Source organism: Melospiza georgiana, chromosome 5 (assembly GCF_028018845.1).
Source record: "Melospiza georgiana isolate bMelGeo1 chromosome 5, bMelGeo1.pri, whole genome shotgun sequence".
NCBI classification, from domain to species: Eukaryota; Metazoa; Chordata; class Aves; order Passeriformes; family Passerellidae; genus Melospiza; species Melospiza georgiana.
This window is the reverse complement of record NC_080434.1, coordinates 72,142,680-72,214,426: the sequence shown is the minus strand read 5'-3', so window position 1 is coordinate 72,214,426 and position 71,747 is coordinate 72,142,680. Positions and strand designations below refer to the sequence as shown.

Genomic DNA, 71,747 nt, shown 5'->3' with positions numbered 1-71,747 from the left:
ACCCCAAGCCACGGAGGGCACCCCTCTTTGAGAGCAGCCTCAGCCTGGAGGAGGCCAAGGAGAGAGGCTACGTTGTGTGGTTCGTGGATGGGTCCAACTACCACGAGGAAGGGGTGCCCTACACGGGCTATGCCGCTGTCAACAGGGGCACGGGGGAGGTGGTGAAGGGGAGGTGCCTGCCACACTCCATCCAGGCCGCCGAGCTGGTGGCCGTGATGGCTGCCCTGGAAAACACCCCCTCAGACAAGCCACTGGCCATATTTTCAGACTCGGGTTGGGTGGTGCGTGTGGCACTGGAGTGGCTGCCCCTCTGGAGGGAGAGGGACATGCAGTCTGCTGATGGCAAGCCTGTCACCTATGCCAAAAAGCTGCTGTACCTTGCCAGGCTGGCAGAGCAGAGGGCGTGCCCGGCACAGATCATCAAGGTCAAGGCCCACAAGAAGGGAACAGAGGAAGCCAAGTGGAACAAGGAGGCAGATGCCAAAGCCAAGCAGGGTGCCAAGGAAGGGCTGATGTGGAAGGCCAGCAAGGTATCAGAGAATGGCCCAATATTGGTGGCTCCCAGCAGGCATTGGGAGAGCGTGGATCTGGTGGGCTTGCAGGCACAGGACCCCAGGCTCAGGGATTTAGTGCAGGGCAAGGAGTACAAAGGGTGCAAGGTGTGGAAAGACATCTCAGGGCTGATCCTGGCACGGAGGGAGGGGGCAGATTTCCCAGTCTGGGTGGTGCCTGAGCTGGTCCGGACAGAGCTGGTGGCCCTGGCTCATGAGCAGGGGCATCTGGGGACAGACAAGACCATGGTGAGGCTGCAGGGCGCTGGGTGGTGGCCAGAAATGAGAGAGGATGTGGAGAGGTATGTCAGCAACTGCCTGACCTGTGCAGCCAACAATCCTGATGCCAAAACAGCCAAAGCCATCCTGGGCCACCAGAGGGCCTCTGGGCCATGGAGCAAGTTGCAGATGGAGTTTATTGGCCCTCTGCCCCAAACAGCCCAAGGCAATAAGTACTGCCTAGTGGTCAGTGATATCTTCACCAAATGGGTGGAAGCATTCCCAGCCCGAAACAACTCAGCCAGTGCAACTGCAAAGATCCTGGTAGAGCACATCTTCTCACAGTGGGGCATCCCAAAGGAGATCCACTCGGATCACGGCCAGCGCTTCATCGGGGAAGTCACAAAGGGGGTGTGCCAGGCCCTGGGAATCAAGCAAAAGCTCCACATCACAGGGCATTTCCAGAAGCCAGTCTCAGCAGAGGGGCCCAACCAGCCACTGAAGACAGCCCTGAGGAAGCTTGTGAGCCAGCAAAGGAAAGACTGGGATCATAAGCTCCCACTGACCTTGCTGGCACTGAGGGGGTCTCTGGCATCTCAAACACTTTCCCCCACAAAATTTCCTCCTGCAAGAGACCCCAAGTTTCTGGAACACTGGTGGCAAGGAGGGGAGCCCCCAGATGAAATGCAGCCCCGCGTGCTGATGGACAGGTGGGTCCAGGACATGCTGAGGACGGTGTCAGCCACCTACCACCAGCTTGCCTCAGTGCAGGAGACCAGCATCCCTAAGATGGATAAGCAGCTGGGAGCGCTCCTGCGCCCCGTGGAGTGGAACACAGGGGACCTGGTCATATACAGAGGGGTTAGGGAGAAGAACCAGGTGCTGGAACCCCAGTGGCTGGGGCCTGTTAGGGTTGTGAACAAGGCCAGCCCCTCTGTGTACCAGGTAGAAATCAGAAAAGGGGCAAAAAGGCAGGAGAAATGGTTCCATTCTTCACAATTAAAAGCATGGAAGGGAAACTAACGGGGCTGGAGAGGCCTCCTTGCTTATGTTTTGCAGATAAAGGAAAATGGAAGGCGATTGTGACCAGCGGGAAGGGCGATCTTCGTGGCATCACCAGCCCTGTTTGTGCTGCGGGGAAAATGCTTTCAAATTTGTGATTGCAGTGTTTACTTTGCTTTCTGGTATGTGCATAGTGCTGAGCACCCACTGTGTCCAACTGACCCATCAGCATCCTGGTAAAAATGTCACTCATTCTCACTTAGAAAGGCACCTTGACACACAGGCCAAAGCCCAGCACAGGCTTAGGAGGCACACAAAAACTGGGACTGATTGGCCCTGGTCCCAAGCTTACATAAAACACACAGGAATCATGGGATTAAATTCTAACAAAGGCTTAAATTTGTCAACAGTGGTTATGCATGGGGCAGAGGTGTACTTGGAAAATGAGTGGGGCTGGGATAGCACAAACAGACTTCCACAGCTGCTGGGAAAGGTGGGACAGCAAATAAAGGTGGGGTGCAGGGTAATTAACGGATCCACTCACCAGCGAGTAACTCAAATCTCTGTCATTGAAATAAAAACTAAGAAGAATCAGAACAAAATCTGTGCTGTGGAGAATTTGGACTGCTGGTACAATTTTACTTTGGTCCAGCCAGTCTTTGTGGTTTGCCTTTGGGCACACAACAGTGTGGGGCTGTCCTTTAAATTTAAGATCAGCACCACAGCACCCTCATTTGCTGCCATTAAGATCTCAAAGTGCCATTTTTTGGCCTGGCATGCACCCCGTTATGTTGAAATTGGCAACCAGGTAAAACTGGAAATTAAATACTCCCAAGAAAGTGTTGCTGACCCAATGCAAATTAATGGCACCACCGTGACTGTCACAGCCCCTGACAGCCACAAGTGGATCATTCCACTGACCTGCCTCTGTGAGACCAAAACCCTTGATAGATCTGAATTAGATATGGAGGCTTCATGGTATAATCAGGATTATGGACGCTGCCCACACCTGATCATAACCCTCCAGGTGTGGTGTCAAGGAAACCTGAGCATAGAAATGTCCCCCAAACTCGGTGGAAAGTGGTGGATAGGAGGCCCTGAAGGATTAAAAAAAGAATTTGCCATCATTGCTGTCTTGCCCCCTTTAGTTTCCAAAATAGGTCCTTACGTAGTGAAGAAAAACCACATCCAGGAGCTGTTGACAGGGCCTGTCCGGTCACTAAAGAAGGTGGTGCTGTCTCTCTCCACTGTTAACATTTCCTCTGTCAGCCCACACTGTGCCCCCTTCCTGTCCACCCTGCACACTGGCTGGCTGGCCTGGCTCCACAGCCGCTCCCTCCAGGCCGCCCGGGCCAGGAGGGACCTGCTGGCCACAGCCCTGGGAGGAGGAGCTGCTGGCCTGGGCGTCCTCAACAGCATGGACGCTGAAGTCTTGGCAAACAAGCTGGAGACTGTCACCTCGGGCGTGCAGGGCCTCCTCAAACCCCTGAACTCATCCCTGTCCAGCCTTGGGATGGGGCAGTGGCTTGTGTCAGAGGTGCTTCCCACCTGGGAACAAATAAGTGAGAAAGACCATCAGATGCTGTTGCAAGCCCTGGGCGTGGAACAAAGTAACGTCTCTCTTGCTCTTAGCTGCATCCAGGCCCAGATGTGGGTGCAGAGTGTTGTTGCAGGCATCCTGAGAGACGGTGACAACGGCGTCCTGCCCACCGAGATCCGAAAGATCGTGTGGGACGCGGCCACAGAGAAGGAGCGGCAGCTCCAGGCCTGGTGGAGGCTCGTCAACTTCACCCACGACCAGGCCCTCAACGCGGTCATTGCCCACGTCCTCACTGTGGCAGAGGCTCGCATTGAAAAGGTTTACCCCATCGTGGCCCTGGGGGTGAACACCAACGGGTCTGTGGTCTACCCCCTGGAGCACCGCATGTGGGCCAGGGTGTCTGACGGGAGGTGGGAGACGGTGGATTTGGAAGCCTGCATTTTGGAGAGGGGGCTGGGATTCATATGCGAAGATGATGCCCTTAAGGCGAGTGATGTGTGCTTTGACACCAAAGAAGGGGTGTGCCACTTTGAGATCAACCCCCAGAGCAGTAACAGAACCATGTTAGTGTACGTAGGGAAAGGCTGCGTGTGCTTCAGAACGACGTGTAAATACGTGCAGATTAATGAAGCTTATAACCAGACTGTATTTAGCGACTCAAATACGTGTGCTTGCAATGTAGCTACTATTAGAGGCTGTGATTTTGTGTATAAACCACCCGTGTTTACTCACCAGTTGCTAATCAGAAACTATACCTTGTATCGTAGTATAACCCCCACCCCCATCGGTATGGATTTATCACTTGTAAAAGAAATGTTAGAGCATGCAGACTTGCAGCAGCTGCTGGAAAATGCCAAGGCCCAAGCTAAAAAGATCCTAATAACGGTTCACCACGATGGTAAAGTTATAAAACAGGTCATGGAACGAATTAAGAGGGCTGGAGAGCACCACTGGTGGGAAGTTTTTTTTGGCTGGTCCCCCACGGCCACTGGCATTTTCAACACGCTGCTGCACCCCATTGTAGTCATCCTGCTGATGCAAATCTGTGTGTGCTTTGCCATGGTAGCCACTTGTTACCGGATGAGGCAGGTGAAGCTCTGCTTTGATAACCAGGTGAAAGGAGCAGGGCTGGCCAAGAGCCTCCTGAAATAGTCAAGGGCAAGACTGGGTTGGCCTCTGTGTTTGCCACCAAGAAGATCTTTTGGCTCCGCTGTTGGCTGCAACCCAGTAGGCGTTGAGCGGTGGGGACACACGCCATGCCAGACCTTGATGACAGGGATGGCCTTCTCTGTTACCAGAGGGCCACCCAGGAGGGGAGGACAGGCCAAGCAGCCTGCAGATGGCATGAGTCACAGAATGGCTGAGGTTGGAAGGGACCTCTAGAGAGATTTCATTTAGTCTGAACCCACCTGCTCAAGCATATTGCCCAGGACTGTGTTCAGCTGGGTTTTGACCACCTCCATGGCTGGAGACTCCACAACTTCTCTGGGCAAACCTGTTTGATTGTTTGATCACCCCCATAGCAAAGAAGCAAAAGTTAGCATAAGTAGCTTGTTTTTGAACTTCCCATCCCCAAATAGCAATGTTAAGATGCTGCTCTTGTGTGATTTAAGAGTCCTTAAACCAGGGAGACAGGGGTATGGAAAGCCATGGACACTCTTGGAAGGCTGTGGTCTATTGCAGCCCGAGACACATGAAAAGTCTCTGTTTCGGCCCTCACATTCAAAGAATGAGTTGGAGTTCTTCATTTCTCGTCTCAAGGTTTATTGTATCTTATCTATAAAAATTTTTCTCCTGCCTTGCTGAGGCCCATCCAGCAGGACAGTTCCAGGCACTCTGCCTGCCCCCGAGGCGGTGCTGTCTCTTTATGCTACAAACCACATATACAATGTTTACAATAACTTCCCAATGCCTATCACCTATGTTAGACAGTGAGCTGCTACTCTAAACCAATCTAAAAGTGCCAACATCACAGCAGAAGATGGAGGTAAAGAAGAAGAAGAACAAAGGCTGTTCACACCCAAGTCCTTGCATCTTGTCCCCAAAACCCCTATTCTAAAACCCCCAAAATCTACTTTTTCAATTAGTGATAATTTTATTATTTCACTACTTCAACTTCTGTGGCTTTCAGGTCGTCATACAAAGCTGGTAATTTGCTCCAGGGGTCATAATCAAACCCACATGTGTTCTGGGCTGTGTGCCAGGGTCTCTGAGCCCCCTGGCAGGGGTCCTGGCCATCCTGGACACCCAGAGGGATGCACTGAGTTCCAACAGGACACTGTCTTTGGAAGGAAAGAGAAGGAAATTTAACACCTGAACTTGGAAAAGCACCCATGGAAGACAGCAGGGGTGTGAGCAGCCTCAAAGACTTGGAAAGATGATAAAAGATGAGCAGAACAGAAGACCCTGTAGTCACCATGGACTTTAAGGAGCTGAATCCACATGGACCTTTGCAGCATCACCTCCAGGTTCCCAAGACTCCCAGCACGCCTGGCCAGCGGATTGGTGAGATCTTGTTTTTGGAGCCCGGACTTCACTGCTTTGCTTTGCTTAGTTGTGCATGTACTCAATAAATCTGTCTGTTAGAGAATGGGCTGTCTGTTCCATCACTGCCTCTCACTCACTACCAGGCTTGTACCCTTGGCTACCCTGGGAAAGAGAAATCCTGGTTAAAAGAAAGAAATGTGGGTTTTCCCCCCCTCTTTTATAAGCCCAGATCTCTCACTTGCTTTTTTGTCTGCAGAATATTCACTCAAACACAAAGATTTCAGCCTTGGCCTGCAGGATGGGGCTCTGAGCTGATGCACAAACTCACCCCTATCTCTCACTCTGCCCCTCCTCACCTGCATCTCTCCCCTGCCTATGAATACAGAAAGAGCCTTAAAATGCACATAGGGGCTCTCAAACAATTTTAAAACATGGGCAATTTCAAGAATTAGATCAACCACGTCATTTCCAGGCCATGTTCAATTTAATCTCAGAGGTGCTGCACTCTCTGAGAATGGGGCAGGGGGTGGGGGGTTACACAGACAAAAAACCCTTTGCAATTTAGGTTGAAATAAATAGATAAAATCCTTTAATCCAGCAGAAACCAAATGAAAACTGAGAAATAAATTTAAAACCCACTTTTCACAATCACTGGGCTGAGAGGTGCAGAGAAATTTCATGGTGCTGCAGCATAGGTGTTTTAAAGAAATGCAAAACTTTCATAAAGACACTTCCCCTTAAAAATATACATTGTAACTGAGCTCATGAAAATATAAATAAATAAATCATGGTTTAAACCCACAGAAATCCATTTTTTCCCTCCAAGAACCACAAATACACCCTTTTCACAATTGGGATGCGAGTTTGAGCTCTCCCTTCACCCCTCGCATCTGGCTGGGAAAGGGCCATAACCTGATCCCCTCTATGCTTTGCTGCTCCCTTCAGTTTCCCCATCACAAAGCCTCACAGAAAGCACAGAGCTATTTTGGTTAAAGCACCTTTCTTACTTGCTAGCACCTCACATGTTTCACGAGAACTAATTTCCCAGTGATTAATTACCCTTTTACACAAAGCCTTTACCCCTTACACCACAGAAAATTCCCATTATCCACTCTTCAGTCCCACCCATGAGCCCTGGGATGAGGGTGTAGCCATAGGGAAAGGGTTCCCACAGCTACACACAGCTTTTGGCTGAGCACAGAGCCCTGCACGTGCATCCTCTGCAGCTGCACCGAGCTGCTCCCTCTGCACAGCCAGCTCGTGTGTGCATGTGGGTTGGGAAAGTTCAGAAAAATGATGAAGTTCCCCCCTTAACTGCCATTTGTTTATCACCACAAACCGAGGAGGGCTGTTTTCACAGCAGCAGCCCCACTGCTGTGGCTGTGACACACTTGGGGGTGCAGCCTGGGGACAGGACTCCAGGATTTATCTGCTCTGCCAGCAGTTCAGTAGATGCCAGAAAAGATTCTACCCAAACCTGCCTGCTCTTCTGAGTCAAGTGGGTAACACAACTGGATTTATTCCCTGGTCCTTTTGTCCCTGTCCTCTCTGATCTGCACAGTGGACTCTGTGCAGCACCTGTGAGCAGTGGCCTGTGGAAGCCCACCATCATCCATCCATGCATCCATCCATGCATCCATGCATCCATGCATCCATCATCCATCCATCATCCATCCATCCATCATCCATCCATCCATCCATCCATCCATCCATCCATCCATCCATCATCCATCCATCCATCCATCCATCCATCCATCCATCCATCATCCATCCATCATTCATCCATCCATCATCCATCCATCATCCATCCATCCATCATCCATCCATCCATCCATCCATCATCCATCCATCCATCATCCATCCATCCATCCATCCATCCATCCATCCATCCATCCATCATCCATCCATCCATCCATCCATCCATCCATCCATCCATCCATCCATCCATCATCCATCCATCATTCATCCATCCATCATCCATCCATCATCCATCCATCCATCCATCATCCATCCATCCATCCATCCATCATCCATCCATCCATCATCCATCCATCCATCATCCATCCATCATCCATCCATCCATCATCCATCCATCATCCATCCATCATCCATCCATCCATCCATCATCCATCCATCCATCATCCATCCATCCATCATCCATCCATCCATCCATCCATCCATCCATCCATCCATCCATCATCCATCCATCCATCATCCATCCATCCATCCATCATCCATCCATCCATCCATCCATCATCCATCCATCCATCATCCATCCATCATCCATCCATCCACCATCCATCCATCATCCATCCATCCATCCATCCATCCATTCATCCATCCATCCATCCATCATCCATCCATCATTCATCCATCCATCATCCATCCATCCATCCATCATCCATCCATCCATCCATCCATCATCCATCCATCCATCATCCATCCATCCATCATCCATCCATCATCCATCCATCCATCATCCATCCATCATCCATCCATCATCCATCCATCCATCCATCCATCATCCATCCATCATCCATCCATCCATCCATCCATCCATCCATCCATCCATCCATCATCCATCCATCATCCATCCATCCATCCATCATCCATCATCCATCCATCATCCATCCATCATCCATCCATCCATCCATCCATCCATCCATCCATCCATCCATCCATCCATCCATCATCCATCCATCCATCCATCCATCCATCCATCCATCCATCCATCCATCCATCCATCATCCATCAGTGATAAAAGGGCAGTGATCCAACCTGGCTGACCACAGCTTATGGGCATGATGGAAGAAATGAGCTTTAGGAAGAGCATCAGGACTGAGAGGCACAATAAGGAGATTTGGTTTGAGAGCTAAAATGCTGGGTAGCTTATCTGGGATGTGGGACACATAATGGTTTGTGTCGATTTTGTATTCTTTCATAGAGTCTCAGAGAAATTCTGTGCTGTGCCAGCACTCAGCATGAAGGGAGATGTTTGGTTTATTCCTCACAAGAGCCTCAGGAAGTGATCAGATCTGCATCAGTCTGGCTGAGAAGGGTCATGAATAACTCAGCAGGGAGTTAGTTTACTCTTAGGAGTGCTGAAATGACTGAAGATGTGTCCTGCAGAGGGAATTCTTGTGGGCTCACTCATCTTCTTAAAAATAAAACACAACTGAAACAAATTCCAATTTTGAGAGATGCCTATCACTAATGTAACTGTTGAATTTGGCATGGCTAACAAAAGAGTGTAATTAAGAATTAGGCCTTCTACAGCATGGGACAATCAAAGTGTTCTCGTTCCTCTTGCTGCTCTCAGCATCCTACCAGTGGAGAAGAGTCATAGGTATCTGGAAAGAGAATAGAAAATCATGACGTTACTTGAAATAGTGCAGGCTAGAAGATATGGGGGGAAAATATCTGCCTTAACAACCTTTAAGTTATCCTTGCTCTCCATGAGCAAATGTTGTTGTAAGGCTACAAAGATGCCTGCTTGCTTATGCTTGCCTAAGCAAATGGCATCAGAAAGTCTATTAAAAATTGCTAAAAAAAGCGAAAGAAACAAAGTTTCATTTGTTTTAACAGCCCACCCACCAGTGAACAAGAGAGCACCACCACAACAGCAGTGGTGTGTGTGTCCCCACTTCCTCCACACTTCATCTGAAACCTCGTCTGTAACCTTAACCCAGCGAGCTGCCAGAGCAGTGAAATCACACTGGGAGGTGGGCGAGCTGTGAGATGGGCAGGGAGCTGTGAGATGGGCAGAGAGCTGTGGGATGGGCAGGGAGCTGTGAGATGGGCAGGGAGCTGTGAGATGGGTGCTGGGGAGCTGTGAGATGGGCAGGGAGCTGTGAGATGGGCAGAGAGCTGTGGGATGGGCAGGGAGCTGTGGGATGGGCAGGGAGCTGTGAGATGGGCAGGGAGCTGTGAGATGGGTGCTGGGGAGCTGTGAGATGGGCAGGGAGCTGTGAGATGGGCAGAGAGCTGTGGGATGGGCAGGGAGCTGTGGGATGGGCAGGGAGCTGTGAGATGGGCAGAGAGCTGTGAGATGGGTGCTGGGGAGCTGTGAGATGGGCAGGGAGCTGTGAGATGGGCACGGAGCTGTGAGATGGGCAGGGAGCTGTGAGATGGGCAGGGAGCTGTGAGATGAGTGCTGGGAGCACATAATGCCACACAGGGTGAGACAGATGGACAGACCTTGGGGGTTGCTCAGCTCCTTTCCTTCACCAGCAGCTCTTCTCTCTGCTTGGAGCAGGGTGCAGAGAGATGGAAGGCAGGCTGTGAACCCCCCTGCTCACAGGGCAGGGCAGGCAGGGGCTGGTGCCACAGCACCTCCACCACAGACACCCCAAACACATGCGGTCAGATTTCTGCACTTGTTGAGCTCAGAAAAAAAAACCAAAAAAAACCCAAAGAAGAGATTAAAAAGAGCTGCAAACAAACCTGAAGGCAGGCAGTGAACAGCTGGCATCACCTCCATCTGCTTTGAGAGGGAGTTTTCTGAAAGCAGAGCACTTCTATAAAATCTCCTGATTTTAAGGGCAATTCTAAGGAAATGAGTCCATCTCCTTCTTTAGGCTATGATACCCTCAGAGAGTGACATGGAATAACTGAGCAGGGAAGAGATGTTCATCCCAAGAGTTTTTAAAAAATATCACAGAATTGTAAGGGCTTGAACAGACACAAATGCCAGCAATGCCATGTTGTTGGCCATTCACAGACAGCTCCAAAATGCAGACTTTATTTATATTATATTATATTATAATTATAAATTTATATCTATTTATATTAATTTATATTTATATATATTGATTTACATTATTTTATAAATTCATATTTATTTATATCTGATGGGACCTTGTGCTGCTTTGCAGGGTACAACTCTGCTTTCAGGGTGCTGATTTCACATCAGCTTCCCAGTTATCCTTTTCCACGCTGAGCATGGCAGCATGGAGCAGGGATGTGAAGAGCTCACATGTGAAGAAGCTGCTGGTGCACACTCAAATTGGAACAGTTCACACAATACAGGTGGAAAAGGTGCCTTCCCAGGGGGCTCTGAGCTCTCTGCACCACAAGCACCACTGACATGAGCTTAAGGCCCAGAGACCCTGTGCATGCCCAGATGTTGCTCCTGAAGTGGAGCCCAGGTGTTGCTTGAGAGAAACCCACAAAAGCTCTGCCCACGGTGCCCTGATGTGGACTTGCATGAAACTGCAGCACCAAAACTTCTATTGGCCTCTAAGAAATGGGCAAAAGAGCCAAACCTTGCAAGCTGCTGAGAAGTCTCATGTTCAGTGGTGACACACCACATCGCTTTGCCCAGCCTGACTCATTTGTCCAGGCAGAAATGCAGTTTCCTGGTGCTGCAGCAACAGGGGGAGTGCAAAGCAAGAGAGGGGGCATTAGTGGGGGTGCAGCTGAGCAAGGCAGAGCGATTTGTTGTGGTTTTTTAAGCACAGCAGCTGGCTATGCCCCCAGCAGAAGAAGGATGTGGATCTGCTGAAGGGGGTCCAGAGGAGGCCGTGAAGATGCTCAGAGGGCTGGATCTCCTCTGCTGTGGAGACAGGATGAGAGAATTGGGGATGTTCAGCTTGGAGAAGGCTCCAGGGAGACCTTCTGGCATCTTCCATCACCTAAAGAAGCTACACATTTAGACTGACATAATACAGTTCCAAAATAAACATTTTGAGGGAAAAAGCTTACCAAAATGCAAGAGGTATCACAGCCAATGTATTTCTCACATATCATGATATTATTGATAACTGTGGCTCAGTTTTTGAGCTTGAATTTATAATACAAATGGTTTGGAAACATCTAGCACTTAGCTTTGGGGAAAACAACTTCATTTCAACTCTTTGTGTGGAGAGCATTATTAATAATTGGTTAGCTGAGAAAGGCCACACTGATATAATGCCACTGGTTAAACTGAAGGAGAAAAGTCAGCAGTCAGCCAGCTGAAAGGAAAAGTCAGCAGTGACCTTGCTGCAACATGAGGATAGGGAGTTGAGATTAGCCTTGAATACATCCTAAGAATATGTAGAAAGTATCAAAAGTAGAACCATAGGAATGTAGAAGTAGGCGTAGATGCTGATATGCAAGCTGACCAATCCTGAGCTCAACTTTTGCAATATGTATGAAGCTCATTACCAACTGTATTTAACCCGCCGTACTGATCAATAAAATCGAGCCTGTGATGATCAAAATGATGTCCTGGTTCCTTTCCGTCGACAAATGGTGGAGAATGCGGGCATAACCGAATCTCTGCCCTTTTTCTCGGATTAAAAGAAAAAGGGATTACGCCACGGTCCGGAAGTTGGGTTTGGGTCCTTGCAGCCGGGACGGTGCCGGAATTTGAAGCACCCTTAAGGTTCACAACCGTGACTTAAGCCAATACGTGTCCGCAGGAGCCTGGAGAGCTGCAACAGCGCGCGCTGATTAATAGGTATGGATAGGCAAGCGGCATATGATTTATTTACCGCCTATTTAGAGCGGCGTGGGATAAAAGGGATAGATTTAAAAAAGGAGTTACCAGAGTTATTAGCTTATGGCCATGCTAAGGGTATCTTTTCTAATCCTCATACAGTTCATGAGTTATCAGAGTGGAGAAAGTTTGGGAAAATATTGTGGGATACAGTGCTAGACGATGATAAGTCAGCAAAGAAATTTGGGAAGTTATGGCGGGTGGTGTATAACACGTTACTTCAGCAGGTCTCTGAGAGAAAGGCAGCAGAAAGGGCAACAGAAGCTCATAAGAGGAATATAGGGTATGGTCGTGAAGATGATCCCCTGGCACCTTCTGTAACTAAGGTACTTATGCCTAAGAGTCCCCAGCAAAGTGGTGTGGAGGATTTCTCTATAGGCGCAGTGGAACCGTCTGCACCTTTTCTGTCAGAGGGGGAGGGCGAGTCGGATGGTGGAGGTAGGAGCAAGCCAGCTTTGCCTCCGCCACCAGCTTCAGGCGGGTCGGATGGTGGGAGTAGGGGCAAGCCAGCTTCGCCTCCGCCGCCAGCCTTGCCTCCGCCGCTACCCCTCAATGAGCCGGCTCCGGTTGCAGCCTCGGTGGGGGGCTGCAACCCCGGGATTGCCCCCCGCAGGCTGGCTCCGCGTGAGCCGGCTCCGGTTTCACTGTCAGCTCCAGCGGGGGAGGGGGGGCTCCTGCTTCCCCCGCACGAGCCAGCCTCTGCTTCACTGCCCCCCCCGCGCGAAACCTCGGTGTCTGCACCGAAGCGCCAGCAGCATAGCACCCTTAAAGGGCCAGATCCCATCCCAGGGGCACACCGTGATCCATGGGGGGAGATGGCTAAACAGAGGAGGGAAGCTTGAGCTGCTTTGGCAAAAGAAGTAATGCAAATGGGGGATGGTGAGGCGGTGGAAATAGCTTCTAGTCTTGCATGTCCAGTTACATACACACCACAGTATGATGCACAGAGGAACCTTACGCATAATGTAGCAGAATATACTCCCTTAGATTAGAAGCTGTTAACTCAGCTACGTTCTACGGTTAGTCAGTTTAGAGTAAAAAGTGAACCTGTTAAGCAAATGTTAGATTATCTTTTTAATACTCAGGTTTTATGTCCTAATGATTTAAGAAGAATAGTTCAGTTAATATTCACTCAGCATCAGCAGTTATTGTTTAATGCACATGACCCATTACATAGAGTAACAGTAAAGGAGCTGATGGGCTTAGAGGCATTTTTACGTACAGAGGCACAGATGATATCGGGAGCTGATAAACTTAGAGAGTCTATGTAGTTAGTGCGTGCTGCAATAGACATGGTTAAAGAGCCAGGAAGGTTACCGGCTTATATAGGTATTAAGCAAGGAAGAGAAGAATCATTTGGAAATTTTATCGATAGAACAGCTACAGCTATAAATCGAGCTGGTGTTGCAGGGTGCTATTGAAGCAGGTGTGCTTTGCAAAATAGCAATCCAGCAACCCAGAGAGTGTTAGCTACTTTAGGGGCAAATTAGACTATTGAAGAAGCATTAGAGCGAATGGCATTAATGCCAACAGCTTCACAGGCATTTATAGCAGAAGCCTTAAAGGAATTAGGATTAGGGTTGTAAAAGCATAGTCTACTCAAAATCAAGTGTTAGCTGCTCTTGCTCCTCTCCAAAGCGGCTCACTAGCAGTCACGTAAAGAGGCTCGACACCATTCATCAAGTGTTACCGATGCGGCAATGAGAGACAGACACAAGTTACTGCCGTGACATTGGAGACACCAGCTGCTGCCGTGACATCGCTGCTACCTCCTGTCTGCAACCCGCAACAACACGGAGCCTCGGCTTGGACTTATCAGCAGCAGTAGACGTCACACTAATGACGAACCGGCCTGAGAGGATACCCACTGGAATAAAGGGCCCTCTTATATTAAATGGACAAACATGTGGAGCATTATTGCTGAGACGTTCCTCTATAACTATGTTGGGATTATTTGTTTTGCCTGGTGTTATCGATGCGGACTTTACAGGAGAAATACAAATTATGGCTTACACCCTTTATCCTCCGATTAAAATTACAAAAGGACAATGCATTGCACAATTGGTACCACTGTCACAAATGACATCAGGAATACAATCATTTACTGGGCAAGCACGGGATGAAAAAGGTTTTGGCTCTACTGGTGTTACACTTTTAACTGTGGATTTACAAAATAGACCAAAACAAAAAGTTGAAATTACCTATGGGCATCAAAGCATAACCCTTTATGGATTATTGGACACAGGAGCAGATACTAGCATCATTTCTCCAGAAGCCTGGCCACAACATTGGCCTCTATTTCCTTCATCAAACATGCTCACAGGAGTAAGAGGATTTACATTGGCAAGCAGATCGCCGTCTTTGTCTGTGTGCATTGAGAATCAACAAATATCTGCTGTGTTTTCAATTGTTCAACTGCCTCCTACAGTTTCCTGCTTAATTGGAAGGGACATTTTAACACAATTGGGAGTGGTGTTAACTAATCAGCACCCTTTGGAGTAATTGCCATTGCTTGGACTTTCCCCATTCCACTCACCTGGAAAACGGATACACCGGTGATGGTTAAGCAATGGCCATTAAAAAGGGAGAGTCTTATGCATGCCCATGAATTGGTACAGGAACAATATACAAAGAGACACCTGCGACTGTCCACAAGCCCTTGGAATACACCTATTTTTGTAATCAAAAAGAAATCAGGGAAATATCGTTTGATACATGATTTGAGGGCTGTAAATGACCAAATGGAACCAATGGGGGCCTTACAGCCTGGTCTTCCAAATCCAGCTATGATTCCAGAACACTGGCCACTTTTAATTATTGACCTAAAGGATTGTTTTTTCACTATTGGCCTGCATCCTGATGACATGAAGAGATTTGCTTTTACTTTACCAGCAATAAATCGTGGAGAACCAGATAAAAGATTTGAATGGACATCTCTTCCGCAGGGCATGCGCAACTCCCCCACTTTATGTCAGCTTTATGTTGATGCAGCATTACAGCCACTACGTCGTAAATGGCCAGCAACTATAATATATCATTATATGGACGATATTTTGTTTGCACAGCAACAGCCATTCTCCTCTTTACAGATTAACACCATTAAAAATACTCTTGCTGCATATTCACTTGTTATTGCTGCAGAGAAAATTCAGACTACAAAGCCCTGGAAATATTTGGGATAGACTTTGACGGATCAAATAGTGATACCACAAAAACTGGAATTACAATTGGACATTAAAACACTACATGATGCACAGAAGTTGCTGGGAGACTTACAGTGGCTGAAGCCTATTGTGGGAATACCAAATCACTTATTAGAAGCCCTACGGCCCTTGTTAAAAAGTGTGGACCCTACTACTCCTGTACACCTGACAAAGGAGCATCATCTTGCCTTGCAGCAAATTAATAACTGTGTACAGCAAGAGTATGTGTCTCGTCGACAACTCGACCACCCCATTGACCTTACTATTTGGAATAGCCCTTGCCACTTGCTTAGTGCTCTCTCTCAGTTGCAAAAGAAAACGGGGGAGATACGGGTGTTGGAATGGTTATCACCACCACTACAGCATAAGAAAACAATATCTTCAAAAATTGAACAATTGGCTGCATTAATCAAAAAGGGGCGTCTCAGAATTCTTGAAGTGGATGGTAGAGAACCTGCTACTATTAGATTGCCTATGGAAAAAGAAACCTTGGACTGGTACTTGATAAATTCAAAGAATTTACAAGAAGCATTATTGATGTCACCTGCTAAAGTAGAGACTAGTAAATTAGTGCCTAGAGTTTTGCAATGGATGACAGAATGGAACTGGATTACTCGACCTTTGAGAGAAGAAAACCCCATAGAAGGAGCTATTACAGTTTTTACAGATGCAGGAAAGAAATCAAGGCGTGCTGCTGTTACCTGGCAAGAAAAAGGACAATGGAAGCATCAACTCCTCACCGCAGACCCTGCAGATAGCTTACAAACTTTGGAATTGTTAGCAGTAGTATGGGCGGTGTCCAACTTACAGGAGCCTTTAAATGTGGTCACAGACTCTATGTATGTTGCAGGAGTAGTCAAACGAATAGAGGAAGCAGCAATTAAGGAAGTGAATAATAAACGATTGTATGAGTTACTGATACAGTTAAGGAAAGCTTTACGGGAAAGAGCAAACGGTACCCTTAAGCAGTATATTGAAAAACATCAAGATTTGACAGATCCACAAGTATGTTTGGCTAAGGTTTTGTATGTGATTAATCATTTATGCATTTTTGGGGAAGATGATACCCCCCCTGCAATGAAACATCATCCAAGGTCAGGTCAGGAAAATACTAAGGAAACAGAGGTCTGGGTTAAGTATAAGAACCCAAGCACAGGATTATGGGAAAAACCTGCAAAAGTATTATATTGGGGTCAGGGGTATCTTTGTGTTTCCTCACCTACAGGGCCTTTGTGGGTGCCTGCTAAGTGGACTAAACCTGTTTTTGATGCAGCCTCTGGTGGATCGCCTTACGGAGGAGGACAAGGAGCGACTGGGGAAGAAACTGCTTCTAGTCCTACAACCACTACTGTTTCAATTGAAGGGGTACTCGGAAGCGGTGGACAGAGCACTGACACGTCACTACCGGACGGCCCAGGAGTTGATTGGTTTCATTGACTCATTATCAACTTTTCATTTAACAGATCCAGCGAAACTACATTGCCTTGACTGTCACAATCCACATTGTGCTGCCTGGATAGCTCTACGTTGTGGGGGTTGTAAAAGAACTTTTTGGATAGAACAATCATTATTACGGGATTTGTGGTGTCATACTTGTGAACACGAGCATACGTGAGGAAAAAGCTGGCAAGATGAATTAAGGAGACAAACGGGGCAAAACGCACATATAGCTTTAAATCTTTATGAGTCTCCTGAACAGAAGGTTCTTGCTTATTATCGATGGGAAATACAATGTATTGTAAATAGAATTAAGGTTCAAAGTAAATCACGTATAGTTTCTATAAGGTGTAGGAAATTAGTGCCTTTAACACAGCATTCAGTTGTAGGACCCTTCCAAGGGGATCCTGATAGAGCATTAGATTGCTGCATTGATAAGTTGAAAAAATTAAGTTTGAAAGTGGCAGGACCAGTGAAATTAGGAGCAGCAAGATTGAAGACAGATAAGAAAAAGAAGGCAAAAAAGGGAACTCATTTGAATAGGGGTATCAGTGATTGCTAATTAATTTTCTATGATTAGAACAATTTTACTGTTGTGGGACCCTCGGGAGGATATAGTTGTTGAGGAAGATAACGAACAAGAACTACGATTACGAAATAAGATACGCCTTGTGTTAAAGAAAGACCTTGAGCTGTTAGCCTCATATAGTAAAAAGGCTGAAGAGGCTTTGCGATCACCACCATTGAATTGGTTGCTTTGGGTTGAAGATACACAATTTTATACTGGTCCTTACTTACATTCGCTTCCTTGTTATGTTTGCAAAAAGGATAAAGATAAATGCTATGCATGGGTAGCTTTGCATTGTGCAGATTGTAATCAGGTTTATTGGTATTCACAGAAGTCATTGGGATATTTATGGTGTACATCTTGTTTTGGAAAGTGGATTCGAAATCATATCTGGGTTAGAGCTCTTGAACAAAGTACTGGCCTGCCAGGACGGACAGGATTACAGCTCTTTGAGAGTGCAGAACAAGTGGTTATAGCATATCTTAGGTGGAAGTTACAGGAAAACCTTAGAATATTTGAAATTACTAAAGCCTCACGTATCATAGCAGCTCGCTGCAAAGCTGATTTGCCTTCAAATTTACCTCGTGCTATACTTGTGAGCAAGGATGCTGATTTAGAATTAGATCAGTATATTCAAGAATTGACTCAGCCTTACAATAGACAATCTAGCAAACCAGGGAAAAGACAGCGAAGAAAGAAAAAACAACGTAAGCAGAAGGAAGAAAAGGAGAAGCAAAGTAAGCAGAAAGAAAAATGAGGTTTGTTTTTGTAATACTGCTCAATGCTGTAGCAAGTGAAGCAGTAGGAGTAACACACTTTAGTCAACCAAGAGAAAATTTATGGGTAACACTTGCTAATCAAACTAACCAATCATCACTTTGTCTTAGTCTTGGAGGAGTCACTAACCCATTTCGAACATGCTTGGTGGGACTTCCGGTGTGGTCTCCTGGAGAATTTTGTAGTTTGATAGACAATCAAACCTTATGTAGGTCTAACATGTCAAACATCACATTGCCGGTGCAACAAGGGTATACTGCAGGTCAGAGTGATGGCTATCGTCAATGCTTACTAATCCAATCACTTAACACCTCTTTGCATTCTCCTCCTGAAGAATTGGATCTTTTTAGAAGTACAAATGCCAGCATATCTAACACTACAGCTGGTGGATGGTTTAGCTTCAAACTTTCGGGTGCTCAGAATTTAAACCAACCTAAAGAAACATGGGCCACCCTAGATTCATCCCTGAATGTGAGTGAATTCTCTCCACAGCATTACAGTCAATGTAACGGCACAAATATCACAGCACCAATGAAATTACCCACAGGAATATTTTTGATTTGTGGAGACAGGGCGTGGAATGGTATACCAGCTAAACCACAAGGTAGACCCTGTTTTTTGGGAAAATTGTCACTGTTTCATCCTAATGTATCCTTGCTAATGCAGCTGAGTCAAAATTCAAACAGGAGAAAACGTAGCATACATGACTTAGACTGCAGCAAGATAGGAGATCCACGATTTTGGAGCACGTTCAAACAAGTGGTGGTTTCAACTATCTTACCAGAAGGATCTGCCAATAAAGCCATGAATTTAGCAAAACAATTAAGATGCTGAGCAAAAAATGAGCTGAACAAGACATCACAAATTCTAGACATGTTAACTGCAGATGTGCAAAGTGTTAACCATGCTGTTTTGCAAAATAGAGCTGCTGTAGATTTTTTGCTCTTAGCACAAGGGCATGGATGGGAAGAGTTCGAGGGAATGTGTTGCATGAATCTGTCTGATCATTCAGTGTCCATTCACACTAAGATAAAAGAGTTACAACAGGGACTTCACAAACTTAAAGAAGAAGACGGTTTAGGAATTGACGAATGGCTTAAAGGCCTGGGACTCGGACCGTGGCTGAGGAACCTTGTGATCTATGCTATAGGATTGCTGGGTGTAATTTTACTGTTTTTGCTTATTTTGCCTTGTATCTTTAACTGTATCCAAAACATGGTCAGCCGTACAATAGCAAAAACATAGCAAACTAATCTCCTTGCACAAGAAGAAAACGGGGGAAATGTGGAGAGCATTATTAATAATTGGTTAGCTGAGAAAGGCCACACTGATATAATGCCACTGGTTAAACTGAAGGAGAAAAGTCAGCAGTCAGCCAGCTGAAAGGAAAAGTCAGCAGTGACCTTGCTGCAACATGAGGATAGGGAGTTGAGATTAGCCCTGAATACATCCTAAGAATATGTAGAAAGTATCAAAAGTAGAACCATAGGAATGTAGAAGTAGGCGTAGATGCTGATATGCAAGCTGACCAATCCTGAGCTCAACTTTTGCAATATGTATGAAGCTCATTACCAACTGTATTTAACCCGCCGTACTGATCAATAAAATCGAGCCTGTGATGATCAAAATGATGTCCTGGTTCCCTTCCGTCGACATCTTTGTTAGGTTAGTGCTTGGAACTGTTTCCTCCTTAATTCTAAGGAATCCTACTTCGCTTTAAAGGTGTCTTTTAAATCTCCCCTCTCCCACACAAACAGATTTTCAGTTTTCTCCACAGCTCTCACAGAGAAAAAACCCACAATGTACTACTTCTTTCACAATCCCCCCACTGAGAATCTAGTTTTCTTTCAAACTTTTATATTTCAAGTACAGAAGCAGCAAGGACCTGAGCCTGCCAACGCAGGAAGAAAAGGTCGGGGACCTGAGGATCTGTGGTTTTGCCAGGTGTTGCAAATCATCAATTCTGCAATGAAGCCCAACTTGTGCAAGGTGCTCTCCCACAGGTGTTCAGGACTTGTGGCTATGTCAGCCCCCTGTGGAAGCTTTGATTAAAGTTTTATGCCCACTCTCTGTGTTCCACCCTGGAGCAGGAGTGACTGGCAGCACACCCCTAGGAGCAAATCTGGGCAGGCAGTTTTCTGCAGCCCTCTGAAATCAAAGCAGGATTTTCCTAAATTCAATATGAATCAATGCCTAAACCTTCATTTTGCCAGAAAAAAAAAAAAAAAAAACAAACCCAAAACCAGCACAACCTGGTTGAAATCATTGCTTTCAACTGTAAATTGAGCTCTGAAAGGGAAATGAAGAGCCCTTGGTGCTCCTTTTCCAAAGCTGTCCCACAGGTTTATGGCACTGCACTTATTTATAGTTTCCTATTCACTGGGGATTTTTTTTTTGACACCTGTTTTAGGGTACACTCAAGAACTCTTACAGCTGGTCAGGGTTAAGAAGATGCCATCCTTGGCTGCCCAACACCTTGCTCTGAAAACAGAAGCAGGATGGGAAACAGGTACACACAGCTGGAGAGACACAAGCAGACCTGGCAGGGCTCTGACCTCCTCCCTCAGCCATTTCCACCCCTGCAGGTCCAGAAGAACCAGCAGCTACAACAGGTTGTGGTTAAGAAAGCTGCAGCTGTGTTACACTGTGATCTGGTTCCATATATAAATGGCACATTTGAGATGCAGTACAAGGTGTTGTATTGGGTAATTTGTAGTGATTTGGGTTGAATGCCTCTCAACCTTTAAGGAGACACGCTTGGAAAAGCTGAAAGGTTAAATATGACAGGGATGTGGCTCATGAGCCAGCAGTGGGGTTCACTTGGCAGGTGTTGGTGCTCCCTGTGCCTCTCTGAAACCACAGCCCGAGTTCAGGGCACACAAGGTGATTCAGGTGATTCAGTGGCTCTCCCTTCCTTTGGTGAGAACCTTCCACTGTGGAAAGAACTTTTTGCTCACTTCGCTCTGAGATGTTCTGTTTCACTTTTTCAGGCAGACTGTGAACCAGCACCTTGCCACAAATTATTCACATTCTGCAGCCAGTCACGAAACCAATGCACAAAAAGTCATAAAAGGGAGAACAAACTATAAAATAGTGACAGTATTTTGCAATTCATTGCACTCTTCACAGTGCAATGAGTGTGACAGCTGTGTTCAGAGATGAACACAGCTATCTGGGCTCCACTGTGTTCACTGAACAAGCAATTCCACTGCTTGCAGGCATTTGCTGTTATTCCTGCTCCCTCAGAAGGGTGTCTTGCCTCCCTCTGATGTTGGCTGCCCTTCTTGGAGAGTTCCAGCAGATCTGTTTGCCTGAGAGGGAGAGCAGCAGACACAGGGACACAAGGATGTCCAAGGAATTGGAATGGAATTCCTTCAGGAGAAAGGAAGGGAAGAAAATCTGCTTCAGGGGTACAGTATGGCCAGGAGAAATCTGCCAGAATCCCCTTTTACACAATTTGTAGCTGACACAAGAGGCCTTGGAAGAGCTACTTAATCCAGGTGACCTGGTGAACCAGGGACAGAGCCAAAACTGAAAATTGAAATGCAGGAGTCTTCCATTCAAGCTGAGTTTTAAACAGCAGCTCTAACCTTGGTTTTGTGCTCTACATGTACAGAGTTTTACCTGGTCCTTTATGTACAGAGCAGTTCTCTCACAAAGCCAAGCAGCACACAGGTTTTCCAGACCAGGAACAGATCTAATTCAGCGCTGCAGAGAGGAATGATTGTGCCTGCCCTGGACACTGTGGTCCCCAAGGGGTCTCCAGGAAGATCTGAAAGATTTTCTGCTTGCATGTGACAAAGATCTGTGGCTCCATTTGTTTCTCAAATCAGAATTGTAATGCTTTCTTGGCTTAAATGGGAGGAACAGATGAGCAGAATTAGGTTTCATTACTGACATGTGTCTCTAAGAATTGAAAAAAGATGTGTTTAAGTAAAGAGTAAATAACATCATCAGTCTCTGTGCTTAGTACTTTAAAAGTAAAGAACTACTGGCACAAATGCGAAAGGCCAGGAACAAGGAGAGCAGGAGACACACCAACAATAACCATTATTTATTACATAGAAAATTGGTTATTGCTTACCTAAATTAAAGCTGTAAGTCATTTCTGCTAGATGCTGCATCTCATTTGCAGCATTTACGTCATAGATGCATCATTTTTTAATGGAAATGTGAAAAGAACACTTCATTTGGGATCTTATCTTTCATGTTTGACACCAAGAACCTTAGTTTAGAGCACAGTTTCTGCAACCACTGTCCAGTGGGTGGGTGAGCAGAGTTCACATTTGGGAATTACCAAACTAAAACCATTTACTTGTTCTGCCCAATCACACCTTTTCCATATTTTCAGAGACGTTAATCTTCTCCTCTTGACTTCCAAAAGTGCCACTCTTTTTTCAAAAGTGAGTCAATTGGCACTTATTCCCCTTCAATTAGTGTGTTCACAGTGTACAAGTGGAGTACTCCATCATGGCCTTTCCATCTCCTGGGAAGTTTTACAGACTTTTTCCTAAGCAAAGGAGGTCTATGGAGCACATGGAGCAAGGGTTCCCTAGTAATAAATGACACTGGCCAAATTTGCACAGCCCTCTGTGACAGAGTGGCAGAAATCCAGAGGGAAGATCAGATCTGAGTGAGAAAAGAGACATTGAAGAAAGCAGAGGAATCATCAGTCTCAAATAAAGACTGAAAGAGGAAAGGGGACTGAAACAAGAACCCCATGGACACCTTGAACTCAAAACTGAATCCTCACGGACCTTGGGTTGAGGTTCCTGGGATTTCTGCCCAATGAATTGTTAATGGCACCTACAAGTCCCTGCTCAGCTTAGCTTAGTTCAGTTTGTCTGTTCGAGGATGGACTAAACTACTTGACAGCTCAGGTTCTGACTACCCAGATTTATAATTTAGCAGTAGCAGGAAAGATCTAGAGCCAAGATTGCAATCAACAACAAAATACAAATTCAAAAAGAAATGAGAAAGAAAAAGCAGACTACATTATTTTTCAGGGCTTTCCAACCCTCCTCTCATACTGACAAAACCAAAACTAAGAGAAATCAGTCAGAATTCAAGGTTTTGAGGGCGCTGGTCTGTACTCTATCCCACAGCACAATAACCCACAACAGAAGGCTTCAGTTGGGCAGATCCACTGAGCACAGCAGCTCAGCACAGGTGGCTCTTCAAACAGACCCACCCTGGGGAAAGCACACTTGGAGTGCTGCACACCAACACGGTGATGGCGTTCAGGGCCCACATCAAGGCCTACAGAAGCTCTCCTGTGACCTGAGGACAATGAGAGATCTTGGGTTTGTTGTTGCTGAAATGGCTCCTGAGGTATTAAAAAGTCTTTTTTCCCAGCCCCGTGCTCGAGGAAGAAGTTGAGATTCCTCAGATCTAGTTTTCAAGGTTGTTTGCTTTCTATTATCTATTACATTCTTTATCTGACCTGCTGAGGTCTGTCTGGCAGGTCGGGTTGTGGCACACTGACCATACTTGGGGCTGCGTTATTTTTTATACTAAAAACTATGTGTACTTTATTTACAATAATTATCCAATACCTATCACCTATGTTAGACAATCTGTCTCTATCCTAAACCAAACCAGAAGTGCCACCATCACAGCAGAAGATGGAGGACAAGAAGCAGAAGAAAGACAGGACACACCCAAATTCTTCCATCTTGCCTCTTGAAGCCCCATTCTAAATCCCCCAAAATTCTACTTTTTCACCCTGTGATAAATTAACTATCATTCCACTCAAACTCTTGTGGCTTGTAACTCCTCACACAAAGTTGGTAATTGTTTCCATGGGCTAAAATTGAAGGCACAGGTGTTTGTGACTGCGTGCCAAGGTCTCTGAGCCCCCTGCCAGGGTCTGGAGTCCTCCAGGGCAGCCAGAGCAATGTCCTGGGTTCCAACAAGAGAGACACCAAACAGCCTCTCATGAAATTGCTTTTAAATGATCAGTTTTCAGCAGGGCTGCTCTCATTCCTTAAAAATCAGGAATACAGGAGGAAAATCTCCTAGGCATTGTGTACATTACAACCATTTCCGTGTTTAATGGACTCATTTTCCACATAGAACTGGTAACCGAAAAAGCAAAGCAAACCAAAACCCCAATAGAAAATAACATGAGTAACAATTTTGTTAAACTGCAGATAGGCCTATAGCAGTTTCCTACACTCCTGTTTTGGGAATTCTAATTCTGTTCTAAACAAATAATTAAACTCACATCAGTTTTACATCAGTCTTTTGTACTTTTATTATTATTGTGCCTTCACTTAAAATTTTTACTGGCCAGAGTTGATGATCTTTGAAGTCTTTTCCAACCTTAACAATTCTATAAAATGTTTTATCAAAATGCTTAATATGTAAGCAATTTTGACATTTAGCCCAGTTGCACAGCACTCTCTAAGAAGTACATCTGAAATCACCACAAAATCCATTTTGCAGTTAACACTCAGCAGCCCTCTCCTGGGTAAAAGGGAAGGTACAGGAGCTTCAATTCAATTCAATTCAATTCAATTCAATTCAATTCAATTCAATTCAATTCAATTCAATTCAATTCAATTCAATAAATTTCTTATGCCAAATGTAAAATGAACCCTGAAAGCAACAGAATTGATGCACTTTTCAGGATTAAGGTCACTTTTGCCTTGTCAAAGGGAATCTTTGAGTTCAGCCCACTTCCTTCTAGACTGAGCACTGCAGATGCCGTGCCAAAATAGGTGCTGCTACCCCCAGAGAGAGGGAAATCAGTGGGAAATCTGCAGAGGTTGAAGGACCTTCTCTGGGGCTATCACTGAAGATGTAACTATGAACAGTCTAGGACTGCATCTCAGTTTAAGTAGACAGTGCCTCTTAAAACCATTAAACCAAACAACAACAAAAAACCCAATCCAAAACCAAACAGAAAAAAAAATCCCCAAGAACTTGTTCAAGTCAGTTAATAGCAGACATCAGGGCTCATGAAAGTCATGAAGTCATCCACAAAAGTTCAATATTCTACTGTTACTGATTTATGCTGCTTAACCCCTTCAAGCAGAGGAGTGAAAGATGGACACAACAACTTGAGTTGATTCACACGTGGAAATCCAGTGATTAAGTTCTGACCATTAGATAAAAGCCCTTCTTGCACACAAAAACCATGAATTGCCAGTGTTTGTAGCAGAAAAGGCATTTACAGAGGAAAATTGCAATTTGCTCAAGTGTACTGAACTGTAAAAACAGCTACCTAGAGAAAGATTGAAGGAACAATATTCTCTACTAAAAAACTCCCACCCGGTTAAAAAAAGGCCAATTGCAGTTAGGCACAAGTCTGTGAAATGTTACTATCAAGGGCAGTATTCACTCTATTTCAATTTGCATAACTTCTCACTGGAAAACATGTATTTGTTTCAAAGAGAGACTTCTTGATGAATGAATTAAGGACAGTAGTTTCTGTGTATTTTCCTTGAATTAGCAGTGAACTGCACAGCCTTCTTGGCAGACATAACCTACCCAAGAACACACTACAAAAAAGCCCTAAAATTTTATAAAGTAAAATTTAAAATGAGATTCAGTTCACCTTTTTCTTGCTGACCACTGTACTGAAAAGATTGGATTACAGGGAGTAACAGGCTGGTTGGCCAAGTAGCATCTACTGTGCCTCCTGGAGCAATCCTGAACCCTGCTGTGACCTTGTCCTCAATAATTTACAGTAGCTGATGAATTGCACAGAAATATAATCTAGGGACAGCTTCAAGTATTACCCTTTGTTATTACAAGATCCATTTTCAATCCTCAGTGTTGTAAAAAGGCTGTCAGGACTTAAGAGTCTTTCTTCTTTGTAAATTCGTCGTATTTTAGTTCTCTTTTCATATTACTGTCTTTTCTCTTGCTCGTTGAGTCAATTTCCCACCTCTTAACAATGTGGTGCCTCTGTTTGTGCTCAATCTTTGCCAATATAAAATTAAGCTGCTACAGCTGAGTCAGCAGTGATGAATGCAGAGTTACAACAACCTCTTACCTCAGTATAACACTTGTAGTGCTGTTAATTCATTTGTCCCATGAGAGAAACAGCCTCAAAACCAAAATACACAGAATGCAAAACATTTGTCTCTGTTTTGGAACCTGTGGAAACCCAGGGAATATTTCTGTGTCTGCTCTGGGGTGCCCTGACCCCCAGGGCAGCTCTGACTCTGACCCTCATCCATGGAGAAAGTTTCCCAGACTTCCAAGATAGACTGGAATCCACAAAAGTGTGAAATAGATTCTAGAGAGCAGTGTAGGTGTGTCACTGGGTGAGAAATTGAGGTTCTGGGATTTTTAGTGTGTTGTGGATGGCAGCAAGATGGAGGGCACAGGGTGTCATCCTGGGTTTGTTCTTCATGCTTCTTCCTTCTTCTCCATGGGTTTGGGTGGCATTTTGTAATTGGGCAGACCAGTCTGCATTGTGGGCTCTGTGGGATCAGTTATTGGGTTAAAAGGGAAAATAATCCAGGTGTCAGTTCTTAACTGGATGGTTTAGTGTTAAAAGCCCTTGTACCAAGAGATTGTTGGCCATTTTGTGCCTTCTAATGCAAAGCTGCTGAACTCACAGCAGTGAGACTGTTTTACTGATAAGAAATGATAAACACCTGAGTCCAAACACAAATTACTGTCTCAAGTGCCTTCAATCCAGACCCAGAAAAACCAACAACTTTTATAAGTTACCAGATCTTTAGGCAAATACATGGTTGCATATAAATAAATAAATAAATAAATAAATGTACATATATGTGTACATATAGCTATCTATATAGACATATATACATCTATCATATATATCTATCCTATCTATCATATATATATTTATACAGACATATATATATACAAATATATATATACACACATACATATATATACATATATATACACATATACATATATATATACATACACACATATACATACATATATATACACATATATACACACACATATATACATATACATATACACATATATATACATACATACATACATACATACATACATATACATACATACATATGTATATATATATATATATATATATATATATATATATGTAATACTTGGGCAGGGTTTTCCTACATGTTATTCTGACAAACCTGCACGAGACAAGCTCAGGAATGAACTGATGTGTCTGATGTGTCTCTCACTTAAATCCCAACCAGGCAGTGAGCTGTAAATGGCCTTCAGTTTGCTCTGGGACACTTCCCAAGGGCACCACACACATCCACAGCTGCTAAATGACACATCCCTGCTCAGTCCCAGAGAGGGGCTATGAACAAGTCTGGCCTTTCTCCTTCTAACTCTGCCTCAAGGCCATTTGCTATACACAAAATTGGCAGAGCATGGGGACATCTATGCTCCCACTGCCTGTGTGCAAGCAGTTCTAGAAATATTAAGCAAAATTTTAGGTTTTTTTGCTTTCAGATTCACAAGACATCTTTCCTGGCAATGAAGAAAAACTTCTTTACAAGGCTACCTGACAGTTTGTAACCATGTCATCAGAAACTTTTGAGAGAATCAATCAAAAGCTGTGCCCCTGCAGAACTGCCAAACTGACATTGTCATTTATATGCCTCCAAAATATTTAATGATGCTGGTGGTGTGAATTTGGAGTGGAACACATTTCTGACATTAAGAAATGGTTCGCTGCAGAGCAGACCAACTACTGATTGTCACAAAGGTGCAGCTCTTTAATAAAAAGTTATTGATAAAAATGCTTATGAAATGTAAGACGAGATTTTAGTTGTTGTTTTTTTTTAATAAAAGATACAAACATTCATAACACATGATGAAGTCAACAAACAATTTTCAGTGTTTCCCTCCCTTTATTTTTAGTCTAAACAATTTGTTTGTCAACAGCCAAATTTCAGAGGGGAAACCAGATTTCCAGACTGGAGACACAGATCCAGCCCACATCTCCTTTTTACCAGGACCCGGTGGCAATACCTCCTCATGTGATTTTTAGTAAATCCTATGGTCTGTCCTTGCCAGAGGTTCCTCAGCTGTGTTTTGGAATTTGAACATGCTGTGAGGGTTCATGGCTTGAGAAGTCCACTGACATACCATGGCTACAGCAAATATTAACAGCAGTTTAAGCATCTCAAAGGAATGCATTAATGAAGCAGCAAACAGAAGGAGCTTCTAGAGAACAAATTATGAATCTGATCCCACTGGAATGCTAAGAAGGGCTTGGCGGGTGGTTTTAGCACAAGATATTTTGCCTCAGACACGCATGGGATTCCATGAAGAGAATTGCAAGGATCCCTCCAAGATTTAATTTCACATTCACGGGAAGTGTGGAGCTGTGACAATTCCCTCTGGCTCCTGGGGTGAGAATCCCACTGAACAGATTGGTCTCCCTGCAGTTATGGCCCTGTTTCCAGTTTCACACCACACCACCTGCCTCACCTGCACCATTGGCTTTGCCCCACCATCCTTCCCAAGCACTACAGAAATAATTCTTTTCAGAGGGAACTGGGCTGCAGAAAGCACCTGTCAAAGCTGATTAGACAGAATGGGAGATGAGTGTTCAGGCACCATCCAGGCATAAAGGGAAAATCCAGCAATAAAACTGGCAACATCTTCCTGTTCTGTCATGCTTCACTTGTGTGCCCAGAAAGTAAATGTGAAATACAGCCCAGGCTTCCATTAATGTACTACCTAAAAGCTGTCCTCTAAATAGCAGATATTTGTGCCAAGAAAAACAGAATATTATTGTTGTTGGATTGTCAAGGCCAAGGAAAGCAGACCCTGGAGATTACTGCTGCCCAGAATGACATGATTCTTTCAGTACCAGCTCTCAGCAGCCGTAAAGTAATTCCTATGATTACTTTAGCTCTTTGATGATTCAAGAACTTAAAGTGAAGGACAGAGAATCAGTGCCAAAAAGATTTTATCATTAAAAATGCCTGCAAAATGCTAAAAAAGCAAAACACGTGCACACAGAAGTCAATCTGTATTCCTTCCTGGGTGTGTAACACTGTTCATTTATAGCACTCATCTGAGATACTTGGGTATTTTAATAAAGGGCTGCTTTATAATCAGACTTAAATTCCAAATGTGCTCCAGAGGCTATGGAGCCCTAACAGAGAAGAAAGAGAGGTGGGAGGAGGTGGGAAAGAAGAAGGCTGGAAGGTTGGTCCATGGCTCTGCACAGAGACAGGGGACAAGGCTTGCTCAACACCCTTCAATACACATTCTCACATGTAGGTACTTTTGTATTTACGCTTGTAAGTCTGAAATCTGGTTTTCACTTCTGTGCATCTCTGGGTCCTGCAAAGGTAGCACGGGAGCAATGAGTTACTGCAAAGGGATGAGTTAAAACTTAATTCTTATGTATGAGTGTAACTTTGATGGCCTTTCAGTATTACCCTAATCAGCAGCATCACTTTAAATGACTGTTTTCAGTTGGGGTATGAACAATCTTTGTTTGAATTCACTGGTTTTATCAGAAAACAGGTGTTTCAAAACTGCTCAGAGTGCTGGACTCCTTTGAGCAAACAGTCAGTGTTTTTGCTGCATCACTGCTCCCTCTGAGCCAGTGTTCACCCTAAGTCACACTTGGAGTTCTGCCTCGTAATTTAACTTTTTACAATGCCACTTTAAAAGCTCGAGACAGAGGTTTGTAAAGAAATAATTTGATTCAAAACTAATGTTTCAGTGAGTTGGTCTCAGTTTTACAAGTTCTCCAGCTTAAAACAAGCTATGGGTCACTGAAAATGTATTAATTACCAAAAACCACTCAAACTTTACCAAGACTGGTGGATGAAGACTTTCCTAAACACATCCACTTTTGCTCTCATAAAAATGACTTCTCATTCTTATCTCCAATGTGACTTAAAAATGACACAAATAAATAGAAAGAAACTGTTATTAAAACAGAATAAATCACAACAGTACATGCATGCTTGAAAGCCAGCATGCTATTTATTGGTGTAATTTTCTGACTTGTGCATTCTGAAGGAAGGACACAGCACCTAATACATCAGATGAAGTGAAATCAAAAGCAGTCTGAGATAACAGTGAATAACAGCGAAGACAGAGAACAACTTCATTGTTTCAATGTTCAGATACAGAAATAATGGATATTGAGAAGGCAGTGGGAACTTCAGGTTCTCTTAACAAAAAACCTGAAGCCCTTTAAATAAACAAAAAGAATTAAAGTAACTGAGGTGGATTCTGAAAACCTGAAACCAAACAAGTTGCCTAATAATAATGAATCAGACTCTTGCTGTGTGAATTGAAAGATAATGATTTGTTCACTGTTTCTCTATTCTCCATTGGGATCTTAGAATCACACCCAGCTTTTTTTAAAGTTTTTTTTCCTCATTGTTACAGCAATTCCATAAAGACACTAAAACTTTGATATGAGAACACTTAAGGACATTTTAGCATTATTATATTTGCAAATTTTACCACTTGAGAGAAGTTTGAGAATGTCTTTCCAACTTGAAACCTTTGCTGTCTGTTTCCTTACTTTTGCTGCATTAATTGTAGAGGAATCTTTGTAGAATTCCGTGTAGGAAAGGCAAGGAAAAAAGTGTTCCCTGGGGGCAATATAAACGTGGTAGGAAAAATACTAACATTAATTAAAATATCAGAAACCAGGTAATTTTAAAAAGTCTGTTCACCCCAGGATTTCCTACCTCTTGATTAAAAAGGAAATGCTCCCAGCTTTAGCCTATTATTAACTTTTCTTTCCCAGTACTTCAGGGCGAAGAAGACAGAAAACAGAATAATGGAGTAAAGAAAATGTCTAAGCTGGACAAACCCCTTAAGGCAAAGGCAAAAAGTTTCAAGTTCAAGGTACTGAACCCACAAAATGACCCGGCCAAATTGTACCTTCAGACGCCAAGAGCAAACTCAGCATTTCAGTGAGAAGTGGGTGGATGTGCATGAATCAGGCACAACAATCACTGCAGTTCCTCAAGAGCAAACACTGACCCAGTTTGTGAGCCCTTCCACAGCCTCACAAGCCATGGCTGTGGGAATCCTTGAAATCAGAGGGTTTTGGGAAAGCTGCAGAAGGCAGCCTCAGAGAGAGCAGAGCTGTGATTGGAGCCAAGCAGCAGCCACGAGATTTGCCAGCAGAAAAGTTATATGAGAGGTGGAAAGTAAGGACAAATAGAACATTGGTCTGTGTATTAATGCTTGGCTAGAATAACTCCCTAAACCACAGAAAAGTACATTTTCGAAGATGTTAGGAAGTTCTAAGCTTCATAATGGAACTCTGTGCATTGTATTTTAAGGTTACAAGCAGGTATTGTATTCAAAATAAGCAATTGCTTTAAATTGTTTTAACTGAAGTACGTGTATCGGAAAGCAGGGCAACCCCGACGAGGGGAGAGAATTGATGAGGACTCCATGACTATCAGAGGACTAATTATTACTTTATTAAATAAGCAATTGCTTTAAATTGTTTTAACTGAAGTACGTGCATCGGAAAGCAGGGCAACCCCGACAAGGGGAGAGAATTGATGAGGACTCCATGAATATCAGAGGGCTAATTATTACTTTATTATACTATATATATTATATTATACTATACTATTACTTTATTATACTATGTTATACTATTATACTATATATTACTTTATTATACTATATATATATTACTTCATTATACTACATTATTACTATATTATATTATATTACTTTATTATACTATATACTATATATATAGTATATACTATACTAAATATACTATATTATACTGTATTATACTATATTATACTATATTATACTATATATAATATTATATTACACTACATATAATCTGAATCTGCACAAGCACCCAACTCCACTGCGCTGAACAGAATCTTGTGACTGTCAGCCCACAGTCCTGACACACACACCTGGATTCAATTGGTCAGTGAATCAAAACACTCACACCAGAATCCAATCACCAATTCCCTTCAGGTGAACAATCTTCCATGGTGCATTCCACTTGTGAACAAACACAGGAGCAGCAAATGAGATAAGAATTGGTTTTTTCCTTTCTCTGAGGTTCAGAGAATGTGAATCCCAGAAATATTCTTGGGAAGCTGTGCCTTGCTTTTCTCTGTGAAGGGAAATGAGGCTACATACACATGCTTGTAGTGGTTGGGTAAATCTACTGTCAGTCTGCTTTTGCTTTGTGTGATTGGTCAAAAAACTTCTAAAGTGAGTTGTAACATTGAGTTCTCTGTCTGCTACCTGAGATGTGAGCTGCTGGCATCTTCCCATTGTCATACCCATGGAATGAGGCTGATGCTGGAAAATAAAACAGCTGGAGATGTGTCCCACAGCAGCCCTGTCCAGCCAGTTAGGTGAAAGACTTTTCTCCAAGGAAGCAACATTGTAGTAGCATTACATTTTCATTTTCTCGGTGAGTTTACTCTCTGAATATATTGTGAGTGATTTTTGTTTTCTTTTCAATGCTCATGGGAATGCACAAAAATGAAACAGCAGACTGGTTTCTGCTTGGAAATGAATGCTGTTAATGCTGGCACTGCGTGTTTCCATAAGCTAGTTTCATCACTCAAACCCTAAGAATTTTCCCCCATAGAATATTGAAACAAGAGTTAATTTACAAACTTTCATGGGTATCTTTGAACACTACAGTAGCATTAATTTGGCTACAACCCAGGACTAAGCCTGTCCTCTGCTTCCTCCTTTCTATCACAGCCATGAGAACTGGGCCAGGTTATCAGTGCTGCAGCAGACAGAAATCAGCTATTCTGATTCTATCAGAAGCAAAAAAAAGGAAAAAAAGCTGTAATTTTTTAAAGTGTCAAAAAGATTTTCATTGAAACCAGTAGCTCAGGATTTCAGAAAACAAGCATTTGATTTTTTGTTTCAGTTTCTGTGAGTATGATTTGATCCAGCTGTGCTTTACTTCTTGAAATACACCAAAAAACTTGACAAGGGTGCAGCAGAAAGCTGATTAAGTCTATGCTGAGTGGTTGATTCCTTCCAAAGAAGAATCCTTAGGATAATAGACTCTTTTCCCTTTCCACGCTGGCATGTTTTATTGCTCCTTGTGCCCTAAGAACACAGTCAGAAATACACATCACTCTGCAGGCTCTCTGGGGCAGGTCAAGACAAGGTTCTTGTCCTTCTGCCCAGCTCCTTTCTGCCATACAAATGCTCCCATTTGATTGTAGGAGAGCATTTTGTGCTGTGTTATTTCCCTGCCTCCTCTCAGTGCCCTTTCAGAGGGGTTTGTGGAATATTGGGTGAGAAACACAATCATTAAATTGGCACCCAAACCCTTTCTCCTCTCCAGGGAGTGAATAAGATGTGCTGAAGAAGGGAGAGGGGAAAATGAGTAATTTCTGACATCTGAGAGCTATTTATTGAGTCTTGAAAAAGGATGCATGACTTTAACTACAGATTGACTGCATTCCTACAGGCACCAAGGGGTTTTAGCTTGTTAACACCGAGTCAAAAGAAATTCCTTACACAAAAAACAAACAAAAAGAAACAAAAATTATAAATTCTTTATCATTTAATCAAATAACACACACATGCTCCAAAGGGAAGATGCGTGTGTTGTGCGATAAAATCATTAAGAATTGTGCCATTGAGCCTTTCCAAAGCTGAAAGTTACTGCTGATTTTGCATTGAAGAAAAGGATACCCTCTGTTCTCACAGATTCTCAGACCAGAAAGTGCCCACAAAATGCAGTTCCACACCTCTGTTTGGCAGAGGTATGAACTGACAAACAGAACCAACAATCCTTGCTGTGTCTGCCTCATGACAAAACCTGGACCAGCCCTGCACTAAAAATAAGAGTGTGAGCTACCTCTAAAGGTTAAAACCCACAACCCTCAGACTCCTAAACCCCTTGCAGTTTCCAGGAGCTCAGAGTGCTCCTGAAGTTGTAAATGTATACCAAAGCAGATTTTGGAGTTCAGAAACATGGCAATTCAATTTAGGAAATATGTGTGAAAGTAGGAATTTAAACCTAAACATAGCAAGGCCATATTGGAACTTTCCCCAAGTATATTCCTTTGGAGAGCTCTCATACTTTCCTCCAGAAAGCTGTCTGCTTAAAATAGCTGTCAGCTTTCTAAAGGCAGTGATTAATTCCACTGGAGTTATTTCTGCTCCCAAGAATACTAATAAACTTAACAGACAATGGGCAAAGCTGCTGCTAATGGATGTCTCACATATTTTAAATAAATCCCACATTTTTTTGTTGCTAAGTGTGTGGGTTTTAAGCTTTTTAACTTGATTTTCATTATACAACCTATCAGTCAGTGCTTATAAACCACTGACCAAAGCCATTCAATGAATTGTAGTTTTTGACTAATTGACTACTAGTAATTAGTTAGTAACTGCCTTGTAATTGCCTCAGAGCTAGTAGAACCTGTCTAATAACTCCCAGTAACTACTAGAGCTAGTAAGTCCCTAGGAACTGCTCAGTAACTGCAAGAAGAGTTTCTCAGTAACTACTAGGAAGAGTCTAACAAATTGCAATATAATAATAATAATAATAATAATAATAATAATAATAATAATAATAATAGTAGTAATATTGTGGTAACTGCTGGTAACATCTTAGTACCTAATAACTGCTAGTAATGACTTTGTAGTGTTTAATATCTAACATTTACTAATCTAATATCTAACAATTACTAATATGTATCTAACATTTACTAGTCTAATATCTAACAATTACTAATATATATCCAACATTTACTAATCTAATATCTAACAATTACTAATTACCAATTACTGCCTTGTAACTGCCTAGTATATAATAGTTACTGCCTAAGAGCTCCTAGTAGCTACTTAATACCTGCCTAATAATTACTAGAACTGCCTTGTAACTGCCTAGTTAATACCATGCCTAATCCCAGCCCTTCCCTTCATGGCCCCATTGACCCAGCCCTTTTCAGAGCTGAATTCCCATTGTTCCCAGCCCAAGGAGAATGAGCAGAGTGATTTCCCCCCGCTTTTCCCCAAAAAGGGGCTTCATGGAGATCAGGGCCTCCCCTCACCTGAGAGGGGTCACACTGGGCGGCCAAAGCTGGATTGCAGTGGCTGGAGGAGCCTCAGCAGCTCCTGCTCGGCCCTGGGATTTTTTTCCTCCTGGTTTTTCCTTTTCTTCCTCTCTAATTCATGGCTCATCTGAGCTCTGCTCGCAGCAGTCCGAAGCTGCTGCCGTTAAATTTGATAAAATCATGCTTTGGGTAATTTTTAGAGGGCAGCAGAGGGTGCTGTTAGTTCCCCTGTGGGGAGATTGGGGCCACTCACCCCTCCAGCCCAGAATCCAGACAGACCCAAAGCCCAGAATATTCTCCTGCCCAGGGCTCAGCCCTGCTCCATGCTCCAAAACTGGCGCTCTTCTCCAGCTGGCTCTGAAATTCAATGGTTTTTTCAAGGGGCTCAGAGTAGGTTCCCTGCTCTAAATATGGACTGAAAAAGAAGGAATCCCTGATATCCAGCACCTGCTTTGAAAATATAGATTCTTTGTTGTAATTTTATTATTCTGTTCTGTATTATTTGTTATTTGGGAACCAGAAACAGTGCTTGGAGTGATTAATGACTTATGCTCAATACAGCCACACTCCAAGCTGTGTGAGTTTGGGAGGAAAAAAACCAATCAGCAGTGATTTTGAGGTGCTGAATTCCTTCTAAAAGATGCCTAGAGCCAAGGGAATAACCTCTGAACAAGAGATGGGACCAGAGCATCCTGCCATCACCTACCACACATGCAGAGCACTGCAGCTGAAATTGCAATTGCTTGTAGGATTTAATTGCCTGTGGTGACTTTGCTGGGCTGCACAGGGTGAGCTGGGAGCCTGGTGCTGGTGGCTCTGGGACAGCTCTGGCCCTCCTCAGGAGCAGTGCAGGCGTCTGGCTGGTGTGGAAATCCTGCTCACAGCCACATGAATAGCCAGATCACCCTGAATTTATGGAGCTGTGGATTGATACTGTTTGTGCTTGGCACAGGCAGGCTCTAAGGCAGGGATTTGTTATGACACCAGACCTCATCTGCAGGCAAGAAACACTGCCAGAGGCTTTTAGCAGGAGATGCTGAGCACTTCTGTGTCTCAAAGAGCCCAGTGACACTTCTCACCGCCTTGGAAATGTGAAGGATTCATTTTGCTGCCACAGGATGCACGGGATTTGCCCTCTTTATTTCTCTGCACTCAGTTTTGCTGTTGACCAGGCAGATTTTCCTGTGCAGCACAGGGATGTGGGAAGAGCACTGCAATCACTGTTATCTGCACAGTGCTTAGAGCAGGACACAGCATCAGCTTTCCTCAGTGGAGGGTGAGATTAGCAGGAGCCAGCCCTGGGAATGCTGTTGAATGATAGAGAAATGCTGAAGGGCAGCGTGGGCTGGGTTCAGTTTTCACAATGAGTTCCCTCTTACACCAGAGGGCCTTTCCTTGTGTCTCACTGAACTCGCACTGGTGCAGGGAGTAAAGCCAGGGCCTTGCTGCTCCTGAGTTCGGTCTCTCTGCTGACCATCCTTTTCCTCTCAGGAGGCTCAGATTCTCCTCCACAGCTCTCAGGTGCTGGTTCAAAGAGCTTTAGTGCATCCAAGGTGGTGAGAGTGTCAGGATGTCCTGCTTGTCCTGCAGTCTGTGCTGAACTCTTGGTGTCCTTCCAGCTCCTTCCCCACTGCCCCCAGCATTTGGGATGTGAATTCCCCTTTTCCCGGTGCTGACAGGATGCTGAGAATGTCAAGGCACATGTTTCTCTGTTATCCCTGCCTCTGAAATCGCCGTCCATCTCTTGGAGGGTAAAAATAAAGCAGCTTTGTTTGATTTCTAGAAAAAGCCAGACGGCAGCGCAGGGGTCAGAAATAGGCATCCCAGCCCTCCCCATCCCACTGTCTCAGCTGTTGCTTCCTGAGAGACAGAAGCATGTGGTGGCTAAAAATACCCTGTGAGGAGAATACACTCTCTCTCCAATGGGAGAGTGTAAATTAAGCTGGGTTGTAACATACACAACTTCTTGTGGCTGGGAGAAACACCTCCCCACGTCACTTTCAGAGAGGGTTTTCCTAATGGAGCAGAACCCCCAGCCCTGCCCCATCCCCGCATAGCTCAGGGCTGCTGGGCAGAGCATCTCCTGCCTCCCCTGCTCCCACCCCCTGGCCCTGCTATGGGCATCCATGTGCCCAGGGGAGGGGGCAGAGCAGCCCTCCCTTTATAAACCCCACAGCACACCCCAGCCTGGCAGCAGTGCCAGGAGCTTTGCCTTGCTCCGAGACACCCACCTCCCACAGCCTGGGCTCCCTGGGATGACCAAAGGAGGAATGGAGTCCGTGGAATTGTTCACAGCCGAAGGCAAAGGCCGGGGATTGAAAGCCCAGAAGGAATTCCTGCCTGGGGATGTCATCTTTGCAGAGCCAGCCTACGCAGCCGTGGTTTTTGACAGGTAAGAGAAAAGCGTTTGGAAAGCTCAGGGCAAAAATAATCTCGCTGCGAAATTCCATGGGGGTGCTTGGGTAAAAGTTTGGAGGTGCCTGGACGACATCAGAGAAGGATCAGAGGGAAGTCAGAAGCACTTCTGGAGAGACACATTCACGGTTCGCAGTGAATGTCCTTGCCAGGGCTCAGACCAGCCTGCTCACCTGCAGGAGGGGCAGTTTGTGTCCAGGGTGTGACCTTGCAAGGTGCTTGGTGGTGCAACCCTTGAGAAAAGCAGGGACAGCGGGATGCACTCAGTGCCTCGCGGAAGCAGCAGTGCTGCACTGCAGGGAACTGCCAGGAGCCAGGGCAATCCAGGTACAGCAGCCCCAGACTGGCTTTGCTCAAGCCTCTGGTGGGTAATACATGATAAAAGTGAGTTCTGTGGTGCTCTGCTCATTTTACCATCCCCTGCTGCACTTGCAGCTCCATCACCGCTGCCCTGGAGCGAGGAGCTGGTGGGGATCAGCGAGTGACACTGTTTCTGTTAAACACATTTAATATTTACAGCTGCCGGAGCCAACTGGAGACCAACGTCTGCTTCTGCTCTTTCACGAGGCTGGTTTTGAATTTATGCTCACGCTGATGTAGCCAGACTCTGAGTTCTGGTGCAAGGATATTTTTCTTTTCTGCCGCTTGTTTTAATCACAACATTCACCCAACCTGTGCTGCTGGTAGGTGCCCACTCCTGCCCTTTGGATTGGTGGAAGATTCGCTTAAATAACCTGGAAGAGAAAAGATGCAAAAATGGTTTCTGTGCTGATTTCCATTGGATTAAATATAAATTAAAGCCTCTGACACAAATTAAATTTCTTCAGCCTTATAATATGGTAACTGAGAACAGAATGTGGCCCTGGTTTTTAAACTGAGGGCTTAGATGGCAGCTGAAGGTTTAATTCTGAGCTTAAGAAAGTTATGAGTGTTCATCAGGGGCATCGTGGTGAGTCCTGAGACTGAATTTTTAGCCCCAAACAGCCAATGCCTCCAGTAAATACCCCGCACACCTAACAGGGCTGTGAGCAATTCTGTTTAGCTGAGTTTGTCTAATTAAATCAGCTCTGCTAACGAAGTCTGGGGCACAAGCAGAGGCTGTGCTGCTGCATTAGCCCTGGTGATATCGTAGCTGAAGCTGCTCAGTGCCACTGTGTGATCTGGCAGCAGCAGAGAATTGGATATTAAATGGGCAGAGGAAGAAATAAGTTTTTTATGTGTCTTTCATTCACTGTTTCTTTGTCCTTTAACTGTCAGCGGGTGAACGTGATTATGAATCTTTGCCATAGCAGGAGTGACACCTTTAGTTTTTATTTTAATATGTCCTTGCAAGAGCTCACTTTAAAAATGCCATTTTTTCACTTTAAAATGTTGAGTTCTTGAAGTCCTAACCCTGAGCTCAATTCCAGGAGTTGGTGACAAAATCATTTCTCCTTGATGTGTCCTTTTAGCTCTTCAGTCAGTACCTCAGTTTCACTCGTGTCACTACATGGAATTTTGTGGTGATTTGCTTTGGAAGTGCCTATGGACAATTATTTCTCTCATATACCTTATTAAAAATACTTTTTAAACAGCTGGAAACATCTTGGCTTTTGATGGTGGGTTAAAAACATTTTCTCTTCCATGTGCAGTGTTGCACCATGCAGAGAGCAGAGCAGCCCATGCTGAAGAGCTGCAACTTTGCTGCATTTTCAAATGTCACTGGTGTAATGTGAGACAAGGGCAGAAGCCAGCACAGCTCAGACTGCAGGCTGTGCCTCAGGCTGAGGTTTCCAACAGAAAAGCTCAGATGTGTTTCCCTGCTTCCCTCCCTTCCTGCCCAAGCTGGGCTTGTGCAGCTCCCAGAGGGCAGGTGCAGAAGTCAAGGTAAACACAGCCCTTCTCTGCAACTGTTGAGCAATAATCATGGATTCTGACCCTCCTGTGGCACATTTCATCCCAAAGCACTGAATTTGGGTCAGGGGTGAAACACAGCCCCAAAACCTCTGAAACAGACCAAATGCTTGTTGGTAAGGGCTTGGCAGGATATACCCTGGGTGTGAGATATAATGGAAACACACATTTGTCTTGTGGAAATTACCTTGATGCTTTTCTTGCACACCCAGGGCTTTGGCTTTAAAGGTCCCTTGTGTTGCTGTCCCTGGGTTTCAGCTGCATCAAACTCCATTGAATTAAGTGCTGTCAAAGAAGGGTTGCCTGCATCCTCATACTCTTTATTCCTGCAAGATTAAATCCACACCTGGCCTTGGTAGCTGGTTTTACCCTAGAGGAACTGCTGTTGCCTCTGCATGGATGAAGAGCCCAGTGAAGGGGCATGTGCCTTTCCTAGCCCACAAACACAGGTGTATAGATCCTAAAATTGCTGTTGAATCTACACTATTAAAAAAGGGCCTCAGCCTGCACAGGGAAACCCAAAATCCAGAGTCCCTCATCCTAACTCAACTCAGTATCCCCCATGCCTTGCTGAAAGCACTGTGTACTATGGAAAAGGGATTCAAACTGGAAGAATTGCTGGGTTTAAGCTTTTGTCTCAGGCCCTACCAGATATGTGACCAGATTTTCCAGAGATCTCAGCTGTCTCTGTGCATAAAGACCACACAGAAGCACCAGAGTGCAGAACTGGTCTCTGCTTTGCAGCCCTTTGAAGAACTCAGTCCTTTGGGAAGCCCATTCCCACTCTGTGGGTATTGAGACCCTGAAATCCTTCCCCTGCTTTGCTGTTGAAAGGTGTCTGGAAGGCAGCTGCAGTGCAGAGGCCACACAGGGATTTCTGTATGGCTGCATAGGATGGGCAGGCAAAGCAAAGGTCTCTTTGAGATTAGGAGGAGCAGCTCTGCAGAGATCCAAAACCATTGTGCTGTCCAGAGCACAGCTTGGGATGGAGACCAGACCGGGATATCAGCCACAGTTCACCTGGCCAATAACCAGATGGTCAAGTTTAAGGTCAGTAACAAGTTACACGTGGGAGCTTTGACAAGCTGCCAGGCAAATCAATCAATGCCATTCCTGCACTTACCCAGAAAGTCAGGGCTGTTATCACTGTTTGGAGAGGTTCTTCTATCAGCCCCCACTATGGATCCAACCCATATATATATATTTTTATATATATTAAAAAAAATTATATATACACACACACACACACACATATATACATATATACATATATATGCATATGTATACAAATATATACACATATATACACATATATACATTTATACACATACATATATATACATATATATACATACATACATATATATACACATATATATACATACATACATATATATATATACACATACATATATATACACATATATATACACATATATATACACACACATATATATATACATACATATATATATATACACACATATATATATCTATAGGCACACACATATACGTACATAAAAATTATACATGCATATATAAAAATTTTATTTATATATATAGTGGATATCACAGTACAGACTCCAACCTGACTTACATGTGTAGATGGAGATGGATATCTGGACAAACAGACACATGTGAGGAGCTGTCAAAGTAATTTGTCACCCAACTGCACTTTATTGATGTCTGTCTTTCAGTAGGGGGCTGAGTTGAGGAATTGAGGTTTTATTTTGATAGGAAAAAGGACGAATTTCTTTGACAAAACTCTATCATCAGGTCGAGCCTAACACTGGACTTCTGTGTCCAGACGAGTGAATCCAACAATAAATGCTGATATAATCAATGGAACTTTGTATGTGCAGTGAACACAGACATCTACCTTTGAGCTGAATGGCTTTCTAGACCCTTTAGACACAACTTGGTGTCTGAATCCACAGGCTGCATCCCACCCTGGAAAGCCCTGAAGGTCACAGGGACCCTGAAAGCCCCTGAAGTTGTTTACGTTGGTGAGGGTTGTGCTCTTCAGGCCAATGATGGTCATCTGAGCAGCAGTTTTTTACACAGTGCCACAGACTATTAATCCAGAAGAACGTAAAACTCAAAGAAAAATGAGGTTCCTATAAACACCAGCCAGCTCACAGTCAGATTTTAAGGCCAGAGCATGACTCACAAGGCTAACCCTGTTCATTTCAGGGAGGTTGCACTAGGACTGGGTGACCTTTAAAGGTCCCTTCCAACCCAAACCATTCTGATTTTATGATTTTATAACTCAGTTGCTTCACACAGTTTATACTTAGTGTTGACTCCTGTATCAAACCTATCTGACTGAGAGCAGGCTGCTGCTTAAAGAAATGGTGAAGAGTGATGGCAAAGGGGTGCAGAGCTCTGTGTGATTTCCAGGATGAAGTGCAGACACAGCCTGATCTCTGATTCACCCTTGCTGTCACCAGCTGAAATATCACCCAGAAAACACCACTGTCAGGCTTTGCCCTGAAGTAGAAAGCAGAAAGCTGGAAATGCATCTTCTCAAGGGATTCTTTGCTTTTGTTGGGGTAATTTTTCAATTTGCAAGGGCCCTGAGCCTCTCACCGAGGCTCTCTCTAACCCTCCCTCCCTCTTTGCTTTCTCCCAGGTCTCCTTTCCTCCACCCCCTTCCTGGCCAGGCATTCCCCGTGCCTGGGCTCAGGGTGCTCTATGTGACCTTCTCCTCTGGCACATCCTTTGGCTCTCCAACCTGCAGGAGTTTACATTGCCTATAAGCAAGGGGATGCCTCATTTGTCTCTGTCAGCCTTTGCCAAGAGAAATTTGCTCTTTAACCCAGCAGGATTTGAGGGGCAGCAGTCGAGGGAAACGGTGTCATGAGGTGGAAAATCGAGATCACCTGGAGATCTGCTTGATGAGGGATCTGCAAATGGATAAAAAACTGAGATCATGCAAATTTTGCATGTCTTTTAATGTAAAAAGAGGCCAAAAACATTTTCCAAGGAAATGTGGGGAGCTCTTCTATTGTAGTTAGGATGACCTAGACGTATAAAAAATACAAAATTTTCCATAACAGCATGACTGAAAAGATTATGGGAACTAATTCTTTGAGCTGACACCGATAAAAACTGAGAGCTAGTGGGATCATATTCATATTTTAAAAAATGTTCTGAGGTTTGATTTTTTATTACTATCTCATTTGTTCAAAAGCCTAATTAAAACCTGAGAACAAACCCAGATTTTTAAAAGAAAATCTCACCCACACCTCTAAGAAAAGGCTGGGAAATCTTGTAATGAAAGGCTAAAAATAAAACAGTCAAAAATTAGTCTAAAATAAATCCTCCTCTCAAATCAGAAAAACCAGGATACCTCATCCCTGACATTTTAAAGATGAAAGCACTAAACTCCAACTCCTTTTAAAAGGAGCAAACCCATTCTTATGCTAATAATTCCTCTTTAGGTAGCAGGTGCATTTTCTGAGGCTGCTGTCTTTAGTGAAGTGCTACAGCCTGTGCTTTGAAAACCAAGGAGACTTTGCCCTACATCCTCAGCTGTTCTTATGCTGCTCTCTGGAGCAGACTGAGGAGAGAGATGCCCTGCCAAGCAATCATAAATAGGATTTAGGTGTAAGTTGGGCCATCTCTGTGTGTCATCTGTGGTGTACAGCACAGCAGGGACCCATGTTTAACAGTGTGGGAGCCACTCACTGTGCCAACCATCTCCTCAATGAAATCCTCCTTGGTTCTTTGCACTAAAGCCATCTCACCTGGCTTCACCAGGCCACTGAATGAGATGTTTTGTGTGCTGGGTGGCAGATGTTTGTGCTGTGCATGTCTCAGAGATGAGGTTAATACATTTCCTGTGACAGTGCTCAACCCTGGCAGGTCCAACAGACCTTAATCGGTCTGAATGCAATCCAAGCAGTCACAAGAGTTGTTTCTTGTGCTTCCACTGCAGGCTGGGCTTGCAGGAGCCATGGCTTAGCTGTCAGTGCTGTGTTCCCTCTTGCGTTTGTTGGCTGGCACATTGGATCACTGCTTTTGTCACTGCAGCTGCATTCAGGATTAGTTGGAGTTGTGTGTCCGACCAAGTGTGGGGGTCCCAGTTGCTGGGGTCCCAGTTGTTGGTTTCTCTGGGTTTGGATTGAAGGCACTTGAGACAGTAATTTGTGTTTGGACTCAGGTGTTTATTATTTCTGATCAGTAAAACAGTCTCACTGCTGTGAGCTCTGCAGCTTTTCATTAGAAGGCACAAAATGGCCAACAATCTCTTGTTACAAGGGCTTTTAACACTAAACTAACCAATTAAGAACTGACACCTGGATTATTTTCCCTTTTAACCCAATAACTGATCCCACAGAGCCCACAGTGCAGACTTTTCTGCCCAATTACAAAATGCCACCCAAACCCATGGAGAAGAAGAAGAAGCAGCATGAAGAACAAACCCAGGATGACACCCTGTGCCCTCCATCTTGCTGCCATCTACAGCATCCTAAAAATCCCAAACCCTCAATTTCTCACCCAGTGACACACCTACACTGCTCTCTATAATCTATTTCACACTTTTGTGGATTCCAGTCCATCTTGAAGTCTGGGAAACTTTCTCCATGAAAAAGTCAGTGCTGCCCTGGGGGTCAGGGCACCCCAGAGCAGACACAGAAATATTCCCACTGCTCTGGGTTTGCACACCTAAGTGACACCAGAGCACATGAGCCCTTCAGAGTTCAGCTTGGTTGATGCTGGGGTGGGAAGGAAGAGTGGCCAAGGAAACCTGAGGCTGCCCAGAGAGTCATTCAGTGAGTCAGCCAGTGGCATCTGCCCTCTGTGTCAGCCCTAAATCCTGACCTGGCAAGGATTGTGGTGGGCTGGAGGCATCACTGTGCTGAAGGAGATCCTGGTTTGGGCAGGGTGAGAACCAGTTCTCACTATGTGTGGGAAAGGGCACTGATCACCCCAGGGGTTGTGAGGGCACAGGCAGAGCAGAAATGAGTTGTGCTGCCCCTGTGATGAGGCAAGGGAAGCTGAGCAGCAGGACCCAGAGGGTTCAGAGCTCCAGGGTTCCTTGGGGGGTGCCACAGCAGCAGGCACCTCCCCAGGCTCCTCTCCAGGGACTTCTAGTGCTGCCTTTGTGCCTCGGGTTTAGCTTTTATATTTTCAGATTCTGTGCTGCTTTAGTGTGTGGGTCTGGACTTCACATCAGGGCATGGTGAGCTCTGTGCACAGAGCAGGGAGACAAAACAATTCCTGCTCCAGCTGGGCACCAAGGACAAATGACCCAAATCTCAGCCCCAGAGCACAAATACCGTGGGCTGGAGAGAGAAAAACAAGCAGGGTGGGACTGCATGAGCTAAAGCTGGGATGGGACAATGAACTGCAAGGTGCAAATGGAGCAGAACTGATAAAAGTGAGAGACCTCATGACCACTCGTGCATTTTATGACCATTTTTTGTGACCATTTTGGTTCACCTTGGGTGCAGCCCTGGCTGGGCTCCTGTTCTGCCCACGGTGCATCCATTGAGGAGATCCTTTGAATAAATCCCTGCTTTATTCTTTAGCTGTGTCCAGCCTCTGCTCTAGGTCAGCCTTCCCAAGGCATCAGCCTGGCCATGCAGCACCCTGCCCACACGGGTGCATGCTGCTCTCTGTACTGGAGGGGACACCTGGGACACCTGGAACCATTTTGGGTTGTGTTAAACACTTTCTGGGCCAGACAGAGAAGGTTTCATAGACCAATGATTTCCACAGGCTGAGAGACTTAAATTTAATCTCAGGCTGCTCCACGTGGAGAGCCTCAGCTTTGCAGAGGGGAGGAGAGAGGAGCCCGTGGGCCATGCAAGCCTTTGGTGCCTGGGTGTGGTGTGTCTCAGGACAGGTGGAACCAGAACCCAGCCAAGGAGAGCCCCACTCCGTCCTTCCCTTTTGGGGCATCAGCTCTGAGCTCCTCTGACACAGCAGCAGCTTCACAACTGCCAAGGGGCACCTGGGGGATTTAGGAGCTTGCAGATGTTTAAGCAATTCTAGTTGAAGTTTTATGTCTCCTGAATTTTTTACTGTGCCAGGGGTTGAGCCCAGGCCTCTGGAGTCCTGATAGCACACAATATCAACAAATCCAATCTTCTTTGAGACCATTTTGGGGCACAGAGGGTCCCATAATGGTTTGTTAATAGCTGCAGTGTTTCTTACACGCGCCAGTCAGGTTGCCTGGGAGTAATTGTCCCTGCAGTTTCAATACCGTAAGGGCTGCTGATTCTCTTTCTCAGAAAGTCTTGTACAACGTTTTTGGTGCATTTCTGCATCTCCTCAGAAATGAGGGATTTCTAGAGCTGGTGGTAAGTTCTGCCAGCCAGGTTTGCTTTGGAAAATCTGGACACTCATGCTATGAACAGCAAAATGCAAAGTCAGCATTTCAGTATTTTTTATTTTCAGGGAGCAAACTGAGGATAGAGAAGCACCTGGTAGAGGACTTGGATTTTTCTGCACCACGTTCCCTTCCAACCTGTCATTCCTCTCTACAAGGAAACTTTTTTTTTTCTTTTTTTCTTTTTGACTGCCCTTAAAACACCCGGGTGGCAGGAGGGACCCCCATTCCCCATGTGAGATATCTCCCTGTGCTTCCTGGCATGTGGGTTTATCAGCTCCCTGGCTCTGCTTTGCCTTACAAGGAGTTTAATCTCTCCTGCACCTCTCTGCCCCCCTGACCTGACAGCTGACAGAGCACAGCCTCACATTTCTCACCAGCTCTCAGCTCTCCATCATCGGGCACAGTGGAGCTGCCTGCATCCCCCTTCCCACACACATCTCCCCCTGCCCCATCCCAGCTGCTTGCCTTACACTGGGCTCCCTCCACCACTGCTCACTTGCCCAAACCTTTTCTTCCAAACCTCATTTTTGCACGTGGTTTTGTCTGATGTGGGTTGTCCTGCTTTTAAATCTGTTCCCCTCTTTATCCTGCAAGAGCCACAGCACAGGGTAGATAAAGTCAGCAGCTCACACAATATTTTCAGAGAAAAGAAAATGCATTTAAAATGTACTGTGATATAAATATAAATATAAATATAAATATAAATATAAATATAAATATAAATATAAATATAAATATAAATATAAATATAAATATAAATATAAATATAAATATAAATATAAATATAAATATAAATATAAATATAAATGTAAATATAATGTACTGTGACATAAATATAAATGTGCATATGTATGTGTGTACCTATATAGGTATAGTAGAGACAAAGGAGAATCTTTGGGCTGGAATCTCTGGGGCTGTGAGTCTGATTCCTGCTTGTGGCACATCCTCCCTACAGGCTCATCAATAATTTGTTTTTTATTTCCCCATGCCTCAGTTTCCCCACTCTGCAGCGTGCACAATTGTAAATGTTCCTTTGATCACGAAGCCTCTGTGGTCCCTGAGGTTTTTGCAGTGAGGAGAACCTCCCTCCTGGCACCAGCAGTGGCTGAGTGATGGGAATTTAAATTCTCCTGCACTGTCAAGCCTGGCTGGAGGCCCAGATGAAGTGGGTGGCTGCCTGGAGAAGCAGACAGCTGCAGACACCAAATCAGGCAGTGAAAAGCCCTCCCTAGCAGCAAGGGGAAAGTCCCCAAATTTTTTTGCATAGGAGACCAAAGTGTCTCCCCCCTCCTTCTCAGTGAATTAAGTTGTAGGAGCAAAAGCTGGACACCTGAAGGGGGATATGGAGGAGGTTTCTCCTCAGTATGGAACCATGGACACTCTCAGAGGGAGGATGTGAAGTCAGACTTCATCATCCCCCAGCCTTGGTTATGGTTACATGCACACAATTGTAGGATGCTTCTTGGAAATCCTGTTTTGAATCCCCAGAGATGAAACACCCCTTTGGAAGGGGTCCCAGTTATTCCATCACCATTTAACTTACAGCAACAGCACCAGGCAAGAACACAACCATTAAGCTGGGTGGGATGTTTCTCCATCCTCCCCAAAAATCTTGAGAGGTTCATTGTTGTGGTGCTGAGAGGGTCCCCAGGACGAGGTGAGAGATGAGAATCTGACTGCAAGTTCTCAGAAGGCTGATATTATATATCATATTGTATTATATCATATAATATTATTGTATTGTATTGTATTGTATTGTATTATATTATATTATATTATATTATATTATATTATATTGTATTATATTATATTATATTATATTATATTATATTATATTATATTATATTATATTATAATTATATTATATTATATTATATTATATTATATTATATTATATTATATTATATTATATTATATTATATTATATTATTATATAATATTAAAATTATATACTAAAACTATACTAAAGAAAGAGAAAGGAGGCATCAGAAGGTCAGACAAGAATGAGTAATAAATACCCATGACAGACTCAGAGAGTCGGACACAGCTGGATGTGATTGGACATTAATTAAAAACAATTCACATTTTTGGATAAACAATCTCCAGGCCACATTCCAGAGCAGCAAAACATGGAGAAGCTGAGGCTTCTCATCTTGCCAGGAGATGAAATCCTGGTGAAGGGATTTTTCAAAAAATATCACGGTGACAGTTCCTTTGTGTGCAGGGATGCAAAACCGGCAGGAACTTCACTGGGCAGAGCTGGGGCCTCACTGATCCAGGGTGTCCTTGTGTCCTTGCAGCCTGACCCACGTCATCTGCCACACCTGCTTCAAGAGGCAGGAGAGGCTGCACCGCTGCGGGCAGTGCAAGTTTGCCCATTACTGCGACAGGACCTGCCAGAGAGCGGCCTGGCTCAACCACAAAAACGAGTGCTCTGCCATCAAGAGGCATGGCAAGGCACCCTCCGAAAACATCAGGTGAGAGCTGGCCCCCGTGGCCCGGGAGAGGATGGGACAGACCCGGGACACGTTCTTCTCGTGGCAAAGAGCAGCTGGGTGGCCTGGTTTGGGCAAGGTGGAGGTGGGAGAAGGTTTGGGATAGGCCAGGAGCATCCCTGAGATGGGGAAGGTACGTGGAGGAGTGTTGTGGTGTTGTGAGGGTCCCCAGGACGAGGTGAGAGATGAGAATCTGACTCCAAGTTCTCAGAAGGCTGATTATTATATATTATATTATATACTAAAACTATACTGAATAAAGAGAAAGGATACATCAGAAGGCTAGACAAGAAATGCTAATGAAAACTCACGACTGACCAGAGTCCTGACACAGCTGGCTGTGACTGGTCATTAAGTTAAAACAAGTCACATGCTGGGTAAATAATTCTCCAAATCCCATTCCAGAGGAGCAAAACATGGAGAAGCTGAGGCTTCTCATCTTGCCAGGAGAAAAAATCCTGGCAAAGGGGTTTTTCATAAAGTATCATGGTGACAGAGGAGCATCAGTGGTGCAAGAGATGTGTTCCTGTTTGGTTTTTTTGGTGCTGGGCCTCAGAAACTCTGCATGTGGTGAGGTAAACCTACCCTGCATGGTTTAGGAAGTGTGGGGAGCTGGGGAGTAGGTGGGAAAGTGAAAGAAGAGATGGGTTCTTCCCCAGTTTGCCTATAGGATACATTAACTTTATTGTATTTGCAGGGATGGCCTGACAAAGGCAGGAATGATGAATCTGACTCCATGTTCTCAGAAGGCTAATTTATTATTTTATAATACTATATTATATTAAAGAATAGTATACTATAGAATAGAGAAAGGATATGTACTGAAGGCTAAAAATATAATAATGAAAACTTGTGACTCTCTCCAGAGTCCCAACACAGCTTGGCCCTGACTGGCCAAAGAGTGAAAACAACTCCCAGCAGAATCCAATGGAACAATCACCTGTGGGTGAACAATCTCCAAACACATTCCACATGAGCACAACACAGGAGAAGCAAATGAGATAAGAATTGTTTTCCTTTTCTCTGAGGCTCCTCGGCTTCCCAGGAGAAAAACCCTGGGCGAAGGGATTTTATCAGAGAATGTGAATGTCACATTAACTTATCTTCACATTCTGGCTCCACCATAAAAAAAATGAGAGGAATCCTCAAGGAAATGGGAGCAGCTGTGGAGGGCTGGGGATCTGTAGAACATCTCTAGATGAGAACACAGGTGCTGGGTTCAAACCTCTGCATCTCCCTGTCCTTCAGAAGGCTGGGGATGCTGACCATCCATCACCCATCGTATGCTGAGCCTGTCTCAGTCAATCTACCTTCACACTATTCCCTCCAGGAGATGAATTTTGATGAATTTTGTTTTCCCCACGATGAATTTTGATGAATTCTGCTTTCCCCACGATGAATTTTGATTAATTTTGTTTCCCCATGACAAATTTTGATGAATTCTGCTTTCCCCACGATGAGTTTTGATTAATTTTGTTTCCCCATGATGAATTTTGATGAATTCTGCTTTCCCCACAATGAATTTTGATGAATTCTGCTTTCCCCACGATGAATTTTGATGAATTTTGTTTCCCCATGACGAATTTTGATGAATTCTGCTTTCCCCACGCTGAACGCTGCTCTCTGCCCGCGGTGCTGGTGCCATGACCCGTTGCTGTCCCCTGCCAGGCTGGCTGCCCGCATCCTGTGGAAGATGGAGCGGGAGGGCACGGGGCTGTCCGAGGGCTGCCTGGTGCCCATCGAGGAGCTGCAGAACCACGTGGACAGCTTTGGGGAGGAGGAGAAGAAGGAGCTGCGGGCTGACGTGGAGAGTTTCCTGGAGTTCTGGCCGCCCCACTGCCAGCAGTTCGGCATGCAGCTCATCTCCCACATTTTCGGGGTGGTACGTCCGAGGCGGGCACGTGGGGAGGGTTTGTAATGCCAGCTCGGGGAGAAACTCTGCAGCTGGCCTCGTGAGAGGATGGCTGACTCCATCCCATTGCCCACCTGCTTCTCCTCTGCGCTGACACTGGGAATTGAGCCATAGCAAAGGCTGAAGCATTTTGTCTGTCTCAATGTGCAGACAAGTGGTTTGCTCAATCATAGGTGCTGCGTTTTCATCACAAGTCCCACTGGGCATCTCTCTGCACCTGGGGCAGCTGAGAAAGTATATTTTTAGTGAATACATCCAGAATATATTTGAATATAGAAGATCTGGTTTAGTAGATACATTAATGTCTACTAATATTGTGTGAATTAGTTTTTTAACATTGACTTAATATATACAATAAAAACAGTAATACCCTCTGCCCGTGGCTGCTGTGCAAGACAAGCTGGCCTTTGCCACTCCCAGGACAGGGAGAGGACACAGCATGCTTTGGTACCCACACCACAAAGAAAACCCAGTCCACTGCACACAGGGAGACCCTATGTGCTAGTGACCAGCACAGCTTGTCTGTGCAGGAGCAAGGAAGTACAGAAAAGCTACAGAATCAGTTCACAAAGGAGATAAAACTATTATCAGGGTAAAATAATCAGTAGCTGAGTTAATTATTTCCTTTGGTTTATCCTATCATGTGTTCTCTTTGCAGATATTTCCATTATTTATGCTTGTGACTAAAAACTGCTCTGTTCATAGTAGTGTATCATATAGAAAAGTGAAATAATTCATTCTTGGAATATATGTCATGCAAAAGTGGTAATGCTGAAAATTCACAGCAAAGAGTAGTAGCTGGTTTTTATGAGCTTTGAGGGCAACCCAGCAAACATGACCAGGTCCAATACAGCAGTCAAGGTAATTTCTAACTGATACCTGTTTCCAGGAGTGTGAACTTTGCTTTCTGCTTGAATTGCCTCAAAGTCATTTTCCTGTGACCTTTCTCTGGATTATTTTCAGGAACCAAATATAAGGAAATCAATGCATGGCCAAACCAAGTTTATCTTAGGCATCCCAAGTGAACGCTGACAGCAAATATTCTGTAACATTGACTCAGCTCTGGCCCGGTCCCTCTGCACAAGTCCTGCATTGCTTCTCTTCTGATGTTTTATCCCAAATGGAGTTTCAGCTTTTTCTGCTTTAACCCTTCTCCCTGCCTGTGTTTTGGGGCTAGATCAGCTGCAATGGCTTTACCCTCAGTGACCAAAGAGGACTGCAGGCTGTTGGAGTGGGAATCTTCCCCAACCTCTGCCAGGCCAACCACGACTGCTGGCCCAACTGCACTGTCGTCTTCAACAATGGCAAGTGAGTGGATTTCTGTCCTTTGGTGCAGCAGGGATGGATCCTAACAGCCAAAACTCAGCAGGCTCTGCCACCCCCAGGGTCAGGTTCCTGCCCCAGAAAATTTATTCATTCTTCTTTCCTTCTCTAGCTCAGGAAAAAAAAAAAAACAAAAAACCAACAGTATTTTCTTGCTGAAGACAAACTGGTTTCTCTCCTTGTTATTTAAAAAATTGTCATCTGATGCACTAACAAATACATAAGATTTGACCCCAAATCCAGCAACCAGCAAAGAATTTTTCCCTGGTTTCTTATGAGTTCTGTAACTAGTCTCAAAATAGGTAGCTAAAGTAAGAAGCAGCTGTTTAACTCACCCCTTATATTGAAGTCTCATTTATAGATAGTTGAGGAGTAATTCTACCTGCAAATTATTGAGGATTATGCTGAGTCTACAACCCAAGAGTTTCTTCCAACTGAAGCTTGCACTCAGCTGTGTATCACAATCTGCTGGTGTGTTTATGACCATTCCTAACACAACCCCCATCTGGTGAGAGTGTGCCATCCCAATTAATCACTGACTAACTCTTTAGCAACGGGACTTTAGTGACAGATGGGATTGTAATCTGCAAGCAGAGTCACCTGGGAGTGCAGGATGCTCTCAGTCTCTGGGCATTCCCTATTCCCACCCCAGTCCTGTAAGAAAACCTCTGCAGGACGAGTGAGATGGGAAAAGATTCAGTGGGAAATGGGAGATGTTTCACCAGAGCTGGGAGTGAAACCATGATATGGTGAAGGTGGTAGCCCACAGGAGGGATGCTCTGCCCTTCCCAGTTTCCAAGCCATGACAGGTATAAACTGCTGCTGACTCAGAAAGTTGCAGTGTGTGTAAAACATTAACTGTGGGGAATTGCTTGCCAAAAACTGCACAGCCACAGGATTTCCTCTGATCTCTCTGCTGCTTTTTTACAGCTACCTGTCTTCACTAAACTTTAGTGCTATAACTTAACCACCCCTCTTCCCCCCGGCCCCTCCTTTTTTAACTAACACATTGGTTCTGCATTCCAGTTATCACTGCTGGTTTTCCCTGATAAAACTACACCAGCACTTACCAAGCAGCTGGTAAACGAGCCAAGAGAAAACAAATCTGGGTGATTACCTTGGTGGGAAATAGGGTCTGATCCAAAGTCAGCTTGGAGTCTGTGCTATGACATCCAGTTGCCCTGGATTGGATCCATGGTGGGCTGATAGAAAAGCCTCTCCAAACAGCTCCCAGCAGTGATAACAGCCCTGACTTTCTGGGTAAGTACAGGAATGGCATTGATTTGCCTGGCAGATTGTCAAAGCTCCCACATGTATCTGGTTACTGACTTTAAACTTGACCATGGGGTTATTGGCCGGGTGAATTGTGGCTGATATCCCAGTCTGATTTCCATTTCAAGCTGTGTTCTAGAGAGCACAACTGCTGATGTCAGTGGAGACCTTTCTGTGCAGGAGATCCAGTCCCCTTGCTCCTGCCAAATATCAGGAGCAGGTTTTTCATGTTCCCTGACCTAGACCACTCCTAAAATCACCGTGCCAGGGCATACTCCACCAAATCCCCCATGGCCCAGTGATGGACAGTTTGGTCCTGGCAGTGCACACCAAAAGGGAAGGTCTCATGCAGTGCCACGTGGGCCAGCACAGGCAGCCCCCTTGTCTCCTGTCAGTGCAGTGTCCAGGGCTATGCCATGTACCCATTTCTTTGTTGTTGTACTTGTACATGTGTCAACTGCAGATGTTTGTTTTGTCTTTCAGTCATGAGGCTGTAAGATCAATGTTCCACACACAGATGAGGTGGGTCAGTCTTGAAAGCATCATCCTCCTCCATTACCCTGTACCCCCCATGTCTAATGGAAAAGATGCAAAGACCCCAAGGGGCTCTGTTTATTCCAAATTCCACTTCTCCTGTTTTCTAAACTTCTCCTCTTCCCCTGTGTAAAGCCCCACTAAACCCAAACCTCATTTAACTCTGCATTTTGTAGTAAATTAAAATAATAGTAGTAATAGACTGTTTTCCCTAGGGTGAATTCCCTCTCTGCCTTCCCACCCTCTCCCTTGGCTGCCTCCCTGTCAGTATTTCCCCTCTCCACTTCTCATTTCTCCTCCCCTGACCATGGCAAGAGCATGAAAGTCAGAACAAGGTCTTGCTAATCTTGTACAGCCCAAAATAAAGCCTTGCATATTAGGAGATGAGAAATGACTGTGTTACTGACACACTAAATACTCCATGTTTCTCCTGCAACAAACTGTGCCCGAGGAATGTGTTGCCTACAGGAGCAGTAATACCATGAGATGTAGGTTTTCAATTCCTTTTTATCATAATCCATGATTAATGTTCCACCTTTTAATGATGCCACTGTTACCTGATCCAAACTAAACTAATCACAAAAATATGTGCAAAAAAAGAATCTTTGCTTAACTCATGGCATTTGGTATATTATAGTCAGTGTTCTTAAAGGGACACTGTTTGCCTTTAAAATTTAATTTCAAGCAGGCATGCACTTTCCTCAAAGAAGATGTGAAATATATTTGAAGTGCTTTTCTTCACCACTGAATCTTACTCAGTACATTATAGATAGGGCCATAAAAAAGGGGAAAAAAAGAGTTTCAGTTCTGATTAGAGTTGCTATTTGGGGCAATTTGAGTTCTGAGCTGTCAGGCACTCGCTGTGCCTGTGCGTGCACTATCAAGGTCCCTGCTGCTGGTGGGGAAAGAGCCCTTGAGAAGCTCAGTGGTGTGCTCCTGGCCGACAGTGTCTCTTTAACTACAGTATTTAAAATATGCCATGTGTTTCCTGGCTTACCCCAAAGGCTATCAGTGCCCTCCCCACAAGGGATGGCTGCTTAAAATACCCCTGTGGTGCTTGGGCTATCAGGGGCATCATGAAAGTCAGAGGCTTGATTTTGCTTCTCTGGTTGCATGGCTCGCTTTGACAAGGATCCTGTGAGGTGTGAACAGGAATGTTTATATGTGCAAGCTTTTCAGCTGGGAATTGCTCTTTTTTGTGCACTTCCTCCTGGAATAGCTGTTTGCACCTTTCTCTGTCTGGCACTTTCCTGTGGTTGTGACATAACTAATAGCTGCCCTTTGTGACAATGGCATGTTTGGTGGTAAATTTTGTATGAAACTTGTTGCTGATGTGGCAACACCCAGAGAAGATCAAGACCAGCCTTGGAGAAGAATTTTGACAGCAGCTTTAGCAGAGCTGGAAGACTCAGAGCTATGCCCTTGGTATTGAGAGCCTGTAACAGGAATTCCAAGGGAATTTAAAGGGAATTACAGGAGAATCCCTTTGCAAAAACATGATCACACAGAATAAGTCCTGTCCTCCCCAAAAAGCTTACTGCCAAAGCACCAGGTGATAGCTCTGCCACCTCTGCCTTTATAGTGAGGCTTTTGTTGGGTTCCACCTGGAGCCCCTCATGCTCAGGTGGGAGCCAGCAGGTCTCCCCCAGGTCCATCTCGGGGCAGACATGTACATTAAACACACTGTTGAGCTCACTAGTAGCTGGAAGAGGAGGTGGATACTAAAGAACCCCTCACAGTTGGTATTTGATAGATTTTTTCCCCCAAATTTCTGGCCAAATTCTCTAGCCAGTTGTGCCTGTTTAGCCCCTACATCTGAGAGATGGCCCAGAGTTACTGGGACGTTCAGTATGTAGAGTGAAACAGCAAGGGAATAGTTCTGAATCTCCATATTATTTAAGACCTTTTGCAGGGAATGAATAAGGGAAAGAGAGATACAAGGGTCTGGCTTTCCAAATCCCATCATCAGGGGCTTGCCATGGATTTCAGTAACAGAGACTGGCAATTGAATTGTGGTAATAGGTCAAATGAGCTGTTTAAAAATAGACTCTCTCCAGATAATTACTTCTAAGCTTTTATGTGGAAATGCATGAACAGGGTGAGGGCATCTCTTATGCAGCACCCAGAGGGAATTTATCTTAACTTTTCAAAGTGAAAACGATACTGAAGGCAGCAGAGCTCGGGATCTGGGAGTATAGCCAGGGGTGTGTGGGTAGCATGCAAAACAGCACTTAAAAAAAGACCCCAAATCCAAACTCAGCATTTTGGTGGGAATTTCTGATCTCAGTGGTTTTTGTTTTTTTCTTCTGGTGAGATCTGCAACAAACTAGAAATTGATGTTTAGGCTGAGCCACCATGTGGATAAATTATTGGGGCCATAATCTCTCTATAGCTCAGACCTTTACATATCCCTACCAGGGACTTGTAGAGGGGCAGGAAAAACTGCAGTGAGTGTGTTCATGCCCTGTATTGAGTTACCAGGCTGCTGTTCACCTCTGCACTGCCTCCCTGCAGCCTCAAAGCCGTGCCTTGGGGCCAGGGCTCACCTCTGCAGGCAGGGCAGGCTGCAGGACTGTCCCTGCCGGCCCTGTGGCTGCACCTCTGCTTCTGCTGCTTCTCCAAGCGCACATCCCATCTCCTGTGCCCCCAGGATCGAGCTGAGGGCCCTGAGCAAGGTTTCCCCGGGGGATGAGCTGACGGTTTCCTACGTGGATTTCCTCAGCCTGAGCGAGGAGCGGCGCGCGCAGCTCAAGAGGCAATATTACTTCGACTGCGCCTGCGAGCACTGCAAGAAACAGCTCAAGGATGACCTGATGCTGGCAGTGAAGGCAGGGGAAAGCAAGGTATGGTTTGTCCTGCAGTGCCCAAACCCAGCGGTGGCTGCTTCTCCTCTGCCAAGGCATCTGTGGGTCTCTGGGATTGTGGTTTCTCAGCGGTCTCGATAGGAACATGGTCAGATTCTGGCAATGTGAAAAAATGAGAACAGAACTGGACCTTGATTGGGCACAGCAGCAATTCAAGCCCACCATACAATGGTGGGCTTAATCCTTATTATGCAAGGACAGTTTTTAATTTTAAAAAGCCCCAGAAGTTGCCTTTAACCTAAAAGTCCAACAATAGACAGAATGCAAAAATATCGGAAAATTAGGTGTAGAGCTGACAAAAAAATGGTGGCATTTTGAGATTGTGGGGGTTGTTGGGGTTGGGTTGGTTCGTGTTTTTTGTTGTTGTTTTGGGGGTTTTTTTTGTTTGTTTGTTTCCTGAAAATCTGCAAGGGACTCCACATTTTGAGTGCAGAAAGAGAAATGTGTTGCAGGTGATCCATGGTGACAGTTCCAGCGCTGCTGTAACTCTATGGTTTCCACCACCACGCTGGCTCCAGGAACGTGGGAAGCCTGAACTTCCAGTCCCTCTTTGCAGAGGCCTGTCACAAGGAGTTTGCACCATCACTTGACTTTTTTGCGTGCTTGCTGCAGGCAGACTGACTGTGAGGAATCAACATGTCGAACTGCTCATTTTTAAGAAATCTTTCTTTTCCTTGGAGGTCTCACAAGCCATCCATAGGAGGTATAAGGCTGTGTCTTGCTGTTGGCGGTGGCTTGGCCAGCAGCTCCAGTTTTTGAGTGTGCTGGCAGCTCTGAGAGTTTCTTTTTAGTTACTCTGCCCAAGGATATAATTGCGCATAGGTTTTGTGATCTCTGGCAGTGTTACCTTGGGGATTTCTACTCCTGCAAGCCTTATAAAGTGCATAAGGGAAGGCAAAGCAAGGCAGAGCAATAAGTGTACCCTTTCCTTGCTGGGTCAAATTCTCTTCTGCTGCAAATGACCCCGCTATAAACCCATTTTAAATCATCAAGCTTCATCTCACAGCTAATGCTGACAGCTGTACCTCTCCACTAAAAATATAAAGCTGTTCCAGAGCTCAGTTCTCTGATGCAGAAGGATTTTTATCTGGCTTTCAGCAGGAGTATTTTTGAACACATTCTCCAGTAGACAGCATTAAAAAAATCTCATCCCTCATTCAACACCTGCTGTCAAGTCTTGACTGAACAGTGAGACCACGAATCACAGAATGATTTGGCTTGGAAGGGACCTTAAAGATCATCTCATTGCATCTGCCCTACCATGAGCAGGGACACCCTTCCACTAGACATGCAGCATCCCCTTTTTGTGAGCACAGCACTTCTGGGGGAATGTGCTCCATAGCCTGAAGGGCTTGTGCAGAAAATCCTGTGAGTATGCAAGGTGCATGATTTCAGCTATTAAAAATACACCCCATCCACAGACAATAAGCATCCAGGCTGACCTCACCCTCAGAGCACGTTGGCTGTGTCCCATTTCCTGAGCTCAGGCACGCTTGCCTGGGGGCAGCAGCACTCACAGCTGCACGGAAAAAGCGCCAGGAATACATGGGAGATGGACAGCTCCCATCCTCAACAGCTGCTCTGACCTCCAGTCCTTCACCCCTTCCAAAGAGCAGCAAAGTTCCCATTGTTTGTAGTGGCAACTGACTTAGAAGTCTAGTAAAGGCAAGGGAGGATTTTTATCAGACAAAGCCACCGTGGAAATGCTGTTTAAGGTGCCTATTCTGGGAGTCTTGACTCAGAGAGCACAGCAATGTGATTTGCACTGACATTAACATTGACATTAACATTGCCTTTGGGTGTGCTCTGTGCCCCAGGACACCCTGTGCTGCCCAAACCTGATTAGCTGCAGTAGCTTCAGTATAACGCTATAGAATAATAAATCATAACACAAATGTTAACATTTTGTTAACATCTCTAACAGATAGGGGTAAATGGATCTGAAAATTATGGGTTTTCCTTAAATACTAGACTTCGAAGAGGATTTCCCAGCTAGATGAATTTCAGATTCATCAAAAGTCTAATTGACCAGGTGTGGAAAAAAGACAATAGGTCAGTCCTACAGTCCTGACTCCCAGTCTTTGCATCCTTCATTGCAATACTGGGACTCTGCTTTTGATCTACACCCAGAGGTGTCTCCTGGCTGCTGGCTCTGCTGTGTGTCTCCAGACCAGGATCTTCCCAAAAATTCCCAGAGTCATGTGACTGTGGGCTGATTTCAGATTTCCTCGTTTATTAAAAGGAAGGCCACGATTGATAGATACAATAGTTGGGAAATGCAAATTTGAAGAGCTCAGAGAAGCAGAGGATGAATGGTTGTGCTGGATATCATGTTATATTTCAGTATTAAGATAATAAAGAGGTGACAGCTAATTATGAGCTCATTAGTGTTTTGCCAGGTGTTCCCAGATGTGCTTCATGTCTCTAAAATGCATGGTGAAACACAGACTTCTTTGAGGTGTGCAGGAAAACACATTTCCCTATCGGGGTGCAGCTGAAATCTGAGCTTAGCTATCTTAGGGAATTTGGAACTAATGACAGCATTTCTCAGGGTAGGTAAAATTCAGGGATTATTTCCAATTCCACCGATCTCTCATTCCTCTCTAGCAGCTGCACTGAGAGCACCTGACACCCCCCCAGCTGGTGGCTTTCACGGCCTCTTTGGTATCTCACAAGACCTCTCAGTTGCAGGGTGAATTCTGCCCCTTCTCCAGAGGGGAAGGGTGGTGGGGAGGGTTGAGGAACCCAGTCATGCATCTCAGAGGCACATGGCCACTACCCTGATGGGCAACACTCACTGAAGTCAGCAGGACCTCCACCTTTTGACCTGGAACTGGGACACTGCAGCCCATTTCAGCCTTGGGCAGGTCTGAGGAGCACACTGGATTTGCAACCAGCAGCAGGGAGTGGTGATGTGGTGGGAAGCATCCCACCAAGCTGATTTGGAGCAAGCATCCTTCCAAGCAGTACCTCTTGGCATGTGTGAGGCAGTGCCTTTTCCTCACTGATGTCCCCTCTGCTGTCCCCAGCCCTCTGCAGACACGGTGAAGGAGGTGATCCAGCTCTCCAAGGACACGCTGGAGAAGATCAACAAGGCCCGCATGGAGGGACATTACCACGAGGTGAGACCTGGGGCTTCTGCTCTCTCGCTGCACACACCCTGCCCAGGAAAGGAGGCCTTGTCCCCCTCTAGATTCACAATTTATGGATGAAACTGTAAAGCACAGCCATGTCTGAGGCATCCCAGACTAACTTCTTTCATAGTGATGACACAAGGAGATTCAGGTGACTTCCAGCACCTCTGGCCAACACAGGTGTTGAAGCTCCTGGGTGAAACTCATGAGTTACAGGGCAGGTGTAGCAAAGACAGTATGGATCAACCCTGCCTCGAGTATAGACAAACCCATCCGTGGGATTGTCTTTGCTCAAGGACCAGGTTATACATGGTGGATAATGCAGAAAGATGGAACAACACGGTGTGTACCTCAGGGAGACCTGATTGTGGGATGAGACTCTGCCAGCTAGCCTCTAAAAAAGGACAGTGGGTTTGGAAGTGCAACAAGACCGTCAGGGGTCTTTGTGCTGATCTCTTTAGTGCTCTGTGTTGCTCATTTGTTGGGTGCTGAGGACAGGTGTGTGATTTGGGTGAACCATGTCCCACCTTGGAGACCAAGCTGCAAGGGCAATGGGTGAGAAAACTCAAGTAGTTTCCTTTTTCTCTCTCTTTTTCTCACCCAGGAAATATTTAATTGTTCTCCTCAGAGAGCACTCCAGGTTGATGAATGACCTCAGGGTTTTAGCTGTCTTTGGGTAAAGGCTGAATCCCCCTGGAACAGAAATCTGGACACTGACTAGTGTGGAACAGTGTCAGATCAGGTGATGAACCTGTTGATGAACCAACCTGTTGATGAACCGACCTAGATCAGGTGTGGAACAGTGCAGCTCTGTGTCTCCAGCTCCAAGGGGTCATTAAGAGTATTCCTTGCACTGAATATTTTCAGGAGGCTGGTGGATGGCACTGGGGTATGAGTCCTTTAGGCACTTGGTGTCTCCTGAGCAGTAGAAATCACTATTAGGATTTCTACTCATCAGTTTTAGGAGTGTAACCCTGGGAGAGAAAGCTGCGAGTTCCAATCATTTTCCTAGGCTGAATTTTCTCAATAAATCAAAGTACATCTTCTCTTTCCCAACCTTCAAGGGGGCTGGCTCAGCTCTGGGACTGGTCTGGACTGTGCAAACCACAGGGTCTTGGGGTGGCAGCTTCAGGCCCAAAGGTGTAGGAATGTGCCTTCTGTAGATGGAGTCACAAAACTACCCTTTGTCCCCTTAAAAAGGAAATAAGCCCAGAAGTTTTTTCTTTGATTAGGTGAAAAAAGCATCTTATATGCCTGGAGGACTTCACCTCAACTTAAGGATAGCTAATTGGACAGGAGCCAAAAAGTCCTGCCTGGGCAGTTTACTAGAAAAAGAAGAGAACAAAGAAACCAATCGCTTTTGTGAGGTGTTTTACCAGGGACAAGGATTTCTTGCACCTGGATCAGTTTTTCTCTGTAAATACAGAGTTTGTTATTTTGCCTTTTATTAAAACCTTTTTGCTTCCAACACTGCAACAGAAGCCATCCTGCTGATTTTATGCCTTCTAAGGTAGCTGAGCTATCTTGGTTGTGAAACAGACCTCCAAGAGCTTATGAGAGCTGGCTTGAGGAGGCTCCTGTTTCAGCAAGGTGCTTGGACTGACCCTTCCTGTCCTGCTTCCTCCACGCCCAGGTTGTGAAGCTGTGCCGTGACTGCCTGAAGAAACAGGAGCCTGTGCTGGGGGACACCAACATTTACCTGCTGAGGATCCTCAGCATTGCCTCCGAGGTGCTCTCCTACCTGCAGATGTTCGAGGAAGCAGCTGACTATGCCAAGAGGATGGTGGATGGCTACCTGTGCGTGTGTGCCCTTCTTACGGCAGCTCTGTGCTCCTGCCCTGCTCAGCAGTGTGCCAAAGGAATCATTTTCTTAGTCTGCTCCCAAGAGGGTAGTGGTGGTGAAATTAATATGGGAACCTTCTTTGTACCACCAGATAGAGAGAGGTCACTTCTTAAATGCACAAGGACTTCCAAACACCTTGATTTACTAAACTAGAGCTGGCAAATGATTTAGGGACATCTTTCACTGGCCATTTTGTTTTGTCTCAGAGGCATCTCAGGGCTGCCCTGACAGCAAGACACAGAGCCTGGGTGCAGGACAAAGAGGCTGTGACTGCAGGAGATGCCTGTTCCCTGCACCCTGCAGGGAGGAGAGGTCAAAGAGAAACATGTCAAACATATCCCCTCACTCCTCAATATTACATGGATTATCTCGTGGCTAATTATACAGTCCTGTGGTAAAAGCTTAGTGAGAATAAAGAAATTCAGGTTTAGATCCAGGGTAAACCTCACGTTAAAAATTACGTGCTTTATTATTACTGAGGTTTTATAACAGGACTGATGAGTACTTAACAGAAGGAAAAAAAAGGAAAGAAAAATAATGGAAACTGTGAGAAGAGAGAAAAGCCTAATTTATCATCTCATTCACCTTCCTGCTGAGGACATCTCACACTAATTTCTTGACTTTTGGTCAGTTTTACCCAAAAGGCCTGTTATATTTTGTTCTTTTGCAGAGGGGTGACAGAGTCACCTCCCTGGCCTGTAGGCCTGACAAGCAACTTCATGTCCCAGCCCTGGTGCTGAGCTGATTGACTGAGAGAAAATTCCTTCCCCTCTGTGTTCCTCAGTTTTTCAGACCATGGTTAGGACCTTGGTAGTTTCCTTTCTTGCTTTAAGTGCCAATTCAAAATTCCAAGGAAGCCCTTGAGGGCAGGTCCAAGCAGCTTCTAATTCTGCTTCAGCTTTCAAAGTTGGATGTAGAGGAGAGGTTTCATTTTTCCCACCTTAGGCACTGAAAATTCCCAGATGAAGGGATGCATCTGCAGAGGGTGAGATGAACATTTCTGGAGCTTCTGGAACCATCTGTTTCTCTTCCTGCTTTGAATGGGGAACTGGTGATTGTTGCATTTTTACCCCACTAAGTGTGTCAGGTTAAGCTGCTGCCCTCTGACCTGTAGGGTCAGATCTGTGTTCTGCTTGTGCCAAAATATTGACAGAGCGTGGTTTTCTCTTGGCAGGAGATGACAGAGGTTGGCTTTCTCCAAGCCAGGAGCTGAACTTTCCCAGTTCACATCCCATCTTTCATAACTCATGACCCTGTACAGCCCTGTCCTTGAGTAATGTGTCCCCTCCCCTTTCTAAGAAGGGCACATTTCAAGGGCATTAGCTGCAACAGGCTCTTCACCTGAGCAAACAATCTGCTCTTTGGCAAACATATCATGTCAGTGACACTTTTAGGAACCCAGGTTTCTCCTGAACTAAAATTACCCAATGTTTTCCCAGGAAAATTTACCATCCCAACAACGCTCAGCTGGGGATGGCCGTGATGCGGGCGGGAGTGACTCACTGGCACGCTGGCCTCATTGAAGCTGGCCATGGCCTGATCTGCAAAGCCTATGCCATCCTCCTGATAACCCACGGACCTTCCCACCCAATTACCAAAGACCTGGAGGTAGGTGCCATCTCCTGCCTTGTCTCTGCTCTCTATCTGGGCAAGATATTAGCCAAGCTGTAGAAACGACCACCTGTAAGAGTTGAGAGATGTATTAAGTGCTGACTGCTTCTTATCAGCGATGTAGTTTTATATAGATTCTGTTACATTCTGCTGGGAAATGCACGTCCTTTCTTATTGGAAATATTCATCCCTGAAAAACAGCTTTTATTCTGCGCCAGAACATACACAAGAAATGGCAGCTGAGCCCCTGAATCTTCTTTGAAATTGCTGTGCCAAAAGACAGAGCCCCGCTCATGCTTCCAGCAGGCTGATTTCACTGCTCTCAGATGGATGACATTGCAATTTGGGTATATCAAATTACATGTGGTGGATGTGCCCAGTTTCCCACCTGATTTTCTTTATTGGTGTCCATTCTTCTTTATTTACCACTCCCCACTCCTCCTCAGCAGCAGTGTGTTTTTCCTCAGATGACTGATAGGTGCATTTCCTAGCTTAGAGTCAAGAGTGAAGATCCCAGGGAATTGCATCTGCTCAGATAAGAGGAATTATTTACAATTGCAGCTGGGGATCTATCATTTCTGTAGCCCCTAATCCACTTCATGTGACCTGTTTGCTTCATAGCATTCTCCTTTATTACCTTTAAAAAAATTAGAGGATACCAGATGAAATCCCTTATTGATGTCTTAGTCCCCATATAGCAGAGCTATAACCTTTGTTGGTGCAATTTTATATCTTCAGAAAAATTAGTATCTACTACCTAAAGCCAATCTGTTGACTGTTTCCATATGTGTAGCAAAGGATGAGACACAGCACCTCCATTTCTGTGCTTCCCTTCACATTTTAGGGAGAAAATAGCAGATATATGGCACAGGCTTATCCCTGTGCTCCTAAACCAAGAGTTGAATAAACACACAGACAGGTGTAAATATATATCCTGGAATCCCTTCTGCTCCTCTGCTATAATGCAGCACTAGGAATGACTGCTAATGATGAATTCTGGGGTCTAAAGGGTGCAAATATGGGATTAAGCAACTCTTGTCTCTCACTTGATGTGACCCCACCCTGGTGATGGGCCACCCCAGGGGCCAGGCCCAGGGTGTGGATGGGAAGTGCACTCATTTCCTGGCTCTGCACAGCACCACCTCCAGGTCCTGCATCACTTTTTGGAGTGTGAGGCTTCCCAGTAGCCTGTGGAGAAGCTGGATGTGGGAAAGGCTGATGCCTTCTTCAGCACGCAGGCAAATGGGAGTGGGAAAGGAGCAGAATATCTGTGCCCAGCCAGCTTTGGTCCTGCTGGTGGGACACTGAGGGCAAGGTGCCTCGGCCACTGCATGGCCTGGGACACCCCTTGGGGACAGTGCCTGGAAGTGGCAGCGTTTGGCTGACGTGCTTTGAGGTCCCTGTGCCACAGTAACCTGCTGTGTCCCCAGGTCATGCGTGTGCAGACGGAGATGGAGCTGCGCATGTTCCAGCAGAACGAGTTCATGTATTACAAGATGAGGGAAGCTGCCCTCAAGAACCAGAAGATCCAAGTCATGCCTGAGCCCAGCAATGAGAATGCACCAAGCCTCTTCCACAAAAAGGAATAAACCCAGAGCTTGGCACCAATTCATGCCTGCAGGGTACCATCACCCGTGGCACTTCCACACACTGGGAATGTCATACAGCAATGGGATATGTCCAAGGATTGTTTCCAGTGGCACAAGTCTGACAGAATGGACCTGCTGGGGAGTATCCTGAAAACTCTTCTGAGGGCTTAAAGCAGAAGAGGTCCTGGCAGAAAAAACATCCCTTTTTCTATCACTAAGGCATTAAATAATCAAAGAAAAAAACCTGTCATAAAATTATTTACATTTTTTATTGGAAGCGTGTTTCTCTCTACACCCATCCTGGTTCTGAATTCCTTTGTTAAATTTTGATTGATCTTTCCTAAGGGGTTCTACCACTTCCTTGGGATGACATAATATCTTTACAGTGGTGTCCAAGGGACGATAGAAGTGGGAAGCCAGTCCCAAGAAGTGTCATGTTCACCTGTGGGCAATGAACGCAAACTGAACAAGACCCCACAAATGGTGTTTTGTGTTAAATGATATTTTTTCTGATGAAAAACTGCTGGAAAATGATTTTGCAGCTGGCACAGGTGCAACATCGAACTGTGGGCCATTTGCAAGTGAGACTAACTGGAATCCTTACATCAAGATAAGTTAATTGAGATTAATTATTCTCCTTAGTTACAAATCAGAAAATGACCAGAGTGATGGACACGGGGCCATGCCAGAAGCCAGTTGCTCTAGTTTGGTGCGCTGGCTGTGTGGATTGTTCTAACTGGACAAGGAGTTTCCAGGGAGGGGAATCCACCCTTGCTCACCTTCAGGGTGAGCTGGGGGCTCCAATGACTTAAAACACCTGTCTTTTAACTTAGCTGTTAAATCAGTTTTGCACTGAGGAATAAAGGATAGTCCATAGATCAGCTGCCAGTGGACTGCTAACAGAATTAAGGAGAAGTCTAATGGCTAAAGTTGGACTTCTAGATATTAAAAAATGTATTTGTTGTCTGCCCATATGTCTCAAAATCCAACTGATTTCCTGCACACTTTCAGTGGTAGCCAGGAGAGTAAAAGGTTTATTCAAGAATCCCTACCTGCTCCTCAGCACAATAGCAAGAAAACAAAACCAGGGCCTTTTCTCTTTGACATTTCTCAGTGATTTTTCTGATGTTTCTCCGATGTGAGTTCACTAAAGATCTGATTTTTAGGCACTGTTTAGCTAAACCCTTCCATTTGTCTGTGAGGTGCCTTTGCCCTGTGTGACAATCCATATTGGTTCAGTTCTTGGCATGAGGATCAATGTTGATCTGTAATATGAAAACCCTTCCTGGGCACAGAGGAGTCCTGGCAGCAGCCTTGGAAAAGGCAGGTAAGAAGAAAGAGTTTCCTTTCCTGTGTGCAGCAGAAAACCACATCTCCATTTGTCCTGAAGTGCCAAGCAAGAGTGTAGGAGATGACTTTGGTGCTCCCTCTGTCTACAACCAGCCTGTCTCCTGCCAGGAGAGAAAACCTGTATTTCACTCTGGGAGAAGTGTTTAATTCCAGTTCAACTCAATTTATCAGGTGCAGCTTGGGGTGAAACACACACTGTATACCTGAAGGGAGCTGTGACCCTCCTGCTGGTGGGAAGGGGTGGGGAGGAGATGGGGATGGGGTGGCCGGAGCCTTTAGGGCTGGTATTCCAGGCTGGTTTCTTTCCCAAGGCAGCTTTCCAGACAGGATCACTGGTGCTTCCCTGACTCCACCAAAACCACCCCAAATCCTTTGGCCCTGCTGGTCACTCTGATCACTTTGGCCATGTCTGCAAGGAAAGGGACCAGAGCCCTTCTCCTGTCAGTGCTCCCCAGGCCAGATCAATCATAGGTGCAGGACCCACCAGGGCACCCCCAGCAGGCTGCTGGCACCTGTCCCCAGAAAGGGCTGGGAGAAACTCATCAGCATGTGTCACTCAGTGGGTCTGTGCCTTGCCTCAGCTCCATTCTCCAAACCAGCACACCCTTAGATCAGTTTGTTGCCCAATTTCTGCCATTGCTTCCATGAGCTTTAGAGGCTTGTGTCTATTTATAGTAGCAATGAAGAGGTTGATGACAATGAAGAGGATTCAAAAAAATTTTTATTTTAATGGCCACATTTTACATGGTAAACTACTGGCATGTGTAATATTTCTAGATTCTCTTGCTGACTCTCTTCAAGGTGAGGTCACCCATGGTCATTGTCTGAAAAAGAAATGGAAAGTGTTAGCTTTTTAAGAATTTGTAGAATCACTGAATATCTCAAGTTGGAAGGATCATCATGGTATTTAACTCCATACTGTACTTAGGATATGGTCTTGCAAATCAAAACAGGACTGCTCCCCAGTCTATCTCTCACAAACTGGATTTTTAAAGCTTTGAATTTCTTCATGACTATCCAAAAGCACGTAGGGATAAGCAGGCATCCCTCAGCTGGGATGTTCTGCTCTAAGAGTGCCAAGCCCTGGCACATACCTGTTGCTCTGGTGGGTAAGAACACACCCTCATTACCCAAAACTTTGATCAGCCATGCCTAAACTGGGGTCTTAAAAAGTACTTTCTGGATCATACTCTAATGAGAAACTGCCTTCAGCTCCTGGCTGCAGAGCCTGTGTGCAAGCACGTGCTCTGCTCCAGCACCTCGCAGTGCCTCTGTAGCCCCCCAGGGCAGGCTCCTGAAGGGAAGGCAGCCCTGCTGTTGCAGCCATTGCCCCTCTACACTCACGTAGGTGATGGTGTCTCCGTTGAGCTCCGTGACGGATTTCATCCCTTTCACCTGTGTCACCAGTTTGTTGTTTCCCTCCATCTGCACAACAGCCTGGTGGAAGACAGAAGCATTCATGTTATTGCTGGAGACCACCTCGACCCCTGCATGCTGTCCTTCCCCTGCCACAGCAGGAGGGGACTGCAGAGCCACCTGAGCTGCACATCTGAAAAGGCCACAGACAGCAGCAGCACCCCCAGGGCAGCTGTCACTGATCAGTGAAGTTAACCAAATAAATATGACAGCAAAGCCCATTTCTGTTTATCTGTCTTGCCCAGCTCTGTGTTCATTTGCCCTGGAGCTGCTGATGTACAGAGGCTAAAAGTCTTCTAGTAATTCTTTCCAAAAGAGTTTATGCCAAAAGAAGTGCAGGGGTGCTGGAAGTTGTGACACAGCAGGTAGAGGTAGAGCTCTCAGAGCCCCATTCACAGGGCATTTCTTTGGTGATCACCCCTCTGCTTTCAAAAGTCCCTGCAATTCCATCTTCTCTTGAGGCAGAGATGAGAGACAGATTTTGCCAGTGGTGTTGCCATTCTATGAACCATTGGAAACTTATGGCCAGGAAAGGGAGCACCCAAGTTCAAGGGTGGTAAATCCTCACATTGCCAAATCATCTCCCCCAGGGTAATCTGAAGCAGTGGGAAAGGCTAACAGAGCAGCTAACAGCTACTGGGACTTAAAAGGAAATTTTTTGGTTTATAACTGATTCTCTGATTTTCCTGCACTACCTTTGAATCAACAAATTAAGGCAGAGGTATGTTTTGTGTTGCAACATGACACAAAGTCAATCCTTTTCCACCTTAAATCTTTCAGATCTCTTCCTGTCAAAAATTTTTACCAAAGCATCTCTATCCCCCTTTTCCAAATGGGATATTAAAACACTGGCTTTTTCCACTGGTGTTTTCCAAAACACTGGTGTTTTCCAAAATTACTATTGAAATAGATTCAGAAATACAAGACTTCTTCTGCAGGAAGTGCGGTGCATTAATTAATACCTGTGGTATGGTCAATCCCTTTGCTCATATGCAGAGGGAATGGCTGGAAAGGAGATTTAATGTCCCTGAACCCCCACGGCCCTGGCAGAGGAGGGGCTGCTCACTCACCTTCACTTTCTCTCCATTCATCATCTCAATCTCACTCTCCTCCCCAATGGTGAACTGGTTTTTCATCACTTTGGAGCCAGTGGTGATGGTAATCGTGAACTTTTTCCCATCCTGCACAATTTCTGAGACGCTCTTGAGGTCCTTGCCCTTCTGGATCTGGTCCTCAGGGAGCCCTGCCCAGGAACAAAAGACATGGAGTGAACACTGGAGCCATCTGTGGGCAGAATGCTGCTGCTGAACAAATCAATGCGGCAGGATTTGGGGACCTACAGTTGGGAAAAATTCTATTCCAGTGTGCAAAAACCTTTCAGTGATGGTGCTTCCCCAAGAGCCATATGTCCCTGAGTCTGCTGGGGAGGAGGATTAATTCTGTCATCCTGAATTTTGTGTGGGAACTAGACATGTCCCGTGTCTTGCTGACCTGACTGGGAGCACAAACACCACCTCCCTGTCTAAGAATAAATCCTGCTTTCCTTCCTTCACTGACAGGCAAGAAAAAATGGATTAAATAAGAAAGAATAAAGGAACAAAGTGGGTTTTTAATGAGATTCAGGGTTCCTCAGAACCAGTTTATAAAATCTTTTCCCAAAGCCTGAAGGTGATCTGACAGGTAGAGCCCTTCTGGCACATAACCATGCAGAAATATTGCAAAGCCCCCTGGATCCCTGCAGGACCACATTCCCTGTCACAGACACAAGTGGAAATCTATCAGACACATTCATCATTCAGCATTTAAACAACACCAACTGTTGTTCTGATGAACGGTGGGATGTGAGGCTGTGCAGCATCAGAGCACAGTGACTGAGCAATGTCCTGCTTGTCCCCAAATTTCACAGCCTGATGGAGCAGGTCTGCAGTGCCCCTAAGCCACCAAGGTCCTGCAGGCTTATCATGTGTGTGCAGCACTCAGCCATGCTGGCCAGAGGCTGCAGAACCCACTAGGACTGACTTCTGCAAGCCATAAACTTCACCCATCATCTCCTGACCTCCCACCCCAGACAGAGAGATGCTTTCTCTTCTATTTTGAGATCACATCTCCACACAAATACATTTAAAATCCCAATAATTACAAGGTGACAGACAGAAACAGCAAATCTCAGAGATGTCTCAATCTACATCATCAGCACATCAGCACAGCTGGCTCCCAAAAATCAGTGGGATCTGCAGAGACAAAGCAGTACACAGCACATGAAGGCACATACCGAGGGCTCTCATGAAGGGCTCAAAGTTTTCCTGGTGCTGGAGCTCGTATTTTCCAGTGAAGCTCATTGTGGAAAAGCTCTCTGTGCTCCTAACACAAGAGAAGGTGCCTTGCTGGTAAGCAGAGCTTGGTTTTATATCATCCTTCTGCCTTAAAAGTTGGCCAGAGGTAAGATGATGTAATTGGTTTATGGGCATGTTCAAACATTAACGTAAAACTGGGCAATGGTCAGTGATAAATTTCTCTGCATTTTACAGATCACAATTTACAACGTGGGGGCAGGGAAAACCCCATAAAATATGTTTTATGGAGGTTGCAATGTGGCGTCCATAAACAAATGATAAAAATATAATAATAATTGTGCAAAGAGTCTCATTATCAGAGGAACGAGCCAAATAATCTAATGAGTTTGCAGTCTGGGAGCACGTATGTGGAGGAGGAGAATGTGGTGACTGTGTGTGCCCTGGGGTTTCTGCTCACTGGTGTGTGCATGGTGGGTCTTTAGCACTGGCAGAACAGTGGCTGCACACTGGCAGGGGCTGACTCACTCACACACCTGTGCTGGTGGGGTTTGGTGTAACCCAGAGGTAGCAGCAGCACAAACCCATCGCTGTCCTCTAAGAAAAATGCTCCAAATCAATTCCTGGCCTTGCACTGGCCCACCTGAAGACTGCAGTTTGAATCAGGCTCCACCTCTATGGTCCTGTGAGGATAGAGAGCTGGTGCCATTAGTGATCTACCAAATCACTTTCATCTCCTTTTCCTGTAGGAGCCACAGTCACTCGTGTACTGAAGAAGCTTTCCAAGCCTTGGAATTCAATTCTCCCAGGTGCCACATTAGAAGGGCCAGCAGCAGCCTCCAAGTTGAGCCCAATTCCTCCCTCCAAAGCAGGACTCAGAGCTGGGCTCCTCTTCCAGTCCCTTTGGCTGAGCACCACCATGCTTCATGGCATCTGAGCATCCATCCTCTGGGTCTGAACTCCCAGGCTGGGCTTCTTGCCTCAATGTATTCCTCCTCCCTCCCAAGGTCAGCTCACATCTTTGTCCTTTTTTGAAGCGAAATAATGTATACGAATGACAAAGACCTATCTCCTTCCAATTTGGAGATGCTGTCAGAGCCTTCTGCTGCTGTCTGTCCTGCTGCTGCCACCTCAGCCTGCTCTCTGTGCTGCAGCAGTGAGCCTCAGTTTCTGGTTAATTAGTACAGGCAGTGCCTGCCAGATGAGGCAAGAGAGGGAAAACCTTGGCTGGTGGGACAGACAGTGGATGAAGTTGGCTGGGAGGGGGGAAAATCCGCAGGGACATCATCCCTGTGCGCCATGGAGGGAGCCAGGCCGGTTCAGAGAGCATTCATGGAGGGGTGGATTGACTCAGCAATTTCTCCAAACAGCTTTTGGGTTCTTTTCCATTTTATCCCCTCAGGAATGATGCCACGTTAGGAATTGCATTTCATTTTTATGCCTGCCTCAGGTGAATAGCCTGGTGTCACGTGGGGCTGTGCTGACACGTCCCTTTTCAGTGTCCTCCTCATGGGGACAGCGGTGACTGACCTCTTTTGCTGTGTCCTGGCCAGATCCCTGCCTCCTGTCAGCCAACATTCTCTGGCCAGGGGACACCTGGAAGAACATGTGTGCCTCCCACATTTTCATGCCCTGGACCTCCAGCTGCTCCTCCAGGCAATTCAGGTTCCCTCTCTTTGCATGATGGGGAGAGAGATTAGGCTTGAAAAAACTGCAGAGTTCCCAGGCCCACAGTGTCCATGGAGATGAAGCTCCTAAGGGCTGGATGTCCTCATCAAATGTTAAAAGGGGAATATAATTATCCAGGACTCTCTTGGTAACAGGGTAGAAATTTTTCCATTCACATAAATGGGCAACTCACAAGAGAATTCACCCCATTTGGAACTCAAGTTGTTCTCTGTAGGTATCCTCTCTTCCTCTGCTTACTGTAAATAGCTATAACACATCCTTGCTCCTGATTTGCTATTGCTATAAGTGGGGACTATGGATTGCTGTTAGAAATTTGGAACTTTGTGTTCTGTTGGGCTCAATATTATTTTATTTTCTTTAGCAAAGATATGCAGGTCGTACTAAAGAAAGGAGAAACGCTTATTGAATGAAATTTGGCCAAGGTAATTATTATCTAGCCAGGCCTGCTGAGCAAATGGCAGGTGAGATAAACTTAATCTCAATAGCAAAGTTCAGAATACTTGTACAT

General features: G+C 45.1%; 2 protein-coding genes across 3 annotated transcripts; one reads left to right on the top strand and one right to left on the bottom strand.

The window, feature by feature from the left end:
* Positions 1 to 37,487: 37,487 nt before the first annotated feature.
* Positions 37,488 to 64,736, top strand: SMYD1 (SET and MYND domain containing 1). 2 transcript variants are annotated; one of them, XM_058024659.1, is made up of 10 exons: positions 37,488 to 37,657; positions 48,217 to 48,393; positions 50,080 to 50,293; positions 51,501 to 51,631; positions 53,402 to 53,440; positions 56,103 to 56,295; positions 59,346 to 59,438; positions 61,084 to 61,247; positions 62,733 to 62,901; positions 64,335 to 64,736. In XM_058024659.1, exons 1-10 carry the CDS (start codon positions 37,521 to 37,523, stop codon positions 64,491 to 64,493), a joined length of 1,476 nt encoding a protein of 491 aa, XP_057880642.1. In that variant the 5' UTR covers positions 37,488 to 37,520; the 3' UTR covers positions 64,494 to 64,736. The 2 variants fall into 2 exon arrangements, with proteins under 2 accessions (XP_057880642.1, XP_057880643.1); XM_058024660.1 differs by lacking the exon at positions 53,402 to 53,440.
* A 1,810-nt stretch (positions 64,737 to 66,546) lies between these two features.
* On the bottom strand, positions 66,547 to 69,635 carry FABP1 (fatty acid binding protein 1). The gene is made up of 4 exons (XM_058024520.1): positions 69,532 to 69,635; positions 68,330 to 68,502; positions 67,188 to 67,280; positions 66,547 to 66,667 (listed from the first exon to the last, which is right to left on the bottom strand). Exons 1-4 carry the CDS (start codon positions 69,596 to 69,598, stop codon positions 66,617 to 66,619), a joined length of 384 nt encoding a protein of 127 aa, XP_057880503.1. The 5' UTR covers positions 69,599 to 69,635; the 3' UTR covers positions 66,547 to 66,616.
* Positions 69,636 to 71,747: the final 2,112 nt, after the last annotated feature.

Excerpts from the sequence above, each read along its gene's own strand:
- SMYD1 (XM_058024659.1), top strand. The coding sequence starts at position 37,521 with ATGACCAAAGGAGGAATGGAGTCCGTGGAATTGTTCACAGCCGAAGGC. Across the intron at positions 48,394-50,079 it reads GCACCCTCCGAAAACATCAG|GCTGGCTGCCCGCATCCTGT; the intron begins GTGAGAGCTGGC and ends GTCCCCTGCCAG. Across the intron at positions 61,248-62,732 it reads AGGATGGTGGATGGCTACCT|GAAAATTTACCATCCCAACA; the intron begins GTGCGTGTGTGC and ends ATGTTTTCCCAG.
- FABP1 (XM_058024520.1), bottom strand. The coding sequence starts at position 69,598 with ATGAGCTTCACTGGAAAATACGAGCTCCAGCACCAGGAAAACTTTGAG. Across the intron at positions 68,503-69,531 it reads GCCCTTCATGAGAGCCCTCG|GGCTCCCTGAGGACCAGATC; the intron begins GTATGTGCCTTC and ends GTTCCTGGGCAG. Across the intron at positions 67,281-68,329 it reads TGAATGGAGAGAAAGTGAAG|GCTGTTGTGCAGATGGAGGG; the intron begins GTGAGTGAGCAG and ends GTCTTCCACCAG.